The 72089-nt window shown below is 43.4% G+C and overlaps 1 protein-coding gene across 1 annotated transcript; it reads left to right on the forward strand.

Moving 5' to 3' along the window:
- LOC109829191 (GDSL esterase/lipase At5g45950-like) lies at positions 17598 to 35371 on the forward strand. Its single transcript, XM_020396338.1, has 5 exons — positions 17598 to 17931; positions 33270 to 33400; positions 33620 to 33853; positions 34347 to 34593; positions 34974 to 35371. The coding sequence occupies exons 1-5, from the start codon at positions 17673 to 17675 to the stop codon at positions 35162 to 35164; spliced, it is 1062 nt and encodes a 353-aa protein (XP_020251927.1). The 5' UTR covers positions 17598 to 17672; the 3' UTR covers positions 35165 to 35371.

Below are 72089 nucleotides of genomic sequence, written 5' to 3' on the forward strand. Positions count from 1 at the left end.
TCCTTCTATTATTAGAGGAAAAAGAAGAAGGAGAAGAAGAAGAAGAAGTATAGAGAGAAAGAGTGAGAGAGGGTTTGACAGTCTTTATCTGTATAAAAGATTATAATTTGAAGGTGATAGTGGATTGATTTTGATCCCGTGGTTTTTTCCTGTTGAGGGTTTTTCACATTAAATATTGTGTGATTTTATTTGCTGTGTTTGGTGGTTTTTGGGGGTTTTTGTGAGATTTAAAAATCCATATAGAGACTACTCAAGATGGGATATCTATGATACTAAAAATATGAGGATTGCTTTGTAGGCGTCAAAAAATGCTGAGAGATATCCGAATACAGCTCAAAAAGGCAGAAGAACACAAGGTCGTGGGAGAACTGTTTCAAACACGTATGAACGTGGGTGTAACTGCCCCTTTAGCCGCGGCAGTGTCGACTGCCGCGCTCTTTGGCCGCGACAGTGTCAACTGTCGCGCCCTTTAGCCGCGACATCATCAGCTGCCGCGCCTAAAGAGACAGTTATTGACCAGCTATTTCTTCAGTTATCGTCTAAGGAGGCTATAAATACCCCCCTATGGCCATCATTGACAGAGGCTGAGCATTTTCCAGAGAGATTAGAGCAGAGAGCCTTGAGTTTTGGTGAATTAGAGCAAGAGAGAGAGTCTTTCTTCTTCACAAACATCCTCAAGAAGCTTTTGGCCATTCCTAGAGATCTAAGCTCAGACTTGATCTTTGGAAGAGTGAACATCTTACATCGATAAGATATTCGCTTCAAATTCTCACTTCGATAAACGAAGGAAGAATCATTAAACCCCTCACGATTCAATCAGGATCTGTGATTTGGTGGTCCACGAGTCAAAGCGCTCCCGGCACAGGCAAAGATCCCACGCAAGCAGCGATCCAAACAACGATCCTGCGTTTGTTTCTAAAAGTTGTAATTTTTCTTTTGTTGTGTAAAAGGAGTCTTATAAAAAGGCTATCTCTTTTGAATTTATTGTAATCGACCGAAGATATAATGAATTCCACAGTAAGACCAACTTTTGATGAAAATAAGCTGGCGACCACAGTGGGAGCCAACGGTCTCGCTGCCGAGACCGTCGTGTCGCAGCCGATCAAGATTCCAGTTGAATCCATGGTCGAATACGAATTCGACCAAACCAAGTTTTAGGAATATCTCTCATCATCCTCTTCAAGATCTTCATTGTCTCGCAAGTACAAGAGGATCTCACAATTGAGGAAGACTTACATGCCAAAGAAGGCACAAAATGAAGACTCTCGCTTGATTGTTGCTGAGAATTTCACTCGCAATACCTCTGCTCACAATGGCTCTTATCTAGTTAAAGAGTCATCGAATCAAAGCCCGCCGGCATTGACGAAAAGAGCTCGTCAGAGACAACGCCAACGCCGCGCTCGCCAAATGGCTAAGGCCTTGGAACAAACCGACGGGGTTCGTTATCACGCGGACCTAGAGTCGAGGAGACATCGAGTGGTTCAGTTGTCTCAACAACCAATCACTCGTATCTCTGATAAAATAACGACGTATGAATGGACTTTTGTCAAGAGGGCTCGCTCGACCCTCAAAGAACGTATACAAAAACGTCATGCAAACGCTGCTCATGCCCGTGCTCTCTTACAACAAAGACGAGAAAGGAGGAAGGAAACGGTGACCAAGAATCAACGCCAAGTTTGGATTTCAAAGTCTGGACTTATGCAAAATCAGCATTCGGAGCCCGTTAAGACTCCATACCCGCAAGGGGGTGGTTTTAGACGTGCGACTCCCGACATAATCTTGGATCGCTCAAAGACAAAAATAAATTGTCCTGAGAATGCCAACAAGGTTTTACACCCCCAGAAGAAGACACATTCACCAAATGATATCGTCATACCTGAGAGGTCATACCAACAGACGATACGATTTTTTGGCAATCATACCGATGAATCGTATTATCAAGTTGGGGTTGTGAATAATTTTTGAAAGAGAGTTATTCAAGAAATAAACTCTCGTTGTTCCTGTGCGTGACTCGTTAAAGCAGCATTATCAGAATGTGACTGTTTCAAACGAGAAGCCATCCCACGAAGAGTCTCTGTATTGTCGAAGCCTAAGCCGAGATATTTCCGCAAGAGAAAATCAGCTGCCCAAGATGATGAATTCCCTGAAGTCACCATCAACGTGGCTGATAAAAGAAAGTCTAAGCGGCATTCAAGTGACTCAAATCCCAACTTTTCTCCGAGAGGAAAAGTCAATCCAAGAATTGCTCAAAGGATGTCTCGACTCCAATTAGGAGCCATCAGACGCAGAGATTACAAAAGAATGCAAGAAGGAATGTCCTCGGAAGATGAATTATCAGACACTTGTTCAGCCATTGCTTCTGATGATACAATGTCTAGCACGGGACAAACCAAAGAAGTGTTCACAATCACTTCTGATCAATTTGCTCAAATGCTTCAAGAAGCTCTATCGAAGCAACGTGAAGAAATTAGAGCTGAAATGAAGACATAGATAGAGTTAGCTATCCAACAAATGAGAGAATCGCTAACTCAACGGCCTCAACCTCCTGAGTCCAGTCAGCGAGCTGAATCCAGCTGCCACACTCAGAATGTTGTAGATGACAGTGATCCAGAAGTGGATGAAGTCATTATGACTAATACACCTCCCAATAGCAATAACGCTGGGGGTGGATTAACACATCCTCCCAATAACAATATTGGGGGTGGTTTAATAGCACCTCTCACAGGGGGTGGTCTAACTCATTCTCCTCAACGACCTTCGAACGAAGACATAGACGATAAAGGGAAAATGAAAGAGCTTGAAAACAAAATTAACGCTTTGATGACGGCTCAAGAAGTTAAGAAGATGGGTATTCCATATCCCTATCCAAGGGAATGAGATTCAATACCGTACCCGACGAAGTTCAATCTGATTAACTTCACACCGTTTGAAGGGAAGAGTTTGCCGATTCAGCACCTGATTTATTTCAAGTCTCATTTGGGCATGATCTCTGAAAACGAGGCTTTAATGGTCCGGTCATTCATTGGCACCCTTCGTGGGCCCACCTTCGATTGGTACCGACGGCTCAAGCCAGGGAGCATCAATTGCTGGGATGACATGGAAAGTTTGTTCCTCAGCAACTTCTTCGATGATGATACCGAAGTGTCAGTCGGAACCCTTTTAGATGAAAAGCAAAAAAGACGGAGAGTCAGTCGATGATTTTGTCAAGCGCTTCCGTGGCAGAGCAATGAATTGCAGAGATCCTATTACAGAGGAGTTCATCCTGCAAACATGCCACAATAACCTCTCCATTGATGTCTTGGAAACTCTGAGGGTCGTACCATCCACCACTTGGAAAGAGTTAAAACTACGTGGTGAACAAGCTGAACACTTTCTTAAAAGAAAGAAAGTTGAGAGAGGTCAACCAATGACATCCACAATTCCTGTGAACACAACTCTCGATCCGAGATTCCAAAAGGAGTATTCTTTCCAAGATGATGAAGCTCCAGCCATATTGGAATACCTCCTCGCCAATGACGAAATCGAGCTACCGCCTATTAAAGATAAGGAGGGTGCTAAGATGATTACAGATCCAAACTACTGTGGATACCACAGAAGGGTTCTTCATCCCACCAATATTTGCTTTGGACTCAAAAACAAAATCCAAGCCCTAATTGACACCGGCGTCATAATGGCGAAACAAGCCCTTGACTCCGATGAGTATACGAGTATAAACTACTTCTCCATCTCACTCCAAAGAGTATATGAGTGTAAACTGCTTCTCGGTCATCCAACTAAGTACAATGTTAAACCCGGTTTCGCAAAGGAAGCTGGGGGTGGATGATTTATGTAACGGGGAGTTCCTGGAGAATCTTATATTCTTAAGGATAACCCGAACATGCGACTGAGGATAACGTACTCCTCGTTACACCCAGTTTTGCAAAGAAAGCTGGGGGTGGATAATTCATGTAACAGGAAGTTCCCGGAAGAATGCTATATGTAATTTTCTTAGGGATAACCCGATCATTACAAACAAAGTGATAAACACTACATCCCCATGATGATTTACGAATACTCTTTTGCTGAGGTAAGATTCGATCATTTTGTTGGATCAATCTTCCCTCACAAAACTCTCTCATGGTCAAACCTTTAAACAGTTAGGACCAAAGCCAAAATCCCCTCTCGATTCCTTCCATGAACGAGAGGTCCATAAATCGAATGATCAAACCTTTAAACAGTCAAGATCGCCTAAAAACTCCCATTTGGTCAAACCTTAACCAAAATCCCCTTTCGATTCATTTCATGAAAAAGAGGTCCACTTTTAGTTGAATAATCAAACCTTATGACAGTCAGGATTATTCAAACCAGTCCAGATCCTTTAAGTGGAGATCCCACTTTGAGTTTCTTTTACACCAAAATTCTTCCTCTCCGATTTCGGGTTCATCTCTACCAACAAAAAGGAGACTAGGAGATAGAATATAAAATTCTTCCTCTCCGATTTTGGGTTTATCTCTACCAACAAACAAGAGACCAGGAGATAGAATATAAAATTCTTCCTCTCCATCATCGGGTTCATCTCTACCAACAAACAAGAGACCAGGACATAGAATATAAAATTCTTCCTCTCCATCATCCTCTCCATCACCGGGTTCATCTCTACCAACAAACAAGAGATCAGGAGATAGAATATAAAATTCTTCCTCTCCATCATCGGGTTCATCTCTACCAACAAATAAGAGACCAGGAGATAGAATATAAAATTCTTCCTCTCCATCATCGGGTTCATCTCTGCCAACAAAAAAGAGACCTGATTACCTCCCAATGGGTATATGAAGTTAAACTATTTCCTGAATATTCCAATGGGTACACGAGTCTAAACTGTTTTCCTACATTCGACGGGAAGTTTCTGGAGAATATTACTCTTGATATTCTTAAGGATAACCTTACGAACTTTCGAGAGACAAACGAGCGTTAATCTGGAAATACCAACTTCAATTCAAGACTTCGACAACGGCCACATGATAAGCGCAACACCGGAAAAATTCTAGCTATTCTACAAAGCACTGAATAGGCTAGAAGATGAAGAAGTCAAAAGTTGAAGCCATTTATGGATCCTTCCGTACGATCTACTCAATCAAGCATTGAAGGGATTGCAGATAAGATCTATCTTATCCAAAGTATCCCAGACTCCTCTATAAAAGAATGAGTCTGGAATACTTTGGAGGGGGTATCTGTAGGCATCAAAAAATGCTGAAAGATATCCAAATACAGCTCAAGAGGAAATCATCCAAAAAAGTCAAAAGAACACAAGTATAGACTGTCTCGCCGTGCGAGACAGACTTTGCTGTCTCGCCGTGCGAGACAGACTTTGCTGTCACTGTCTCGCGGGCCGAGACAGCAAACACTGTCTCGCCCGCCGAGACAGCAAACACTGTCTCGGCAGCCGAGACAGCAAATGCTGTATCGCGAGCTTGTTTTCCGCCAACTGTTCCTAGGGGCTATAAATACCCTCCGAAGGCCATTTTTGAAGAGGCGGATCAGTTTGAGCACTTTGAAGCAGAGAGAGAGCAGAGTTCCTGAGCCTCTGGCCATTCCTTAAGATTCGAGCTTTGACTTGATTTTAAGAAGAACGACTATCTTACTTTGATAAGATATCGTTTCAAATTCTCACTTCTATAAACGAAGGAAGAATCATTAAACCCCTCACGATTCAATCAGGATCTGTGATTTGGTGGTCCACGAGTCAAAGCGCTCCCGGCACAGGCAAAGATCCCACGCAAGCAGCGATCCAAACAACGATCCTGCGTTTGTTTCTAAAAAGTTATAATTTTCCTTTTGTTGTGTAAAAGGAGTCTTATAAAAAGGCTATCTCTTTTGAATTTATTATAATCGACCGAAGATATAATGAATTCCACAGCAAGACCAACTTTTGATGAAAACATGCTTTACCGTCTTTCAATAGAAAACTAGATATAGACGATTTTTTTGATTGGATTGATGAGGTGGAGAGATTTTTGGGTGCTTGGGAATCGTAGAAGATCATATGATTAAGCGAATAGCCTATTGACTAAAAGGTAAAGTAGCTTTTTGGTGGCATTCATTATGCAAAGATCAAACCCATCAATAGAAGTAAAAAAATCCGATTATGGGCGAAGATGAAGGAATTGTTGAAAGCTCGTTTCCTTTCTATATATTATTATGTGTTCAATCAACATCATAGTTCGCACTCTAACTATGGTTATGGAAGAATTAAGCAACCCCAATTTGATCTTAAGCAAGACATTGGAGTTGGGAAGGGCATTGAGGTAATAACAAAGAAAGAAGAACCACCTTATGAGCATAATATTTTCCGCATGAGATGCACTATGATGCAGAAGATTTGTGATATTATTATTAACAGTCGCAATAGCAATAATCTTGTCTCTCGGCGTATTGTGAATAAGTTAGGTTTGAAGACAGAGAAACACCCACCTACCTACAAGATCGACTGGATTCACAAGGACAATAATGTGCAAAACGATGATATATGTTGAGTACATTTTTCTATCAGCCGCAACTATGTCGATGAGGTGTTATGTGATGTGGTCGAGATGAATACTTGTCATATGCTATTAGATAGCTCACTGTAGTTAGATGTTGGTGCCACTCATAGGCGCAGAGATAATGCTTGTATCTTCAAGAAGGATGGACGTTGAATTGCACTCATGCATCTTCCTGAAAAGGAGCCATGCATGATAGAGATTACTGAGAAGAATTTTTTTTTAGTGGTAGACAATAAGACTTAAGCCAAGACTTGAAGTAATATGTGTGAAAGCGGCGAATGAATTGAGAAAAATGTGAAGAATAAGCAAAACAGGCTCCACCACACCCTGGTGTGGTGTCTGTCATAGGTGTAACAGAATCTATCATGTCTGCCATGGGTGTGGTATTTGTCACATCCTGGTGTGATAGAATCTGTCCTGTTTGTCATGGGTATGGTGTGTGCCACACCAGGGTGTGGCATACTCGTTTTTAGAATCCCAATCAGTTTGGGATTGTGTTTTGTTATAAATAGAGACATGTTTTTTAGGGTTTCTTTGGCTTTGTTTAGACCTTGATTGGGCTTTGATTAAGCATTGATTAGGGGATATTTGAAGCACAAAAAGAGGTATTTTTTTGAGCTTTTGGTTAGGGTTTTGTTTGGAGAGATTAAGAGTTTTGTTGGTGAGATTAGTTTGTTCCTTCGAGTAATTTATAATCTTAATTTGTATTCTTCTTCTCTATTAGTAAAAACCTCATCCCCTTCTTGCCCCGTGGACGTAGGTAACTTGCCGAACCACGTTAAAATTGATGTTTTGTTTGTTCATTGATATTTAGTTCGTTTGGCTCTCTTGGATTAGTGTTTGGTTTGCTTCCTCGACACAGCTTTGGCACAACAATCTGAAGAGGTCTATGTCTTGGTTGTAACTGGAAAAGGAGAACTTGTCCTTGTTGAAATTCCTCCTAAGTGCAAACATTCGTTATGCGTGAGATTTATGGATGCTGATGGTGATATGATAGACAAGATGGATATTACGCGTGATATTACCAAAGAGCTTGAGAGTGATATTGTACATATTGATGTGGTCCCGATGGAGGAAAATAATAAAATAGAGAGTGAGGCAATTAATGATATGTGTGAATTGCTTAGTGAAGGTCCGAAACAAAGGAGATGAAAAGAAACAATGAAAGAGAAATTCTTCTTTTAAAATAAAGAGCTTCAATAATTTCGACAAGATTGCGATGAAATTTCAGGCACAAGAATATGAAAAGAAACAATGAAAATACTTGGAGGAGTTTTTCAAGTCATATGTAGATCCACATGCCGTCAATCACATTAAAATAATGTGAAAAAGATCCATTCAAAAGTTTGATTCAAAATAAGCCCTAACCGAGAAGGTAAAAGAACAGAGGGAGAAAATCAATGCTAAGTATAAGACAGATGCTGATTGATGCAGGAGAAAAAATGTTTATCAATGAAGCTGCTATTTAAACAAATATAAGCTCAAGGTCGAGCTTCTTTCAACAAGGGGAGACTGATGTAGGATGCATAACGATCAAATTCATGGAGAAGTGGGACCTTCACGAGTCAAATATGAATACAGATGAATTTTTGACTGATCGCAAAGAAACAACCATACCTCCTAATCCAGAAGGTGGATTCTATCATATTATACATGAAATTCACCTATCTCGCCAAGATGGAGTCAATCAGCTTGGAAGAATCCCACGATCCCATCAGTAGCACCTGTTTGACATGATTTTAGAAATTACCAGTCTTTAATTTATTTTTAGTAATAAGTTAAAGTCAATTTAAATTAGGAAACAAAATCAATTTTGATTCAATTAAGACTGATTTGTTTCCTTGATTATATAAAGTCTTTTAGGTAGTTTTAAATTGTTTCTTTCTTTTAGGAATTATGTTCTTATTAGGAGTAGACTTTTGTTTTTCTATTTAAGAAGAATGATTGTAAACCTCATGATCAGATCACTTTTATCAATAAAATTCTATTTTATATTACTTCGTGGATTCAAGTTATCTCTTAGTGAATTTGAAGATTGTTCTATGTGGATTCAGAGAACACCCCTTAGTGGATTCCAAAATTTCTTACTTCTGTGCTGTATTAGAACAATGCTTTATTCTACATGTCATGTGCATTTTAGTAGTCCTTCCTGTTCATGTGCATTTTAGTAGTTCATGTTCATTTTAGTAGGCCTTCTTGAAAATTAGTGGTTAGGTTACTCAAATCAAGCCTATTCCATATTTTCTGCCTGTAAGTAAAATATTTAAGATCATGATTTTTTTTTTCTTTTCTTTTTTTTATAGAGGGCACTGGTTATAGACAGATATTTTCGAAAATGTGGCTGACAACCCACTAACTTGTGAACCATCCACCGTGCACCAACGTAAGCTCACTTCTATTTTTTCCATTTTAATATTTTAAACAAATTCTAAAGAATATTTTAGTAAACTAATTAATTTAGCATCATGCATTATGCGAATCAATCCATCTCCTCTATTACAAGTTTAAGAACCATAATATCCTTCTATATGACTAACTCTGCAAAAAAAAAAAAATCTCTCTCATTTCCAACTATATCAAAACATCTCATCAAACTCATATTTTCAATAAAAAATAGCATAATTTTACATTTCAATATTATGATCCTTTTCTAGTGAAAAAATGGGGAAAATGACTCTTAATTTGTTGATTCATAAAACTGTAATATGGCGTGCTATAATTCAGTTGGCACTAAGAAAATATTTGACTACTGACAATTTTGAGCTAATTAGAAAGCATATTTTAGTGTATATTAAACGATTTACATGACTAACACAGAAATATGAAAATCTAAAGAACTTATATAAACAACAGATAAATCCATAGTACTCTACCTTTTGCATTCCAAGAGGAAGAAAATGTTATGCCAAAAGTTGTGTCGAGAAACCAAACCAAACGCCAATCCAAGAGAGCCAAACGAACTAAATATCAATGCACAAACAAAACACCAATTTTAACGTGGTTCGGCAAGTTGCCTACGTCCACGGGGCAAGAAGGGGATGGAGTTTTCACTAAGCAAGTTGCCTACGTCCACGGGGCAAGAAGGGGATGGAGTTTTCACTAATAGAGAAGAAGAGTACAAATTAACATTACAAATCACTCGAAGGAACAAAGTAATCTCACCAACAAAACTCTTAATCTTTCCAAATAAAACCCTAACCAAAAGCTCAAAAAAATACATTTTTTGTGCTTCAAATATCTCCAAATCAATGCTTAATCAAAGCCCAATCAAAGCCTAAACAAAGCCAAAGAAACCCTAAAAAACGTGTCTCTATTTATAACAAAACACAATTCCAAACGTTTGGACTCTCGTTCGGGTTCTCGACGTGTTGTGGATTGAGTTCGTACTGGTCACAACAAATGGGACATTTGGTTGCTTTGGTATCGGCTCTGTTTTGAGAAAACTTCACCGAGATGGAGAATTGTGTGAACGTGGGTGGGGGGGGGGGGGCCACCCACGTGATTGGTTGTGCGTGAAGAGGACAGGCCCACCCGATGATTTGAAGCTATATATAGCTTCAATTTTTTCTCCTAGGTTTTTTGTGCAAGGCTTGATTGATTTTGGGGTTGTGCGGCTACGGAAGATTTGCTTTGGCTGGCTGCGGGAGAAATTTTTCGGCTTTGGGTATTTTTCTTCAGCAGAGGAGATTTGTTTTGGTGCAGTCTTTTTGTGCAGCCTTTTGAGAGAGTTTTGTGTGAGAGATTTGAGAGTTTGTTTGAGGGTTTAGATTGTGAGTGATTGTAAACCCTAGTTGTATTCTCTCCCTCTATTAGTAGATCTCCCCCTCCTTACCCCGTGGACGTAGGCAATTTGCCGAACCACGTAAAAATTGGTTATACTGCTTTTGTGTGATTTGTAATAGCTTTTTAGGTTCCCTCGACGCGCAGTCCTAGAGCTGACGAGATGAAGAGCTAATATCCTACTTTGATAGGATATTAGGCTTTAGATTCTTGTTCCCTTTGAGAAACAAGAATTCTTATTGCGACCTGACTCTCTTATTGTGCTGCCGAAGTACTGCCGAAATTTCCGCTACGCGCAACAAGTGGTATCAGAGCCCAGATTTCAGATCTAGGGTTTTTTGGTGGAGGAAGATTTTTTGTGTGAAGCTTGTTTCTTGGAGTTCTAGGCTTCGGTGGAGATAGCATTAGGAGTTGCCGTTGGAGATTTCGCTTTCCTTGTGTGGATAGGAGATCTATTTGGAATCCGATCTAGGGTTCAGTTGGGTGGTTCCTAATTTTATCAAATTTGTTCTTTCTCTACAATTTGGAGTTAGTTTGCAATGGGAGAAGAAGGTGAAAGCAGCAAATCGATGGCGAGTACAATACAAGTTGATTTTCAGAACACCAAAATTAGTGTGGTGAAATATGACGGAAAAATTAACTTTGGTTTGTGGATGAGCGACGTACATGATGCACTCAATGCTCAGAATTTGGAAGAGACCATCATGGTCCACGAGAGGCCACCTAAATATGATGAGATGATATGGGAGAAGATGAATAGGAACGCTTGTGGGGTGATCAGGTCCTGTTTGGAACAGGAGCTGAAGTATGATGTGATTGGGGTGACGTCTGCGATGAAGATTTGGGAAATTCTCAACAATAAGTACCTTATGAAGAGTGTTGAGAGGCTCCTTACCGGATGAGGAGTATGATACCTTCGTGCTCACTTTGTTGAACGGGAGATCTTCTATCAGCTATAGTGAAGTGACTAACGCTTTGACGAACTACGATTTGAGGAGGAAGGATAAGGAGACTTCCCGCGCTAGTACTTCAGGAGAGGCCTTGTCGACGAGAGGTAGAAGCCCATATCCGAAAGGTGGTAATAGAGGAAGGTCAAAGTCTAGAGGCCGCCACCAATTAACAAAGAACCAATGTGCATTCTGCAAGGAGCAGGGACATTGGAAGAGAGACTGCCCGAAGCTCAAGGAGAAGGAGAATGGCAAGAAAAAGGGCCCGAAGGCCAATGAGGTGAACATTGCGAAAGGCGATGATTCCGATGATTCGTGCTTTTCTCTACTGATTACTCCGGAGGTGAACCATGTGGATGCATCAGATTGGATGCTTGATTCCGGCGCTACCTTTCATGTGACCCCTAGGCGAGACTGGTTTGCATCTTTTGAGAAAGTCGACGGGGGCGTTGTTGTCATGGGAAATGATCAATCCTGTGGCGTTTGTGGGATAGGTACCGTGCGGATTAGGATGCACGATGGAGTAGTCCGTGAGTTGAAGGAGGTGAGATTTGTTCCTCAACTGAAGAAAAATCTTATCTCAGTTGGAGCTTTGGAGGCGAAGGGATTCAAGGTGACTTTCGAAAACGCTGTAGCGAAGGTTACTAAGGGATCATTGGTGGTGATGAGGGGAGTCCGCAATCGGAATTTGTATTATCTGAAGGGAAGCACCGAGATTGGCCAGGTTGCTTCGGCTATTTCAGAAGCGGACATGAGCAGACTTTGGCACTATAGATTGGGGCACACAGGTGAAAAGTCACTGCAGGCATTGTGCAAGCAGGGGCTATTGAAGGGAGCCAAGAGTGGGAAGATTGAGTTCTGTGAGCACTGTGTTCTTGGTAAGAAGACGAAGGTGAAGTTCGGGACTGCCATTCATCAGACGAGGGGCATCCTGGATTACGTGCACACAGACGTTTGGGGTCCCACCAAGACTGCATCACTTGGTGGTCGACATTGGTTTGTCACTTTTGTAGATGACTATTCTAGGTGTTGTTGGGTGTACACCATGACGAAGAAGAGTAAAATCCTAGATTTGTTTATGGAGTGGAAGAAGAGATTGGAACTGCAGACTGGGAGAAAGATCAAGACGTTGCGATCCGACAACGGTGGTGAGTATACTTCTGACCCATTTCAGTAGCTATGTTGAGACGAGGGCATAGAGAGACACTTCATAGTTAGTCATACACCGCAGCAAAATGGGGTGGCAGAGAGGTTGAATCGGTCTTTACTGGAGAAGATCCGATGCTTATTGTCGCAGAGTGGTTTGGAGAAGATCTTTTGGGCTGAGGCACTTACATATGCGAGCCACCTCATTAATAGGCTGCCTTCATCTGCGATTGAGGGGAAGACCCCTATGGAGATGTGGTCGGGAAAGCCAGCACATGACTATGACCAGCTCAAGGTATTCGGGTGCCCTGCATATTATCATGTTAGAACTGATAAATTGGAACCTCGAGCTAGGAAGGCCATATTTGTAGGATTCAAGCGTGGTGTCAAGGGATACAAGCTTTGGGATCCAGTGGATAAGAAGATTGTGCTGAGTAGGGATGTCACATTCGATGAGGCTTCTATCTTGAAGCTTCCCAGCTCTCATCAGGTGGAGAGCAACCCGACGGAGGAGATATCGCAGGTGGTGGAGATCGATGCAGCTCCACATTATCCAGATGGTACAGTATCCATGCAGGTGCCGACTGAGGTGACACCAGGCGAGCACGACGGTGACACGAAGGATACGAGTACAAATATGCAGGATCAGGAACCGACGGCTCAGGTTCAGGATTCAATTGCGGTTCGGAGACAGAGGAGAAACATACAGATGCCAGCACGGTATGCCGACACAGTTGCGTATGCACTTCCGGTGGAGAGTATCGATGATTTGGTGCCTACTACATTCAGAGAGGCCGAGCAGAGTTCGGAGGCTGATTCGTGGCTAGGTTGGTTGCGAATGGCTATGCACAGGAGGAAGGTATTGACTATAATGAGGTTTTCTCTCCGGTGGTGAAGCATTCTTCGATTCGAATTTTGCTAGCTTTGGTGGCACAGTATGGTTTGGAATTATATCAGTTAGATGTGAAAAAGGTATTTCTTCATGGTGATCTTGATGAAGAAATATATATGACTCAGCCATTGGGATTCCGAGCTGCAGGAAAAGATAAGTTGGTTTGCAGATTGAAGAAATCGCTATACGGTTTGAAGCAGTCTCCTCGACAGTGGTATAGGCGATTCGATGGTTTTATGATTGGTCATTCGTACACTCGGAGCCAGTTTGATCCTTGCGTATATTTTCGCAAATTGAGAGGAGGTGCATACATCTATTTGTTGCTTTATGTCGATGATATGTTGGTTGCCTCTAGTTCCAGGTCAGCTATAGATGAGTTGAAAGTTCAGCTTTCGAATGAGTTTGAGATGAAGGACTTGGGTGAAGCGAAGCGCATTTTAGGGATGGAGATCGGCAGAGACAAGAAGAAGGGCATGATTTGTTTGACACAAGTGGCTTATTTGAAGAAGGTTCTACAGCGATTCCATGTTAGCATGGATACGAAGCCAGTTAGTGTACCATTGAGAGCCCATTTGAAGCTTTCAGCTGGTCTTTCACCGAAGTCAGTTGAAGATAGAGAGTTGATGTCAAAGACTCCATATGCGAGTGCGGTTGGAAGCTTGATGTACGCAATGGTATGTACGAGGCCAGATTTGTCACAGGCGGTGAGCATGGTATCTAGATACATGCACGATCCAGGAGTGGGTCATTGGGACGCCGTGAGATGGATTTTAAGGTACATTCGAAGTAGGGCTGTAACTTGAAAAACGATAACCGAAAAAATAACCACACCAAAGCCGAACCATAACCGAAAAAACCGAGGAAAGAAAAAAACCGCACCAAACCGAAAAAAATAACCGAAAACCGAAAGGTTTGGTGTGGTTTTGGTTTCGAATGTCTGGAAACCGAAACCGAACCGAAAAACCGAAAAGTTATTTTATTCCCATTTTGGTCTGAATAGGATTTACATTTTACTGACCCGGCTCAGCTTACGGGAAACCAAAACCGAAGAAAACAAGGGAAATGGATCAATTGGAAACTAAAATCTTATGTGGCAACATAGTCAGGTCCCAGAAACCATATTTCTCATGCTTTTTTCTTTTTCTTTTTTTTTGCTTGCTAAATACTAACCAAACACACCCTTAGAACAATGGAAAATAGAGATGTCATTGGTACATGTGCAAGTTGTTGGAAACAATAGCATTCTACCAGAGAACCTCACGTATGAAGAGAACTACCCTCTGTTGTGTGGAAAAAAGTGTTATGATTCTTTAGCAAGACGCATGTACACTCCAATGTCTTCTGAAGATCTTGTTCTTCTAATTCTATGGGGGAAAAAACCTGGATCCATAATTTTACAACTACAAACAAGTGGTCGGGTAATTGATCTTGTTCTTCTGATCTATCATCTTTCTGCTATTCTAGTTTTTCATCACTTTTTCGGAAACGGTTATGTAATATGAGATATTTCTACTTTCTACTTTTCTAGACTTGTTTTCTTTATAGAATAACCAAAAAAACCCCGATATAAACCAGAGAAAAACCGAACCGAACTAAACCGAACACAATTGGTTTTTGAAAAAAATAGTGAAAAACCAAACCGAACCAAACCGAAAAAATAGATCGGTTTTGTGTTCGGTGTCACCTATTAACCGCACCATTCAAACCGATTAACAGCCCTAATTCGAAGTACACTCAATGTTGGTTTAGTTTATGAGCGGGACACTACAGGTGGGCAGTTATGCATTGGCTATGTTGATTCGGATTATGCCGGGGATTTGGATAAGCGCCGGTCTACGACAGGGTATGTGTTTACTTTGACTCGTGCGCCGGTGTGTTGGAGATGCACCTTACAGTCGACGGTGGCTTTGTCTACGATGGAGGCAGAGTATATGGCAGTTACGGAGGTTGTGAAGGAGGCTATTTGGCTTCGAGGACTTTTGGAGGAACTTGGTATATCGCAGAGGTCCGTCACTATTCATTGTGATAGCATGAGTGCTATCTATTTGGCGAAGAATCAGGTTTTTCATGCGAGGACGAAGCATATTGACGTTCGTTATCACTTCGTTCGGGATGTTCTTGAAGATGGCGATGTGGAGATTGTTAAAGTCCACACGAAGGATAATCCGGCAGATATGCTCACTAAGGTGGTTCCGAGCAACAAGTTTGGTCATTGTCGAAACTTGTTGCACATTCGTGATTGTTGAGGCCGTTGGCGGCCATTTGGGTGAACTATGTTCGGCTTGATTCCTTGGGCAAGAGGATACGTAGGCAGTCTTTCAGATGCAGCCGGTTGGATTAGTTGATTTTGATGGGGGTGAGATTGTTTGGACTCTCGTTCGGGTTCTCGACGTGTTGTGGATTGAGTTCGTACTGGTCACAACAAATGGGACATTTGGTTGCTTTGGTATCGGCTCTGTTTTGAGAAAACTTCACCGAGATGGAGAATTGTGTGAACGCATTTATTGTGGGGGGGGCCACCCACGTGATTGGTTGTGCGTGAAGAGGACAGGCCCACCCGATGATTTGAAGCTATATATAGCTTCAATTTTTTCTCCTAGGTTTTTTGTGCAAGGCTTGATTGATTTTGGGGTTGTGTGGCTGCGGAAGATTTGCTTTGGCTGGCTGCGGGAGAAATTTTTCGGCTTTGGGTATTTTTCTTCAGCAGAGGAGATTTGTTTTGGTGCAGTCCTTTTGTGCAGCCTTTTGAGAGAGTTTTGTGTGAGGGATTTGAGAGTTTGTTTGAGGGTTTAGATTGTGAGTGATTGTAAACCCTAGTTGTATTCTCTCCCTCTATTAGTAGATCTCCCCCTCCTTGCCCCGTGGACGTAGGCAATTTTCCGAACCACGTAAAAATTGGTTGTACTGCTTTTATGTGATTTGTAATAGCTTTTTAGGTTCCCTCGACGCACAGTCCTAAAGCTGACGAGAGGAAGAGCTAATATCCTACTTTGATAGGATATTAGGCTTCAGATTCTTGTTCCCTTTGAGAAACAAGAATTCTTATTGCGACCTGACTCTCTTGTTGTGCTGCCGAAGTGCTGCCGAAAATTCTGCTGCGCGCAACAGACACCACACTAGGGTGTGGTGGAGCCTGTTTTATTTATTCTTCACGTTTTTCTCAATTCCTTCGCCGTTTTCACAGAAAATAATAAGGATCATGGATCAAATCCATCGGACACATGTTTACAAAGACAGGTGTCCTTGATTGGCACAAAACAAAATATTCTAGGATAAATTCATTGATTCGAGGGCTCTTCTCTTTTTTTTGATACATTATGATCAGCAATGAATTCATAACAAATTAGAATGTTCTATTCATCAGTAAGTAAGAGCAAAGAGGGGATGGTGGGTGATTATATCCCACTATACTGGCTCATGTGTTATATATGCATCAAAGATTTGATGATGGTGGGTGATTATATCCCACTATATATACTGGCTCATGTGTTATATATGCATCAAAGATTTGATGATGGTGGGTGATTATATCCCAAAATACTGGCTCATCTTTTTGCCTATTCATCAAGCCCATCCATTTTATCATATTGCGCCCCTTCATGAAAACATTGCTGCCATCTCCTTTCAGTGCTTTCGCCAACTTTGCCAGCTACTTGATACAATAACCAGAAACCTCTGTTATCCCCACGTATTAGTTCGACCTTATCTTCTTTTATATTCTCACGGTCAAAATTAAGATAGCTAAATAAACCCAGTTTTTTCTATCATATACTGTTTAGGTGATTGTCGCAATTTATCTTAATTCAAGGAAAAGTTGAAATTAGTGCAAATATATAGAGATTGATCAGAAAAAGGTAAATGCTAGACTGAATTTCTACCCCCCACTAAAAAATAGACGGTTATGATAAATAAATTAAAAAAGTAAAAAAAATTCACTTATTTTTTTTATAGTGAGACTGGAGGGGGTTCAAATCCTAGGAAAATGATGCACACGAGCTAGGGAAGTTAGAATATCAGCGTGCAAATCTCTAAAGAGTCTATTAATTTAACAATTGATCAATATTTTTTTGATACACCGTTAATGCAAATATATCAGAAAACATTTGACATTCGTAGCGGGGAAGATGTTAATATACTGGTCTATAGAAAAACAATTTCGGTGATCCATGTCACTCTGTAATATTAATTAATGATACACCAAAGAGATGCGCTTTACTAGATTGGGGGATATGGGGATCAATGTAATCCAAGGCTAAACATGATTCTGATGAAACCATTCATAAGAACCCAAACCCATCGTGCATAAGAGCCCACACTTCCCAAGATGAGCAACAACCCGAAAAATAAAGAAATAAAATAAAAAAAAAGCAAAAGAAGGCGTCAACAATGCAGAGGATCGTAGTTTTTACAACATTGCTTCTTGTATCATGTGTTCATAATGCACATGCACGAGAGGCGCGTCACCAGGTGAGGCCGTGGAAGACAAACTGCATGCTGGTGTTCGGAGACTCCACGGTGGACGCTGGGAACAACAACCGGCTGTCGACCACCTTCAAGGCCAACTTCTTGCCCTACGGCAAGGATTTCTTCGACGGACGGCCCACCGGAAGGTTTTCTGATGGGAGGCTTGCTTGTGACTTCATTGGTACGCCCAACACGCGCACGCTCCCTCATTCATATCTAGCTAGGATACGACCACTCTTCACTTGGTACTGTTTCTAGTTAGATTTTAGTCTGCTTCTTAGTCCCTTTCACTATGCTATGGGCCTATTTGGCGACTCAGTTTAAACTAGCTAAGTGGAAAAAAAGTAGTATAAGTCCTGACCTTAGTTTAGCAAATAATCCGGATAGGACATAAACTGGTTTTCTTAGGTAGTTTTCTGGTCCTAAACCAGTTCAGAATTTTGTCTACTTCCTTTTTTCTAGAACTAAATAAGTTGGTAGCTAAATCAATTTATCTTAACAGAGCATCTCCAACAGCTTCTCTAAAATTTTCTCCAAAATAAGAAAGCAAAAGTCATATTCTCCAAATTATTTTTACACCAACTCCAACAGCTTCCCCATTTTGAAGAATCCTTTTAAAGTCATATTCTCCAAATTATTTTTACACCAACTCCAACAGCTTCCCCATTTTGAAGAATCCTTTTTTTCCTCCAAAAATCTTCCCCATTTTGAAGAATCCTTTTTTTCCTCCAAAAATTTGGAGAATGCTGCAGATTTGGGGAAGCTTTCCCATTTTTTCTCCTCTATCTCTATTTTGAAGAATGAGATGGGGAATCTGTTGGACCAAAAACCTAACTATATTCTCCAAAAGTAGGAAATTGGGAAGCTGTTGGAGATGCTCTAGAGTTGTGAGAGTTATGATGAGAGTTAAAGGTTATAATTTTATATATTAATATGTCCATGCAGACTGAACGTGCTTTTACCGAAGGACACGAATGGCTATATCTTATACAATGGTATTTTGTTTTGTCTAGAGTCCGCTTAAAATATTGTTTTGTGAGATTTAGATTAATTGAATTGTTCGTATACCATCTTTAACTCGTTTGATATCATAACTTCCAATTGTCATGACGGTTAAGGCATATAATGTGTTGAAAGATGTGAAGAGCACGTGAGTGCTTGAGGGATTGTTTCCACGTGAGTGCTTGAGGGTTTCTTTTGTTTCCTGGACAATAACCGGCCCACCCGTTTGTCCTTTGTGCATATATATAAACCTAGTTAATTGACCTAGGTAGGTGTGCGAAGGAGGGGAGTTTAGTCGGCTTTTTTCTTTTTCTTTAGCGGCTGCGCAGGTGCAATTGAGGCGGCTGCAGTGCTAAGGCAAAGGGGAGAGAGAGAAAAAGGCGGCTGTGGATTTTTTCTTGGGCTTCGTGCAGAGGAGAAAAATCCTATTTGGTGGCTGTTTTGTGAGAGATTAGAGAGTTAGTTTGAGGGTTTAGTTTGTCTTTCCCTCTATTAGTAGATCCCCCTCCTTGCCCCGTGGACGTAGACAGTTTTCCGAACCACGTAAAAATTGATTGTTTGAGTTTGTGGCCATTGTAATAGTTTTTAGGATCCATTGACGCGCAGTCCTAGAGCTGACAAGAGGAAGAGCTAATATCTCACTTTGATGGGATATTAGGCTTTCAGATTCTTGTTCCCTTTGAGAAACAAGAATTCTTATCGATCTTTCTCTCTTATTGTGCACCAGAAACTCTGCCAAAATTTTCGCTGTGCACAACAAGTGGTATCAGAGCTCGGGCTACGCTTGGGCTATTTGGAGGAGTAGATCAATTTGGAGGCTCATCTAGGGCTTTGTTTGGTGATAAAGGTGAGATCTTTTGGTAAAGACTCTATCTTTTTAGTTTTGGATCTATCCTTCGTTCGTTGGTGCGTAAGATGTCGGGGAAAGAAGGTGCTTCGGATGTTGAGGGTGGTTCTTCTGGCGCGAAGACCATTCAGAGTTTGAATATCCACTCTATGAAGATAGATGTGAAGAAATTTAATGGCACAAACAACTTTGGATTATGGAGATGCGAGGTTTTGGATGCGCTGAACGCGCAGAATTTAGAGGATACATTAGAGTTAGATAGCAAGCCAGATGAGATTGAAGAGAAGGTTTGGAAGAAGATGAATCGAACGGTGTGTGGTGTAATTAGGTCTTGTTTGACTCAAGATCTAAAGTATGATGTGATGAATGAGACTTCTGCGAAGAAGATTTGGGAGATTCTCGAAAGCAAGTATTTGACCAAGAGTGTGGAAAATCGCTTGCATTTGAAGAGGAGACTTTATCGTTTCCAATTGAAGAAGGGAACCTCCATTAGAGATCACATGAACCACTACACAAAGTTTCTTGCGGATTTGGCGAATGTGGATGTCATAATTGAGGATGAAGACAAGGCGTTACTGTTGTTGAGTTCCTTGCCCGACGAGGAATATGAAACCTTCGTCCTTACTCTGATTAATGGGAAGGCATCACTTTTGTATAATGAGGTCACTGCTGCACTTGTGAATTATCAGCTTCGAAAGAAGGATAAGGAGGCTTCAGTTGAGCCGGTAGCGGAGGCGTTGGTCGCAAGAGGGAAGAGTCCAAACCGAAAGAATTAGAAGTCACAGTCTAGAGTAGGAAAAGATCAGTGTGCTTGGTGCAAGGAGACTGATCATTGAAAGAAAGACTGCCCAAAGCTCGACGAATGGATGAAAAATAAGCAGAAGGAAAAAGGGAAGCAGCCATTATCAGAAGCAAACATCGTATCGAATGGTAATAATTCTGACTCTTCTATTTATTCGCTTTCTATCAGTCCTACAGATAGCTATACGGAGGAATCTGAATGGATGTTGGATAGTGGTGCGACCTATCATGTGTGCCCTAGAAGGGAATGGTTCTCTAGTTTTGAGAAGCTGGTGGATAGTGGTGTGGTGTACATGGCTGATAACCGTGCATGCCAAATCCTTGGGATAGGAAGAATTCGCATCAAAATGTTTGACGGGACTGTTAGGGAGTTAAATGATGTGAATATGTTCCTTCTTTGAGGAAGAACTTGATCTCGATTGGAGCTTTGGTTGGAGAGGGTCTGAAGGTTCGTGTTGAGGACATGGTTCTCGAGATTGCGAGAGACTCTCGTATTTTGATGAAGGGTGTGTAGGCATCAAAAATTGCCTATAGGTCTCCACGAATAACTCAGTGTTAAGGAACGACGATGAACGTCACTATCCGGTTCACAGGAGTTCGATTGATGTCGATGAACGCTTGAAGTAAATCGACAAACTACGTGAACTAACGAAGGTACGGGCTAATCGAGAGTCCCGTAATGTTTACAAAAGGAACAACGCCCTTCGTGTCTCATTCATTCAATAGATGATCCAACCATCGGAGCTGATAGAACTCCTTGTCGGCTTTCCAACGCACTTCGAATCACTCAAATCCGAGGCCGGATAAAGGAATTACAGCAGAAACAGATCAAAAAAAAACACCAAAGGAGTGTCTCGGACCAACGAGACACCCTTGGGTGTCTCGACCAAGGCCGAGACACCCTAGGGTGTCTCGGATCAATGGGAGACACCCTAGGGTGTCTCCGAACAAGTGGAGACACCCTGGGGTGTCTCCAAGGCAGATTTGGGCCTTTAAGTATTTTTAACCGCTCCGTTCCCCCCAAAAGCCTATAAATACAAGCCTTAGGCCTCATTTTTTCAGATCTGGATTTTTGGAGAATTGGCGAAGCCCTGCCGAACTCAAGAGTGATCGAGCACTTCAACGCAAGAGAGTTTCTTCGTCAGATCTACATCACCCGCATCCGATCCTTAGTCTTATCCCGTTGTGGTAATTCTAAGAAGAGCAACTATCTCGCTTTTATCGAGATAGGCGCTTCAAGTTTCTAGATCTCCTCGCAGATCGATGAAGCTCTGGACCAGATCTGATTGCCAGGTAGTCCACGGATATCGACATCCCCGTCACAGGCTAAAGACCCACGTAAGCAAGAGACGACGAACGGATCTTGTGTTTATTTTTAAGAAAGTTGTAATCTTTTTATTCTTTGTTGTTTGAATTCATTTGTAACGTTTAAAGTTTAATAAAATCAATGATGAAGGCAACTTTCGACGAAAACAAACTGGCAACCACAGTGGGAGCCAACGGCCTCGCTGCCGAGGCCGTCGTGATGCAACCTACAATCAAGATCTGGGTGAGCGAAGACATCGAATATGAATTCGATCAACAGAAGTTCGAAGAGTACCTCTCTTCTTCCTCCTCCAGATCCGCCTCTCAATTCGATCAACAGAAGTTCGAAGAGTACCTCTCTTCTTCCTCCTCCAGATCCGCCTCTCCAAACAGGCATAGGAAGGTCTCCTCTTCCAGAAACACTCGCAGGGCTTCAGATCTGAAGACCAAGGATCCCCTCGTCGTCGCCACGCCCATGTCTCGCGATGTCCCAACGGCATCCGGAGAGGTCGAAGCTGCAGATCCAGATCTCCCTTCCACCGCTAAGTCAACTGCTGAAGGTGTTCCAACCTTGTCAAAGATGGCACGCCAAAGACGGCGTCAACGCCTTGCGCGGCAATTAGCCAAAGCGTCAGAATCGATGGACGAGATCCGCTACAATGAGGATCTAAAGTCCAGACAGCGCCAGGAGCAACAACGGAGAACAACCAACTCCTCCTCCAAGACAGAGACGAACGAATGGGTTCGTGTCAAGAGGACTCGCTCAACCCTCGAAGAGCGAATCAAGAAACGCCGCGCATTGCTTGCGCATGCCCGAGTCCTTCTGCAGAAAGCGAAAGAGATGCAGAAAGAAGAGACGGTCAAGAAGCCGTCAAAACACAAGCAAGTGTGGGTGCCAAAGGCGATCAAAACACAAGCAAGTGTGGGTGCCAAAGGCGAAGCCGGCACCTAAGACAAAAGGGGACGGAGGTATCATCCAGCCTTCTTCAAATCCAGATCCCGTTTCCCCTGCTCCCGCACCTCCGGCGGAGCCAGGTAAGAACATGGATTCTTCAAGATCCAGGGTTCCTTTGAAAGGTCGCCTCGGCCCTTTACCAGAAGATCGAGGCAAAGCACCTATCAAGGAGAGATTGGGACCATTGAAAGGTCCCCAAACAACGAACCAGACTGGGGGTCGTGCTAATCCCCCCAAGAAAGATAACAAAGGGAAAGCCCCTGTTACCGACCGTATTGGATTGCGGGTCGAAGTTCAAGAGCCCGTTAAGTTTTCACGCTCGCAAAAGCATAGACTTGAACGAGTGACTTTTGAAAATGCTAATAAAGCGTTGTATCCCCAGAGGAAAGCACATTCGTCTGATGATGATGGTGTTATACCTGGGAAGTCATGACAACACTCTATGAGTTGCTCCAGTTATCAAACTGACGAGTTGTACTATAGAGCTGGGGGTATGGATAAGTCTCGGAAGAGAGACACCAGAGACACGGATTCTCACTGTCCGTGTGCCAACATAATCAAGGCGGTGCTGTCAGAATGCTGCTGTAGAAGCATGTCCGCCAAGAGGACGAATTCTTAGAAGTGTCTGCTAATATGACCGGCAGAGGCAAATCGACACGACGTTTTAGCCCAAATCAGTTTGCCGAAATGTCCCAGCGTATGACTCGATTGCGATCAGGGACCAATAGGCGAAGGAATTACCAAAGGATGCAAAAGGGACTTCCTTTGGAAGAAGAGGTGTCAGATGATGGTTCAGATTCCTGCTCGGCTATAGCGTCCGACGACACGACATCTAGTGTGGGACAGCCCTATGAGTCACTTATGATCAGCGCCGAACAAGTAACCAAGATGCTTGAAGATGCCTTGACTAAGCAGAAAGAGGCATTCAAGTTTGAGATGGAGATGACTATGCAGCAAATGAGAGAGATGCATGACCAGCAAATCGCGGCACTGACAACTCACCAAGGAGAACCCAGTCGTCGCAATAATCCGAATCAAGAGCAGAATGAACGGGAAGAGGATAATGTCAACATAAATATCCCTCCTGTCAACAACAATAATGGAGGCAGTCCCTCGGATGATAATGCGAAGGAAGACCACGTTACCTATCCCCGAAGCCACTCGAAGGCAGATACGAGTGAAGACAAGAAAATGAAGGACTTGGAGAGCAAAATCAATGCGTTGATGAATGCTCAAGAAGTAAAGAGGTCCGGCATACCATGTCCATACCCAAGGGAATGGGAATCAATTCTATATCCGGCAAAGTTCAATTTAATTAACTTCACGCCGTTTGATGGAAAGGGTTCCCCTACCCAACACTTGATATATTTTAAGTCTCACTTAGGAATAATCTTCGGCAATGAACCCTTAATGGTGCGGTCATTCATTGGCACTCTTCGCGAAGCAGCCTTCGATTGGTATCATCGCCTCAAACCGGGGAGTATCAGCAGTTGGGACGACATGGAGGACGTGTTTCTGACAAACTTCTTCGACGACGACACCGAAATTTCAATCGGCACACTATTTGACGAGAAACAGAAAAATGGTGAGACGGTTGAAAACTTCGTAAAAAGATTCCGAAACAAAGCAATGAACTGCAGGGATCCGGTCAGCGAAGACTTTATTCTTGAGACTTGTCACAATAATCTTTCATTGGACATCCTCGAAGCTATGGGAATGGCACCACCAAAGACCTGGAAGGATTTAAAGGTGCGAGGAGAACGAGCCGAGCGATTCCTTAAAAGGAAGAAGGCGGAAAGGGGTCAAATAGCTAATAATGCTCCACAACAGAACTTTGTCCCTAAGGGCAAGGGAAAAGCACAAGCGAATGCTGTAGACGCAAACCAAACATTTGAGGTGCAAGCGCAACCGCAACCGCAACAGCAGCAACAGAAAGCGCCTCAACAATCTAGGTGGCAACAACAGCCCCAGAAGCCAAAGGCCTCGGAGCCAAAGTTCCCAAAAGTCTATTCATTCAAAGAGGATGAAGTTCCCGGCATCTTCAAATATCTCATAGAGAATAACAAGATCAAATTGCCTCCGGTCCAGGATCAGGAAGATGCTAAGAGAATCAATGATCCAAAATACTACGCATTTCATAGAGCGGTGCACCATCCTACCAAGGCATGCTACGCCCTTAAAGATAAGATCCAAGCCCTAATCGATGTCGGGGTCATTACCATGAAGTAGCCAAAGGAGAAGAAAGTGGGTGCGAACGCAGTATCGATTAGTTTTGGTTCTGTTCCCTTGAACTGGTTCCAACATGAGCCGGTAATAAGTACAGCAGTGAAGACCGTGAACGATGATCCTCACAAACAGCGCCAGAAAGGACTTGTGCTACACAGCCCCGAATGGTGAGATTCTTTGGGTTCACCCAGATTTGATTGGAGATGAACAGTGGACTGGAGCCTCTTCCAAGAAAAAGTCAAAAGAAAAAGGTAAGTCTTGTTATGGAGCTTCTGCTGTTCCAGGGGAAGATGACGAAGCAATGCCTGCTTTTTCATTTTCCGACAATGAACATGGGAATGAGTATGGTCGACTGGATGGGGTGGAGATGATTACAACTACCCCCGCACCTGCTGAGAGGACCCAACAGGAGCCCCTGTACCAAGATGTTCAAAACCCGAGGCAATCTCAATTCAATCAGCAGATTGGAAGAGATAAACCAGGAGATTCAAACATTTCATACCACTTCGATGTTATGACCCAATTGGCTAACATCCCAGTAAAAGTGACTCTACACGAGTTATCACGTCTTTCTAAAAACACTAGAGATGCGTTCAACATTACTCCTGACCAGCTCACTCAAATAGTTCAAGAAGCACTAATCAAACAGAAAGAAGAATTTAAGGGTAAGATGGAATTGGCTATGCGACAAATAAGAGAGTTGCAAGCTGAAGGGGGTAAATTTCCTAAATCGGATCATCAAGCTGGGTCTAGCTGTTGCGTTACCCCAATCACGCCTATTCCAGATAGGACAAATAATAATGGTTCGAATTTGAATATGGTTGTCAAGACTGATTCACCCCTCGATAACACTGGGGGTGGTACGACTAGATCCTTCAATGACACTGGGGGTGGCCCAATTCCTACTTCTCGACATCATTCAAAGAAAAATGAAAGTGAAGGTGAGAAGCAGAAAGAGGTCGAGTCTGTCACCACCTCGACTAGACGCTATCCTAAAAGAAAGAGGGTCGAGGAAAGCCAATCAGAGTTCGTACCCAGGTTCGCTGCTGATCAAACGTCACAACGACAGCCGTGGGAGCGATCGCCACAACAGTCACTTCAGATACAACGATACTCTTTCAAGGATGATGAGGTTCCAGCCATCCTCAAGTACCTCCTAAAAAACGACAAAATCAAGCTCCCACCTATTAAAAGCCAGGAGGAAGCCAGCGGGAGTTCAGACCCAAAATATTGTGAATACCACAGGAGGATCCATCATCCCACCAAGACTTGTATCACTCTCAAGAATACAATACAGGCCTTAGTTGAAGCCGGCGTCTCAATGGCAGAACAAACCGAATGAGAATGACCACCACACTCCGAAAAGTATACGAGTATAAACTGCTTCTTTCAAAACTCCAACGGGCATATGAGTGTAAACTGTTTCCTTTGTATCTAACGGGAAGTTCCTGGAGAACATCATACGTGATATTCTTAAGGATAACCCGATATCAATAAAAAGGGGTTGGAAATAAAATATTGCTTATTGAATCAGTCTCTTGAAGTTTTTGATGATTCTCAATAAATTTGAACCCAAATGGGAGGGACCATTCGTAGTAGAGACAGTCTATTCGAGTGGCGCATATCGCTTAGTCACCAAGGACGGCGACCGGCTTATGATGCCGATAAATGACAAGTTTCTAAAAAAATACTATCCTTAGTATCTTCAGGATAACCAATGTATCGGGAAGTTCCGAGAAGAACATCATATCTGGTATTCTTAGGGATAACCCAATCATTGTAGAAGTGATGAATAAGAAATTCTCGTTCGAATTTAGAATGTTGGAACGTTTCTTCTTATTATCAAAATTCTCTAACTCTTATGAGTTATTTTTGTGAGATGAGATCCAATCCTCTGATAGGTTAATCTTTCCTCACTAAACCATCCGCTGATCAAATTAATCGACGGTGGATTCACCAAAATTTCTGTCCGCCAGTCATTGGCAATTCTCAGACTTAACATGTTAGGTCCTAATCACTTAGCATTGTAGTCCTCCTTTGAGTGATAGTACGGGTTGGCATTTTTATTGCTACCCGTATTTTACTCTCTTTGCTTTCAGGTCAAACCTATAAAAGTTAGGGCCAAAGCTAAATTCCTCTCTCGATTCTTTCCATGAACGAGAGGTCCACTTTTAATTCGAACAGTCAAACCTATAAAAGTTAGGATTGTTCCCGATCTCACTTAGTCAAACCTACAAATAATTAGGACTAAGACCGAGTCGTTCCTTTTTTATAAACGAAAATCCGCCTTTGTTCCTTTTTTCACCAAACCTATAAAAGTTAGGGTCAAAATTGGGTTTTCTCCTCAATGAATGAGGGATTCTTTTGATTTAAATGACCAATCCTATAAAAGTTAGGGCCGTTTGAACCTTTCCGATTCTCGAAGTGGAGATCCCACTCTTAGTTTCATCTTTTCGGAGTCTGGGGGTGGAGATCTCACCTTGAGTTTCCTTTCCGACTGTAGATAGAATATAAAATTCTTCCTCTTCAGTCCCGGGAGATAGAATATAAAATTCTTCCTCTCCCGCTTTCCAGTCCGTCTTTGTTCTGATAAAAGACACAATTCCCAACTTCCAATCCGGACACTTGGTGCACAGGGAATTTTATCTCAACTCCTAAATAGAGATAAGTCTACGCCTAATACGCGTTACCGGTTTAGTCTTTCACCGATTGAAAAAGACACCAAGGTCTACGCCTGGGGAATTTTATCCCGAAACCTAAGTAGGGATGAGTCAACACCTAGCACGTGTTGCCGGGTAGCCTATTCCCGTAACAAGGGCGAAGCCTATGTATTCAAAATCATAGCATAAAGTCTTAGAGAATTCACTCTCTTAGCACAACGTTACATGCGGAACGGATTCAGACAATCCGCATGCTAGCCCGATTTCAAACGGTAATCGGTAAAGACACATCAAACCCGTTGAAGGCTGGGGGTTTACCAAAAATCCCAAAGTCTATGTCTAACACGCATTGCTGGTTAGTCTTTGACCGTAAAAAGGACAAAAGACCATATATTCAACATTGTGGCATGTTGTTATTAATAACACCATAATCCGTGCCTCACACGCATGGAGAATTTTATCCCGAAGCCTAAGCAGGGATAAGTCAACGCCTAACACGCGTTACCGGTTTGGTCTTTTACCGATTGAAGAAGACACCAGAATCCGGGTCTGGGGATTTTTATCCTGAATCCTAAGTAAGGATAAGTCAGCGCCTAACACGCGTTGCCGGGTAGTCTATTCCCGTGAGAAAGACGAAGTCTACGTATTCAATGTCGTAGCACTAAAAGAGTTAACTCTTTTAGCACAATATTATGTGCAGAACGGATCTAAAAAATCTGCATGCTAGCCCGACTCAAACGGTAGTCGGTAAAGGCTCATGAAACCCGTTGATGGCTGAGAATTTGCCAAAAATTCTATAAGTGCTAGTCATTGATGCATCAGCTCTGTTAGTTGGTCTCGTGACTTTATTATCCAACAACATTAAAATAAGATCCACAAAAGCAGATGAATCAGCTTTAACAGTTAGTCCTGCAACCCCGACACTTGGGACTGCCATGCTCCAATACCTTAAGAGCTTAAACTGTGTATACTCCAGTAAACGTACGAGTATAAACTGTGTCAACGTTCGACGTTCGAAACCCTAGGGTCAACGCCGGTCAACGCGTAACCCTAGGTCAACGCCAGTCAACGTGTTACGAAAAAAAGTCAACATCCGACGTTCGAAACCCTAGGGTCAACGCCGGTCAATGCGTAACCCTAGGTCAACGTCAGTCAACGCGTTGCGACAAAAAGTCAACGTTCGACGTTCGAAACCCTAGGGTCAATGCCAGTCAACGCGTAACCCTAGGTCAATGCCAATCAACGCGTTGCGACCAAAAAGTCAACGTTCGACATTCGAAACCCTAGGGTCAACGCCGGTCAACACGTAACCCTAGGTCAACGCCAGTCAACGCGTTGTTCGAAACCCTAGGGTCAACGCCGGTCAACACGTAACCCTAGGTCAACGCCAGTCAACGCGTTGTGACAAAAGTCAACGTTCGACATTCGAAACCCTAGGGTCAACGCCGGTCAACGCGTAACCCTAGGTCAACGCCAGTCAACGTGTTGCGATCAAAAATCAACATACGGTGATCTGAAACCCTAAGTCAGCACAGTATGACAGAGATAGTCAATTCAAAGTCAACTCAATGACATGAGCCAAACTCAACTCACTGGTGATAGACTCGAGACTCCGACGACGGTCAGGCGATAAACGCAGCGCCGGAAAAACTTCGGCTATTCGTCAAAACATTGAATAGACCGAAAATCGAAGGAGCTAACAGTTGAAGCTAACTACAGGTCCTTTATGCCGACTGAAGGCTGGACCAATCACATCCAAAGTATTCCAGCCTCTTCTATAAAAGAAACGAGTCTGGAACGCTTTGGAGGGGGTATCTGTAGGCATCAAAAATTGCCTATAGGTCTCCACGAACAACTCAGTGTTAAGGAACAACGATGAACGTCACTATCTGGTTCACAGGAGTTCGATTGATGTCGATGAACGCTTGAAGTAAATCAATGAACTACGTGAACTAACGAAGGTACGGGCTAATCGAGAGTCCTGCAATGTTTACAAAAGGAACAACGTCCTTCGTGTCTTATTCATTCAACAAATGATCCAACCATCGGAGCTGATAGAACTCCTTGTCGGCTTTCCAACGCACTTCGAATCACTCAAATCCGAGTCCGGACGAAGGAATTACAACAGAAACATATCAAAAAAAACACCAAAGGAGTGTCTCGGACCAACGAGACACCCTAGGGTGTCTCGGATCAATGGGAGACACCCTAGGGTGTCTCCAAACAAGTGGAGACACCCTGGGGTGTCTCCAAGGCAGATTTGGGCCTTTAAGGTGTTTTAACCACTCCGTTATCCCCTCAAGCCTATAAATACAAGCCTTAGGCCTCATTTTTTTAGATCTGGATTTTTGGAGTATTGGCGAAGCCCTGTCGGACTGAAGAGTGATCGAGCACTTCAACGCAAGAGAGTTTCTTCGTCAGATCTATATCACCCGCATCCGATCCTTAGTCTTATCCCATTGTGGTAATTCTAAGAAGAGCAATTATCTTGCTTTTATCGAGATAGGCGCTTCAAGTTTCTAGATCTTCTCGTGGATCGACGAAGCTCTGGACCAGATCTGATAGCCAGGTAGTCCACGGATATCGACATCCCCGTCACAGGCTAAAGACCCACGCAAGCAAGAGACGACGAACGGATCTTGTGTTTATTTTCAAGAAAGTTATAATCTTTTTATTCTTTGTTGTTTGAATTCATTTGTAACGTTTAAATTGTGTTTATTTTCAAGAAAGTTATAATCTTTTTATTCTTTGTTGTTTGAATTCATTTGTAACGTTTAAAATTTAATGAAATCAATGATGAAGGCAACTTTCAACAAAAACAGGGTGTCGGGAGAAATAACCTGTACTACTTGACTGGAGGTATAGTGGCAGGTGGAGAGCTGACGACTTCTGTTGATTTGACTAGACTGCGGCATTTGGGAACCTGTATTATTTGACTGGAGGTATAGTGGCAGGTGGAGAGCTGACGACTTCTATTGATTCGTCTAGACTGCGGCATTTGGGGCTTGGCCATTCCAGTATTGATTCCTCGCATAGATTGAAAGAGGGTGCGAAGACCTGCAGTTTGAAGTCCAGTGAACATGTTGATGTGATCAAGAAGACCAAGGTGAAGTGCGGCACCTCTATTCACCGTGCTAAGGGTCGTTCTGGAGGAGTTCACGTGGATGTTTGGGGGCCTTCCAAGGGGGCATCATTGAGAGGTAATAGGTGTTTGGTTTCCTTTGTTGGTGGCTGTTCTAGGCGTGTTTGGGTTGCAACCAAATCCCCTTCGGAGAAAGTCCTAGTAGTATCCAACAGATTGAAGAAGTGTGTGATAGACAGAAAGGTGAAGGTACTCCATTCTGGTTTTGGTAGGAGGTACAAGATGGACCTATTTCTGTATTGGAGCCGAGCTCACGGCATTGCGAGACACTTCGTTAGAAAGGAAATCTTGGGGCAACTAGATAGAGTGACAAATTTGGAGAACCATGCCTTGCTGGAGGAGGATCGGTGTTTGTGGTCGAACAATGATTTGCAGAAGAGTTTCTGGACAGAGGCTTCGACATATTTGGGTCATCCTATTAAAGAGTTGTCAACTGTTGCGATTGGAGGTAAAACTCCATTGGAAGATAGGTCTGGTAGTGTCACTTTGGTTGAGGCTTCGATGAGGGAGCTAATTGACTCTCAGCAGGTGGAGAGTTTTGGACAGACCTTAGAGGTATCGCAGCGGGTGAAGAGTGATGCTACTCCACATTGGGTGAAGATTACTCCAGATCATACTGCATTGTTTGGGATTCCAGCTGAGGTGACACAGCTTAGGGATCATTTGGATTTGGGTGCAGATGATGAGTTGGGTTTTGATTCGAGTGCAGCTGATAGATGCAGTTTGGATATGGCCAGTGGTTCACCTCAGGTGGAGGTGTTTGAGGCCATTGGAGGTACTATCAGCCGCAGAGTTGATGATATTGGAGAAGGGTTGCGTACTCTTCTATTGAATTGAGGTCGTTAGCGGCCATTTGGGTGAACTATGTTCGGCTTGATTCCTTGGGCAAGAGGATACGTAGGCAGTTTTTACGATGCAGCCGGTTTGGATTTTGATAGGGGTGAGATCGATTTGGTGAGTAAATACCGATGTTTTGGTGAGTGTTCGCACTCTCATTTGGGTTCTCGACTTGTTATGGATTGAGTCCGTTGTCGTGAATTGTTTCACTTCGTACTGGACACAACAAGTGAGACATTTGATTTGGTCGGTGTCGGCTCAGTTTTGGGAGAACTTCGCCGAGGTGGAGAATTGTGAAGAGCACGTGAGTGCTTGAGGGATTGTTTCCACGTGAGTGCTTGAGGGTTTCTTTTGTTTCCTGGACAATAACCGGCCCACCCGTTTGTCCTTTGTGCATATATATAAACCTAGTTAATTGACCTAGGTAGGTGTGCGAAGGAGGGGAGTTTAGTCGGCTTTTTTCTTTTTCTTTGGCGGCTGCGCAGGTGCAATTAAGGCGGCTGCAGAGCTAAGGCAAAGGGGAGAGAGAGGAAAAAGGCGGCTGTGGATTTTTTCTTGGGCTTCGTGCAGAGGAGAAAAATCCTATTTGGTGGCTGTTTGAGCCTATTTGAGGGTTTAGATTGTGAGAGTTGTAAACCTATTTGTATTTTTTTTCTCTTTAATAGTAGATCTCCCCCTCCTTGCCCGGTGGACGTAGGCAGTTTGCCGAACCACGTAAAATTGATTGTTTGAGTTTGTGGCCATTGTAATAGTTTTTAGGATCCCTCGACGCGCAGTCCTAGAGCTGACGAGAGGAAGAGCTAATATCCCACTTTGATGGGATATTAGGCTTTCAGATTCTTGTTCCATTTGAGAAACAAGAATTATTATCGATCTTTCTCTCTTATTGTGCACCAAAAACTCTGCCGAAATTTCCGCTGCCCACAACAAAAGATTGTAATTTTATATTCTAATTAACAATGCTCATATAAACTAAGTAATATGTGATATCAGGAATTACCTGCATCTGAATTTTTGTTCTTGTTTACTTTTTCTTACTGCTGTAAGAATATATTTATTTACTGTTATTGGATGGGTCTTATATTAATTATCACCTATTAGCATGCAGAATGATAAATGTTAGCACATGTCTTTTCTGTACTTCCTGAATAAGACAGTAATTTGCACAATGATGTTCAGTGAGTTATTATTTCGGACATTCAAGTCTCTAGCTAGCACCTATGACTTTGATTTTTGGGCATTTTATCATCCACACATTTCTCATCAGATAATGGCGTACTCCTCTATAAATCCTCAATGGACGTTCTATCTCTTACTAGCTCATTTATCATAACTGTTATCTGGTATTCCTTTTTCATATACTTTCTAAAAGGATTAATTCCACATAGACCCCCCACAGTATCATTATTTTGAACCTACAACTGTTGTAGCTTCGTTATCGCAATCCTTATGTTAGATTCTTTTTCACTCTTTTAGCGTCAGTGAAAGTTTAGCATATATATACTACCCTGGGTGAAATTAACGAGTCTAACTGAGAATAAAAGCTACATGAAACGGTTAGTTCAAAACAGCGGTACCGCAGGGGGTCTATGTGCAAATAACCTTTCACAAAATAACGTAGCAGCTCATATCAAACATTCCCACATACGGTGTACATATGTGCGTGCTCGCACTAACGTACGCTCCGTTATTTTTTACATTTACACTCAGCATCATGTAAATGTAAAATTTTGCATATGTGCAGCTGAATTCTTTGGTATTTCCACGAGCGTTCCAGCATTCTTGGACCCCAATCTCACTCCTGAACAGCTCAAACATGGCGTCAGTTTCGGATCAGCCTCTTCAGGATATGATGAATTAACCTCCACAAGTGCAGTATGCTAATCCCCAATCTCTTATGGTTTCAAATTAATCAACATTTATTGAATTAACCTCCACAAGTGCAGTATGCTAATCCCCAATCTCTTATGGTTTCAAATTAATCAACATTTATTAACAAAACCATTTAATCTACAATCTCTTATGGTTTCAAATTAATCAACATTTATTAACAAAACCATTTAATCTAGCTCTTCTCATTTTTTTTTCCTGCAGGGTGTAATATCGATGGCCAAACAAGTAGACTACTTGAAGCATTACAAACTCCATCTGAGAAAATTATTTGGTCCTGCAGAAGCACAAAAGATTACTGAAGATGCTATTGTTGTGATAAGTGCAGGCACCAATGATTTCATCCAAAATTACTACTTTTACGATAACAGATCGAAAGAATTCACTGAGCCACAATATGAGGACTATCTGGTCTCTCTTATTTCTGAATACATCAAGGTAGTTATTTAATTCCTCATCCTTCATTTCTACACCGAGAAAAAAACTGGTAAATGATTTTTTTCCATAAGCAATGATAATTTTAATCTATAAGGGTTCACAACAACTTCATACTTTTGGCATAGAGCAACTCAGGCTTGATTCACACGAACCATGAATATAAGACAGATTTAGAAAAGATTTCAATGCATGGGTATATGTTTTGATTCATAAAATTAAGGGCATTCAACCAACGGTAACACATTAGAGCATAAAATTGTTACCCTTATCACAACTTCAAAGTTTTGGTGCAGTGTAAAAGAAATTAAACATATTATCTTTAACATGCTCTCATATACTGATGGTCCATTCATGAGTGTGGAATTTATAAAGTTGTACTCCGGTTGTTATAATACCATTGCAAGGTCTCTTTCATCACAATAAAACTCTAATTATGAACATTTAGCTCTGAGTTTTTAATTTTTTGTATTCTAAAGATCTTACTAAATTTCAGGAAATCAATAAATTAGGCCCGAAAAGATTCACAGTTGTCGGAGTTCCACCAATGGGATGTCTACCTGTTGTTAAGACTCTTATGAGTGCTGAAGAATGTTATGTGAAGCTCAACGATGTTGCTAACTCCTTCAACTCTAAGATTGCGAGGCAACTTCATACTCTAAGGAAGCAATTGAGTATCAAAACTCATTTCCTTGATGTATACCAAGTTTTTGAACAGGCCACTAAGCATCCCAAGAAGTTTGGTAAGTTTCAGATTTTAAATACCCTTTGAGATTCTAATACTCTGAAATATTTTGGATTATTTTTTTACTTGTGGTTATCATTTGAAATTCAATAATTAGTAGTTTGAATGTATTGCACATATGTCTGATCAGCAAACTTTTACATCACAACTCCAACATCAAAGGTTGAATATGTGCACGGGTATTTTTATCACGTACGTATATGTGGCTGACAAGGGCCTGAAATGATATAATATCATATTGGTTATGTTGATGATAGAGCCAATGTAGTATCGATGTATTAAACTTACTGCCTGTCTAGTATTGATGATATGACCCTATGACCGAAATAGGAAAGGGATACTGATGATTCAATGCAAATGTTTTTGTTAAACGTACAGGATTTACAGAGACAACAAAGGGATGTTGCGGATCAGGAACGATCGAGATAGGAGAGACATGCAAGGGCCAGACAACCTGCGATGATCCAACGAGGTTCATGTACTGGGACGCCGTCCATCCAACGCAGAAGATGTACAAGATCATCGCCGAAGAAGCAGTTCAAAACATCGGCGATGCACTCCTTCTCTGATGATGATCTCTATAAAGTCCTATTGGTGTTAGTGATGTCTCTAGTTCTATTTAGGCAGTTGGAGTCTTGTAGGATTGCAAAATGTTGCTGGTTCTTTGTGGGATGTGTTTGGGTCATGCAAACAAATGTTTATGCTATGATGGAACTTCAGTATGCTATTCTGCTGTACTCTCTCTTTGTTTCCTTTTAAAGAGACTACTTTCTCAATTTTGGCCTAGTTCAGAACACCCCGCTACTATAGGTGATGTGCTGATAAGATTTGTATTCTTTACTGTTGGGGATGCACAACCCCCCTGATGCGATTTGGAAATAGAGATTTAGGAGAGAAGAGAGAAAATCAAACAGTCTCAAACACACAAGATTTACGTGGTTCGCTTCTCAATGTGAGAAACTACGTCCACGGCCGCCGCAGGAGAAAAATTCACTATTTTTCGTCTCTTTACATCATGCCCTAATCAACCCTTTTATAGACTTAAGGGTTTAACAAGTAAACAAGGAAACAGATCAAATCAGGTTAAAAAATGAATTTGGGCCAAAACCCGACTCCGGTCGACCGCAGCACCACGTGCGGTCGACCGCGACGAATCCTATTCCTGATCGAGCTCTCTGGACTTTGGGCGGTCTGGGTTGCTCTCTGGACTTTGAGCGGTCGACCGCAGCGCCACAGACGGTCGACCGCGACGAGCTCCTGGCCTGTGCACCCAGCTGTGCACGTAGACGGTCGACTGCCGCGCCATGGCCGGTCGACCGCAAAGCTGCCAAATCTCTCCTTCGTCGTTTTGCTTGAACTTCTTCATCGTCGATCATGTTCCAACTTTGTTTCTCCTCTCTTCTGAAATGTAGGGCATGCCTTATAGTTAGGCTTCACATATCCTAACAATCTCCCACTTGGAGACTAACTATCAATCTCTTCCAAATCTCTCTGCGGCGACGGCCTCCATATCATCAAGTGCTGAGGCCAACTGAAGTTGAACACAACTTCAGTTTCTCTGTAGTGACAACCTTGGTAAGCATATCAGCTGGGTTCTTGCTTCCTTGAATCTTCACAAGTTCCACCACTTCTTCGTCACAGAAGCTAGTCCCCAGCGGAGTCGCCATCTTTTGCTGAGATTTGTAGGAAAAATTGCAAAGAAGAGAATAAAGAAAATGTGATTTTTGATTCCTTTGATCTCGGTTACAACTTGATTACAAAAGAGAGGAGAACGAAATTGGTTCTTCCTCTTTGTTTAAAATTGGGTTCTTCACGGTGGCGATGGAGTGCCTCCCTCGAATGCTCGCGTCGAGTTTGCTCTCCGTTGACGATCCGCACGTCTTGATTCACTGGAACGATGTCTTCTCTTCACGATTTGACGTTGTGGAGAACTTGCATGGTAAGTTTAAAACTCTTAATGAGTTGATAACTCTGATCGAGTTTGAACTCTTGAAAAAGAGTTGATTTGAACCGAAAGTTCGGTTAATAGCCAAGGATCAAAGCTCTCTGTTGCTGAAGTTGAAGATGATCTTCGTTGGAAGATGATGTCGATCTCCTCAAAAGCCTGTCTCCAATGGTCGATCCAAGCCAAGAAAATTGAAACTTTAACTCAGTTGAGTTTTTTCACTTTTATAGGGGGATAAGAGGTTGTAACTGCCCTCTAAATCCGCTCCTAAGTGGGCGAAAATCCCTCAGAACGTGAGATAACAGTTTTGAGGCCGTTCGGCTTGTGTTTGAACAAGTCAAAACGCCCAATCTGGCGTTCAGAACCTAACTTCGCCTCTAAGAATTGAGACGCGAAGTTGGATGTTGGCTGAACATTGATGAACGCGAGGGTCGCTCGCGTTTTGGTTTGTTGTAGCTTAGAAACGCGGGGGTCGGTATTGGCTGGACCCCTAAGAACGCGAGGGTTGCTCACGTTTAGCTTGTTGTAACGCGGGTCCGACCCTAGCGTTTTGATGTTGTAACGCGGGTTCGACCTCGGCGTTTTGATGTTGTAACGCGGGTTCGACCCTGGCATTTTGATGTTGTAACGCGGGGTTCGACCCTGGCGTTTTAATGTTGTAACGCGGGTTCGACCTCGGCGTTTTGATGTTGTAACGCGGGGTTCAACCCTGGCGTTTTAATGTTGTAACGCGGGTTCGACCCCGGCGTTTTAATGTTGGCACACGGGGAGGACCTCCGCGTCTAGTCTTGAAGAGATTATCACAAAGTAATCTCTTTTGTCATAGCGTTGCAAAGATCATTGTCTTGTAATCTTCGTCTTGGGACTTCCACGTCTTGGTTTGAAGAGATCGTCGATTTGTAATCCTTTCTGTCAGAGTATTGCTAAAGACTGTCGTTTTGTAATCTTTGCTTTAACTCTTTGACATGTGAAAATCTTCAGATTACAGCCTTCTGGAAGTCGTCAGATTGTAACTTCCCTCATCGGTGGTTGATGGGGGATAAGCTATCTATTGTGATTTTTAGACAGCCTACAGAACCCCCTCCAAAGTTTTCGAAAGTTCGCGGTTGACTGGGACGAATTTTCGCAATACTTTGGATCTTAACTCTGATCTTAGAGCTGTTGATTCCTTGTCGTAAAGGAGTCGTTCTCTGCACTCGCTTCGAAGGCATCTTGGTTGAAGGGATTTGTCACATAGGGCCTGTGTGAAGGTATGTGCCATAATCCTGCTTCTGGAATGTTGGGGGTGGACCCTGCATTTTGAACTTGAGACGCGGGTGTGACCTCGGCGTTCTGTTTAAAACTCGCTGGTCTAACCTCGGCATTTTGTTTTCGCATCGCTGGTCTAACCTCGGCATTTTGACTTGAAACGCGGCTATGACTTTGGCGTTATCGTCTTTGCATCGCGGGTCTGACCTCGGCGTTATCGTTTTTTCGACGCTTTTTGATGGGGATCAGCTATCTATTGTGATTTTTAGACAGCCTACAGAACCCCCTCCAAAGTTTTCGAAAGTTCGCGGTTGACTGGGACGAATTTTCGGAATACTTTGGATCCCAACTCTGATCTTGGAGCTGTTGATTCCTTATGGTAAAGGATTGGTTCTATGCACCCGCTTCAAAGGCATCTTGGTTGAAGAGATTTGACATGCAGGACCTGTGTGAGGATGAGCTTCAAAGAAAAACTATAGCAACGGTACAAGCCACTCATGAGCAGAAGCTCTCAAACGTCACATCACAACTCACATCCATGCAACTGATGAGCTCGCAACATTCATAGGATTTTTGGCAAACCCTCAGCCATCAACGGATTTGATAAGCCTTTACCGACTACCGTTTGAGTCGGGCTAGCATGTGAATTATTTAAGTCCGTTCCACATGTAACGTTGTGCTAAGAGAATGAACTCTCTTAGACTTGATGCTATGATTTTGAATACATAGACTTTGTCATTTTTTACGGAAAAAGACTAACCGGCGACGCGTGTTAGGCGTAGGCTTATCCCTGCTTAGGATTTGGGATAATGTTCCCCATGCGTGTAAGGCATGGATTTTGGCGTTATTAATAACGACCTGCTACGATATTGAATACGTAGACTTTTGTCCTTTTTACGGTCAAAGACTCACCGGCAACGCGTATTAGGCGTTGACTTATCCCTTCTTAGGATTCGGGATAAAATTCCCCATACATGCAATGTATGGATTCAGAGATTATCAATTTAATGATAATCACTGGCTACGATATTGAATATGTAGACTTTGCCATTATTGCGGGAATGCGCTACCCGGCAGCATGTGTTAGATGCAGACTTATCTCTAATCAGGGATCGAGATAAAGTCCCCCATGCGTGTGAGGCATGGATTTCGGCGTTATTAATAACGACCTGCTACGATGTTGAATACGTAGACTTTTGTCCTTTTTACGGTCAAAGACTCACCGGCAACGCGTATTAGGCGTTGACTTATCCCTTCTTAGGATTCGGGATAAAATTCCTCATACATGCAATGTATGGATTCAGAGATTATCAATTTAATGATAATCACTGGCTACGATATTGAATACGTAGACTTTGTCACTGTTTCTTCCTGTGTTATTCGAAACACTGAAAGAAAATTAGAAGTGCCAGAGGTGTAATATTAACTTGGCATGAGTTTTCACTTAGAGTGAAATTCAGAAATTTTCTTTATTATCACCAGGATAATTCCAGAAAATCATTAATCCACTGGGGATTTTATAATGGAAACTTGCTATTCTTGTTAAAAAAAAGGATTAACAAGTTCATTGGGGAGGGTTTGACTGTTAGAGGTGTGATGTTAACCTAACAGTATTTTATGGGCTTATCGCTCTATTGAAGAGAGTCGATAAGTTGATTTGGTCGTCAAAGGTGTGATGTTAACTTGACTGGTTCGTGGACCTATCGCTCTATTGAAGAGAGTCGATAAGTTGATTGTTGCGATCAAGGCAACTTTGAGGACCTATCGCTCTATTAGAGAGAGTCGATAAGTGGATTGTGTCAGAGGTGTGATGTTAACGTGACAGGAGGATGTTGCGATTGGAGCAACTTTGTGGACTTATCATCCTATTGACGAGGATTGATAAGTGGATTGTCAGAGGTTTAGTGTTAACGTGACAGGATGATGTTGCGATTGGAGCAACTTTGTGGACTTATCATCCTTTTGACGAGGATTGATAAGTGAATTGTCAGAGGTTTAGTGTTAACGTGACAGGAGGATGTTGCGATTGGAGCAACTTTGTGGACTTATCATCCTATTGACGAGGATTGATAAGTGGATTGTCAGAGGTTTAGTGTTAACGTGACAGGATGATGTTGCGATTGGAGCAACTTTGTGGACTTATCATCCTTTTGACGAGGATTGATAAGTAGATTGTCAGAGGTTTGATGTTAACGTGACAGATTTGTGTACTTGTGACTTGCACAAGATTTTGGGAATTAGCATCTCGCTGGGGAGACTTGCTAGGTGAATTTATCATCAGAAGTGATGAGTTTTGATGCTCGTGATTTGAATAAGATTTTGGAGAGTTAGTGTCTTGCTGGGGAAGATCACGATTTGAGCAATTTTGGGGACTTATCATCCTATTGACGGGGATTGATAAGTGGATTGTCAGAGGTTTGATGTTAACGTGACATGAGGATGTTGCGATTGGGGCAACTTTATGGACTTATCATCCTATTGACGAGGATTGATAAGTGGATTGTCAGAGGTTTGATGTTAACGTGAAAGGAGGATGTTGCGATTAGAGCAACTTTGGGGACTTATCATCCTATTGAAGAGGATTGATAAGTGGATTTGTCAGAGGTTTGATGTTAACGTGACATGAGGATGTTGCGATTGGAGCAACTTTGTGGACTTATCATCCTATTGACGATGATTGATAAGTGGATTGTCAGAGGTTTGATGTTAACATGACAAATTAGGAGTGATGCAGGCTGCATTCATACCCTGTGGGGGTGATGATCGTCCGAAGTATAATGTTAACTTGACGATGTGAAATGTTCGTTACTCTTAATCCAATGGATTCCAAGTAACCAACCCCCAGTCTTGATTAAGACTTAACAGTGGAAGAAAAAGAGGCAGACAAAGCACATCGCCTAGTGAGGCACTATCCATGAAGTCAGAATAGAGGCACATCACCAGGTAGGCCATTATCTGATGAGTTTGACTATCAGAGGTAACTGTTAACGTGTTAGTTGTGGACTTGCCATCCTATTGAAGCGGATTAGCAGATTGATGGACTATCTGTAGGCTGTCTAAAAATCACAATAGATAGCTGATCCCCATCAAACACCGATGATGGAAGTTACAATCTGACGACTTCCAGAAGGTTACAATTTGAAGACTTTCACGTAGATCGCTAAAGGTTACAATCTGACAACCTTCACGACAACCGATGAGAGCTCTAGTTTAACAGCCTTCACCATCAACATCGAGAGTTACAATCTGACGACTCTTGCATATCAAAGAGCTAAAGTAAAGATTACAAAATGACGATCTTTGCCAATCTGACGACTCTTGCATATCAAAGAGCTAAAGTAAAGATTACAAAATGACGATCTTTGCAACGCTTCGACAGAAAGAGACTACAAATCGACGGTCTCTTCAAATCAAGCTGCGGAAGTCCTCCCCGCACACCATCATCAAGATGCGACAAACACAGCTCAAACGCAGCTCCAATCGCTGCCAAGCACAGCTCTGAACGCAACTCAAATCAGCCTCTGAACGCAACTTCAACCGTTGCCAGACACAGCTCCAACTGACTTCGAACGCAGTTCTATACTGCTGCCAAACGCACCTTCAAACATAGAAGAACGCAGCTCAACATCGCTGCCCGACGCAGCTCAACATCGCTGCACAACGCAGCTCAACATCGCTGCACAACGCAGCTCAATATCGCTGCACAACGCAGCTCTATTCGCCGCCCAACGCAGCTTCACTCGCTGCCAGACGCAGCTCGCAAACACTGCGTTCTCATTCCAGAGTCAAAGCTATACAAACGCAGCTCCTAAATGCTGCAAAACGCAGCTTCCAATCGTTGCCCAACGCAGCTTCCAACCGCTGCCCAACGCAGCTCCTAAATGCTGCAAAACGCAGCTTCCAATCGCTGCCCAATGAAACTTTCAACCACTGCTAACGCAGCTTCTAACCGCTGCCCAACGCAGCTTCCAACTACTGCCAACGCAGCTTCCAACCGCTACCCAACGCAGCTTCCAACCGCTACCCAACGCAGCTTCCAACCGCTGCCAAACGTAACTTCCAACAGGATGCCAACGCAGCTTCCAGTTGCTGCGTCAGAGCCTCCAAACACTGCATTCGAGCTTCCAGACATTGCGGTTGAATGCAGAATTCACGCCAGAACGTGGATTTTGCGTTTGACTCGTTCAAACACGAGCTGGACAGTTTCAAAACCGTTTCTCACGATCTGAGGGGATCACAACTCCACTCAGGAGTGATTTAAGGGGCGGTTACATCCCATTAGCCCCACTTAGGAGCGAATTAAGGAGGTGGTTACACCCCTTAATCCCCTATAAATAACTGAAAATCAATTCAGTTCAAGAGGGGTCTGTTGGAACTTCTTGGCAGCGAAAAGAGGATCCTTCATCCTTCGGTTGGAGCTTTGGAGATCGGCAACAAGATCTTCTTCATCCTTGGCTTATAACCGACTTTCGGTTAAATCAACTCTTTCATAGAGTTTTAAACTCGTTCAGAGTTCTCCACAACGTCAAATCGTGAGGAGAAGACTACGTTCCAGTGAAACAAGTCATCGGATCGTCAACGAGAAGCAAACTCGACGCGAGCATTCGAGAGAGGCATCTCATCGCCACCGTGAAGAACCCAGAATTAAACAAAGGGGAGAATCCAGATCATTCTCCTCTTTTTTGTAATCAGGAAATCCAATTGTAATCGAGATCAAAGGAATACAAATCAATTTTCCTTTATTTCTTTTTTACTGTAAATTTTCCACAAATAAAAGATGGCGACTCCGCTGGGGACTAGCTTCTCTGATGAAGAAGTGGTGGCACAATCCAATGTCAACCTCGCTGGAACGACGGTCGAAACCCTCATCATAGAATTCGAAGTCTCCAAAGAGACTAAAGCTCCAACTGTTGCTCCTATGCCGAAGGAAGACCTCTCCTTTGGGCCAGATTGCTTGGACAGCCCCTCCCCCGATGGAGTGGGCTCACCTTCAGCCAAACCCACGCCAAGACGATGGGTATCGGGTCGAAAGATGACCATGGAGGCGACAAAGTCCTTGAAGCAGGCTAAGAAGAACACCGCTCGACGAAGAAGAAGATCTCGACGACAAGCACAACTTCGAGAATGTCGATCCTCAAGTCAACACGAGCTTCGTGTTTGTGAGCCTAAACGCGACACTGTTTCTGTTTCAGAACGCAAGTCTCGCGTCTATGAGCCAAAACATAGGCTCTGTGTGAATAAGATTGAACGCAGCCCTAAATGGCGCGTTATACAATCGGAACGCAAAGCTCAGGCATGCATTGCTGAGCCAGAACGCAACCCTCAAGGGAGCATTACAAAACAAAAACGCAGGTCTCCAGACCGCATTAACCATCCTGAACGCAGTCCTCAGCAAAGCATTCCAGAATCCAAAGGCGGACATCAGACATGCGTTTGGGTAAGGAAACCCAATATAGAACCTGGTGTATACCAACCCCGCCGGGGGGTATTCCACCCCCCGGACCCCCCGACCAGGGGCGCGCCGCCCCCTGGACCCCCGGCTCGCTGACCGGGCAACGAGACCCCCGAATACTCTGTGTAGCGCGATTAGATCGAGGGGCGGATATAAGAAGTCCATGGATTCAAGGCATCTCAACCAGATCCATGTTCACAAAGAGCCAGTCATGTCCAATCATGGACTGGGGGTTCCAATTCAAACCTCACGATCAGTGAATAGTTCTCCTTGATTCTTCACATTAGATTTGAGAGAGTTCATATCTAGAGAAAGACCCATGCAACAAGTCATTCGTTCATTCCAATGTGAACGACTGATTCCTACGGTCCTCTCGAGATGTCAATGCTGCTCATATGCAGCCAAACTGTTGGTGTTCGACCAATTTACGAACGTTGCTTTGCTCAACGTTCTCACAGGAAGAAGTCTCCAGAGATCGAATATCCTGAGGTCACTATCAATGTGATCGGCAGAGGGAAAGCCTTAGGCCCTTGTTCCGATGACTCTGAGACAAGTCGTTCACCGACCGTCAGAGAAATCGCTAACGAGTTTGAAGGAATCTACCAACGTACTCGGACGCGAACAGGAGCCATTCCCCCTATCAACTATCGGAGATTAGCCAAAGGAATTAATTCCGATGATGAACACTCAGCCATTGCAGAGTCCCAATCATCAAGCTCTTTTGTTGAACATGAGAGCTCCGCTTATATGACGGGAGACCATGAAGATCTCGCAAAGAGACTTGATGAGCAAGAGGCCATGCTCAAATCTCAGCAGGAGGCCATCAATGAACTCATGACCCTGTTGACTCAAATCGTCGCAGATAAGGCCAAATCTCAGGAGATAGATTCGCCATCTAGGCAAGAATCTTCCAGGAGAGAAAAAGCGTCTTCATCCCGACCTCACACAAGCAAAGGAAAGGGAAAAGTGGTTGATGGTGCTGCTTCTGATCAAGAAGCCCACAACCTGAAATCTTCCTCTGATGAAGGAAGAGAGACGGAGAACGATGGGAATGTGATATCAAACGACGCCATACTGGCTCGATTATTCATTGGCACCCTCAAGGGAGTTGCCTTTGAATGGTTCAGAAAATTGCCTGCCGGATGTATCCAAAAGTGGACAGATCTAGAGAGACTCTTCCTGTCAAGATTCTTTGAAGATGATACAGAAGTCTCCATTCGCCACTAAGCAGAAGAAGAGGGAGTCCGTCAAAGCCTTCGTGAAAAGGTTTCGAAACATGGCTCTGCGATGTCCGACAGGTATGACACAGTCTACTCTAGTGGAGACCTGTCGACACAACTTGCAGACCGACCTCCTAGCCCGAATAGGAGTTGCAGAATGCCGTTCCTGGAGACAACTAATCTCTCAAGGCGAACAGGCTCAAAAGATTATTACCAGGATCAAAGCTGAAGACCACGACTATTGAAGCTAATCCTCTTCATTAGGATGGCAGGTCTAACAACTATCACGTTAACAATTACCTCTGATAGTCAACCTCATTAGATAGTGGCCCATTAGGCGATGTGCCATGTCTATCCTTTTCCCCCCTGCACTTGTTCAAGACTGGGGGTTGGTTTATTTGTAGTTCATTCGATTATGAGCAATAAATTTTTTGAGTTGTCATGTTCAATAGAACACCTCCGTCAACCACAAAATCCACCAAAACTATCACGTTAACAGTTACCTCTGATAGTCCAGTTTCTCCAAATTCTCCTGCCAATCCTCTTCAAATAGGATGGCAGGTCCAACAACTATCACGTTAATGATCACCTCTGATAGTCTACTTCCTCCAAATTCTCCCACCAATCCTCTTCAATAGGATGGCGGGTCCACCAAAACTATCATGTTAACGATTACCTCTGATAGTTTATTTCCTCCAAATTCTCCTACCAATCCTCTTCAATAGGATGGCGGGTCCACCAAAACTATCACGTTAATGATCACCTCTGATAGTCCATTCCCTCCAAATTTTCCTACCAATCCTCTTCAATAGGATAGCGGGTCCACCAAAACTATTACGTTAACCGTCACCTCTGATAGTCCTTTTCCTCCAAATTCCTCCACCAATCCTCTTCAAGTAGGATGGCGGGTCTACAAAACTATCACGTTAACATTTACCTCTGATAGTCAAACTCATCAGATAATGGCCTACCAGGTGATGTGCCTCTATTCCGACTTTATGGATAATGCCCCAATAGGTGATGTGCCTTGTCTACCTCTTTTTATTCCCCTGCTAAGTCTTAATCAAGACTGGGGGTTGGTTACTTGGAATCCATTGGATTAAGAGTAATAAATCTTTCACATCGTCAAGTTAACATTACACTTCTGACGATCATCACCCACGGAGTATGAAATGCAGCTCGCATCGCTCAAACTTGTCACGTTAACAATACACCTCTGACAATCAACCTATCACTCCTCTTCAATAAGATGATAGGTCCTCAAAATTGCTCAAATCGCAATCTTCCCCAGCAAGACACTAAGTCTTCAAAATCTTGTTCAAATCACAAGCATTAAAATTCATCAATTCTGATGATAAACTCATTTAGCAAGTTTCCCCAGCGAGACGCTAATTCCTAAAATCTTGTGCAAGTCACAAGTACACATTCTCTTGTCACGTTAACACCATACCTCTCAATCCACTTATCAATCCTCTTCAATAGGATGATAAGTCCATAAAGTTGCTCCAATCGCAACATATTCTCTTGTCACGTTAACACCATACCTCTGACAATTCACTTATCAATCCTCGTCAATAGGATGATAAGTCCACAAAGTTGCTCCAATCGCAATACATTCCTGTCACGTTAACAATATACCTCTGACAACAATCCACTTATCAATCCTCGTCGTTAACATCATACCTCTGACAAAATCCACTTATCAATCCTCTTCAATAGGATGATAAGTCCATAAAGTTGCTCCAATCGCAACATATTCTCTTGTCACGTTAACACCATACCTCTGACAATTCACTTATCAATCCTCGTCAATAGGATGATAAGTCCACAAAGTTGCTCCAATCGCAACATATTCTCTTGTCACGTTAACACCATACCTCTGACAATTCACTTATCAATCCTCGTCAATAGGATGATAAGTCCACAAAGTTGCTCCAATCGCAACACAAATCCTGTCACGTTAACAACAAACCTCTGACAAATCAACTTATCAATCCTCGTCAATAGGATGATAAGTCCACAAAGTTGCTCCAATCGCAACACAAATCCTGTCACGTTAACACTAAACCTCTGACAAAACCCACTTATCAATCCTCATCAAGAGGATGATAAGTCCACAAAGCTGCTCCACAACATATTCTCTTGTCACGTTAACACCATACCTCTGACAATTCACTTATCAATCCTCGTCAATAGGATGATAAGTCCACAAAGTTGCTCCAATCGCAACACATTCCTGTCACGTTAACAATATACCTCCTGACAAAACCCACTTATCAATCCTCGTCAATAGGATGATAAGTCCACAAAGTTGCTCCAATCGCAACACAAATCCTGTCACGTTAACACTAAACCTCTGACAACCCACTTATCAATCCTCATCAATAGGATGATAAGTCCACAAAGTTGCTCCAATCGCAACACACATCCTGTCACGTTAACACTACACCTCTGACAAAAATCCACTTATCGACTCTCCTCAATAGAGCGATAGGTCCATAAAATACTGTTAGGTTAACATCACACCTCTAACAGTCAAACCCCAATGAACTTGTTAATCCTTTTTCAACAAGAATAGCAAGTTGTCATTATAAAATCCCCAACGGATTAAATATTTTCTGGAATTATCCTAGTTATAATAAAGAAAATTTTTAAATTTCACTCTAAGTAACCGAGACTTGAAACGAATAAGCTGAAGACAAGTCTCAAAGACTTAGTCAAAAATGCACGGAAGCCACTTTCATGTCTTAAGTCAAAACGTTGAGGTCAGACCCGCGATGCAAAAACCAAACGCTTAGGTCAGACCCGCGATGCAAAAACCAAACGCTTAGGTCAGACCCGCGATGCAAAAACCAAACGCTTAGGTCAGACCCGCGATGCAAAAACCAAACGCTTAGGTCAGACCCGCGATGCAAAAACCAAACGCTTAGGTCAGACCCGCGATGCAAAAACCAAACGCCGAGGTCACACCCGTGTCTCAAGTTCAAAATGCAGGGTCCACCCCCACATTCCAGAAGCAGGATTATGGCGCATACCTTCACACAGGTCCTACGTGCAAATCCCTTCAACCAAGATGCCTTCGAAGCAAGTGCAGAGAACAAATCCTTTACCACAAGGAATCAACAGCTCCAAGATCAGAGTTGAGATCCAAAGTATTCCGAAAATTCGTCCCAGTCAACCGCGAACTTTCGAAAACTTTGGAGGGGGTTCTGTAGGCTGTCTAAAAATCACAATAGATAGCTGATCCCCATCAAACACCGATGATGGAAGTTACAATCTGACGACTTCCAGAAGGCTACAATTTGAAGACTTTCACGTAGATCGCTGAAGGTTACAATCTGACGACCTTCACGACAACCGATGAGAGCTCTAGTTTAACAGCCTTCACCATCAACATCGAGAGTTACAATCTGACGACTCTTGCATATCAAAGAGCTAAAGTAAAGATTACAAAATGACGATCTTTGCAACGCTTCGACAGAAAGAGACTACAAATCGACGGTCTCTTCAAATCAAGACGTGGAAGTCCTCCCCACGTACCAGCATCAAGATGCGCCACGTTCATAGCCACGAACGCAGCTCAAATGCAGCTCCAAAAGTTGCAAACGCAGCTTAAATCACCACTGGACGCAGCTCAACATCGCTGCCCGACGCAGCTCAACATCGCTGCACAACGCAGCTCAATATCGCTGCACAACGCAGCTCTATTCGCCGCCCAACGCAGCTTCACTCGCTGCCAGACGCAGCTCGCAAACACTGCGTTCAAACGCAGATTTCATTCCAGAATACAGGATTTGCGTTTGACTCGTTCAAACACGAGCTGAACGGTTTCAAAACCGTTTCCCACGATCTGAGGGGATCACAACTCCACTCAGGAGTGATTTAAGGGGCGGTTACATCCCATTAGCCCCACTTAGGAGCGAATTAAGGAGGTGGTTACACCCCTTAATCCCCTATAAAAGCGAGTAAACTCAACTGAGTTAAGGGTTCGATTTTTCTTGGCTTGAATCGACCATTGAGGGCTGGTTTTTGGGGGGTTCGGTTGCAACTTCTTGGCAGCGAAAAGAGGATCCTTCATCCTTCGGTTGGAGCTTTGGAGATCGGCAACAAGATCTTCTTCATCCTTGGCTTATAACCGACTTTCGGTTAAATCAACTCTTTCATAGAGTTTTAAACTCGTTCAGAGTTCTCCACAACGTCAAATCGTGAGGAGAAGACCACGTTCCAGTGAAACAAGACATCGGATCGTCAACGCGGTCTGTTGGAACTTCTTGGCAGCGAAAAGAGGATCCTTCATCCTTCGGTTGGAGCTTTGGAGATCGGCAACAAGATCTTCTTCATCCTTGGCTTATAACCGACTTTCGATTAAATTAACTCTTTCATAGAGTTTTAAACTCGTTCAGAGTTCTCCACAACGTCAAATCGTGAGGAGAAGACCACGTTCCAGTGAAACAAGACATCGGATCGTCAACGAGAAGCAAACTCGACGCGAGCATTCGAGGGAGGCATCTCATCGCCACCGTGAAGAACCCAGAATTAAACAAAGGGGAGAATCCAGATCATTCTCCTCTCTTTTGTAATCAGGAAATCCAATTGTAATCGAGATCAAAGGAATACAAATCAATTTTCCTTTATTTCTTTTTTACTGTAAATTTTCCACACTATCAGAGGTAACTGTTAACGTGATAGATTTATGGACCTGTCATCCTATTGAGAAGAGGATTGACAAGTTGAGGGACTATCAGAGGTAAATGTTAACGTAATAGTTTTGTGGACCTGCCATCCTATTGAAGCGGATTGACAAGTTGATGGACGTGATAGTTTTGGTAGATTCTGTGGTTGACAGAGGTATTCTATTAAACATAACAACTCAGAAAATTTATTACCCAGAATCCAATGAACTACAAATAAATCAACCCCCAGTCTTGAATAAGTGCATGGGGAAAAAGGGTAGACATGGCACGTCGCCTAGTGGGCCACAATCTAACGAGCTTGACTATCAGAGGTAGTTGTTAACATGATAGTTATCGAAGACCCGGCATCCTACTGAAGAGAATTAGCTTCAGTGGTCGTAGTATCTTCTGGTTCTGACTGGGAAGAATGAGCTTGGTCCGATTGCTCAGGAGAAGATTGGGCTTGGTCCGATTGCTCGGGCTGATCTTGCCCACTTTGTTCTTCAGCTTTGATCCTGGCAATAATCTTCTGAGCCTGTTCGCCTTGAGAGATCAGTTGTCTCCAAGAACGACATTCTACAACCCCTATTCGAGCTAGGATGTTGGTCTGCAGGTTGTGTCGACAGGTCTCTACTAGTGTAGACTGTGTCATACTTGACGAACACCGGAGAGCCATGTTTCGAAACCTCTTGACGAAGGCTTTGACGGACTCCCTCTTCTTCTGCTTGGTGGCGAGAAGGGTATGGATGGAGACTTCCGTATCCTCTTCAAAGTATCTCGACAGGAAGAGTCTCTCTAAATCTGCCCACCTTTGGATACATCCGACAGGTAGTTTCCTGAACCATTCAAAGGCACCTCCCTTAAGGGTGCCGATGAACAATCGAGCCAGTATGGCATCGTTTGATATTACATTCCCAGTCTGTGACTTGAAATGATAAATATGTTGGTTCGGTGATCCCGTGCCGTCAAAAGCTTGTAGCGTCGGGACTTCAAATTTTGGAGGATAAGGGGCTGCATCCCATTCGGCAGGGTAGGGCCTGACAACTCCCTCATCTTGGAGCTCGCTTCTGTTAGCAATGACATTGAGGCGGGCTTCCAATTCCTCGATTTTAGCCGACTGAGGATTTTGCTCATACTCCGTCTCTCTTCCTTCATCAGAGGAAGATTCCAGGTTGTGGGCTTCTTGGTCAGAAGCCGTGTCATCAACCATTTTTCCCTTCCCTTTGCTTGTGTGAGGTCGGGACGAAGACGTTCTTTCCCTTCGGGAAGATTCTTGCCTGAGTGGCGAATCTGTCTTCTGAGATTTGGCCTTGTCTGCGACGAGTTGAGTCAACAGGGCCAGGAGTTCATTGATGGCCTCTTGCTGAGATTTGAGCATGGCCTCCTGCTCATCAAGTCTCTTCGCGAGATCTTCATGGTTTCTCGTCATATAAGCGTAGCTCTCATGTTCAACAAAAGAGCTTGATGACTGGGACTCTGCAATGGCTGAGTGTTCATCATTGGAATTGGTTCCCTTGGCTAAACTCCGATAGTTGACAGGAGGAATGGCTCCTGTTCGCGTCCGAGTATGTTAATAAACTCCATCAGACTTATTCAGGAAGTCTTTCAAGCCAGGAGACTGATCGTTCTCTGACTCATCGGATGATGATCTCCCTCTGCCGATCATGTTAGAAGTGACTCTAAGGTATTCACCCTCAGAAGTCTTCTTCTTGTGTGAACGCCGTCGTTGGTTGGATAAAGCCACGTTCGTAAATTGGTTGAACACCAGCAATTGGGCCGCATATGAGCAGCATTGGCGTCCCGAGAGGACCGTAGGAATCAGTCGTTCACATTGAAATGAACGAATGACTTGTTGCATCGATCTTTCTCTCGATGTGAACTCTCTCGAATCTGTTATAAAGATTCGAGGAGAATTACTCACTGATTGTGAGGTTTGAACTGGAACCCCCAGTCCATGATTAGACAGGACTGGCTCTTGGTGAATATGGATCTGGTTGAGATGCCTTGAATCCATAAACTTCTTATATCCGCCCCTCAACCTAGTCGCGCTACGCAGAGAATTCGGGGGTCTCGCTGCCCGGTCAGCGAGCCGGGGGTCCAGGGGGCGGCGCGCCCCTGGCCAGGGGGTCCGGGGGGTGGAATTCCCCCCCCCGGCGGGGTTCGAGGCAGCGCCCCGAAGCTCTACGGTATACACCAGGCGCGGTATTGGATTTGGAACTTGGGACGCGAGGGTCACGTTTGGCATTTGAAACGCGAAGGTCGCGTTCGGCACTTGAAACGTGATGGTCGCGTCTGGCACTTGAAACGCGAAGGTCACGTTTTGGTTTGGCGACATGAGGGTCGCGTTCTTCATTGTCGACGCGAGGGTCGTATTTTGACTGGGAAACGCGAAGTTGCAGTTCGCGTTCTGTTTTGACTTGGAAACGCGAAGTTGAAGTTCGCGTTCAACGAAGGCTTGAGGTCCGCGTTTTGGCTGTAAAACGCGCCATTGAGGGCCGCGTTCAGTCTGGTTCTCGCGAAGCTCATGTTTGGGCTCATAAACGCGAAGTTCAGGGTCGCGTTTAGGCTCACGAACGCGAAGTTCGCGTTGGTTGGAGGATTGACTTTTTCGAAGTTGTGCTCGTCGCTGGGACCTTCTTCTTCGACAAGCAGCGTTCTTCTTGGCCTATTTTAAGGCTTTAGCAGCAACGTCGTTGACATTTATGGAGTTGGTCTCCTCTATAGGCCGTTTATGGCCTGTAACACGTCGTGCTGACGCGGAGGTGGGATATTCAACTCGCTGTGCGAGTTCAGCAGAGGCCGAGCCCACTCCTGGAGCGGAGGGGCTGTTCGACGAATTTTGGCCAAAGGAGAGGACTTTCTTTGGCGTTTCAACAACAGATTTGACCTCCTTTGAGATCTTGCGGACATCACGCTTGGCCTTGGGGCTAAGGGATCCAAAAGAGAGGGCCTCCTCGAACTTGGCTTGATCGAACTCTACCACGAGAGTTTCGACGGTTGTTCCAGTGAGATGAACATCGGATTGCACCACCACTTCTTCGTCAGAGAAGCTGGTCCCCAAAACCAGAGATATCGGGTTCGATCCCCAGCAGAGTCATACCTTTGATTATGACGCCGTGTATGTAGAGAAAATTGCAATGAAAAGAATAAAGAAAATTGACTTATATTTCTTTAATTCCGATTACAATTCGATTACAAAAGAGAGGAGAACGAAATTGGTTCTTCCTCTTTGTTTAAAACTGGGTTCTTCACGGTGGCGATGGAGTGCCTCCCGCGAGTGCTCGCGTCGAGTTTGCTATCCGTTGACGATCCGCACGTCTTGATTCACTGGAACGACATCTTCTCTTCACGATTTGACGTTGTGGAGAACTTGCGTGGCAAGTTTAAAACTCTTAATGAGTTGATAACTCTGATCGAGTTTGAACTCTTGAAAAAGAGTTGATTTGAACCAAAAGTTCGATTAATAGCCAAGGATCAAAGCTCTCTGTTGCTGAAGTTGAAGATGATCTTCGTTGGAAGATGATGTCGATCTCCTCAAAAGCCTGTCTCCAATGGTCGATCCAAGCCAAGAAAATCGAAACTTTAACTCAGTTGAGTTTTTTCACTTTTATAGGGGGATAAGAGGTTGTAACTGCCCTCTAAATCCGCTCCTAAGTGGGCGAAGATCCCTTAGAACGTAGGATAACGGTTTTGAGGCCGTTCAGCTTGTGTTTGAACAAGTCAAAACGCCCAATCTGGCGTTCAGAACCCAACTTCGCCTCTTAGAATTGAGACGCGAAGTTGGGTGTTGGCTGAACATTGATGAACGCGAGGGTCGCTCGCGTTTTGGTTTGTTGTAGCTTAGAAACGCGGGGGTCGGTGTTGGCTGGACCCCTAAGAATGCGAGGGTTGCCCACGTTTAGCTTGTTGTAACGCGGGTCCGATCCTAGCGTTTTGATGTTGTAACGCGGGTTTGACCTCGGCGTTTTGATGTTGTAACGCGGGTTCGACCCTGGCGTTTTGATGTTGTAACGCGGGGTTCGACCCTGGCGTTTTAATGTTGTAACGCGGGTTCGACCTCGGTGTTTTGATGTTGTAACGCGGGGTTCAACCCTGGCGTTTTAATGTTGTAACGCGGGTTCGACCCCGGCGTTTTGATGTTGGCACACGGGGAGGACCTCCGCGTCTAGTCTTGAAGAGATTATCACAAAGTAATCTATTTTGTCATAGCGTTGCAAAGATCATTGTCTTGTAATCTTCGTCTTGGTTCCTTGAGAATATGAGAGTCGTCAGATTGTAACTCCCGATGTTGATTGTGAAGGCTGTTGAAGTAGAGCTTCCATCAGTTGTCGTGAAGGTCGTCAGATTGTAACCTTCAGCAATCTACGCGAACTTGAATCTTCACAAGTTCCAACATGTCCTCGTCCAACGCTGATCTTATGAAGTGGTAGCGGACCTGTATGTGTTTGGTCCTTGCATGAAAAGCGGGATTCTTTGCCAAATGAATTGCGCTCTGGCTATCACAATGTAGGACACTCTTCTCATTCTTCTGTCCCAGCTCTTCTAAGAAACCCTACAACCATATCATCTCCTTGCTTGCCTCTGTCACCGCAACATATTCAGCCTCTGTCGTTGATAAAGCAACGATCTTCTGCAACTGAGAAATCCAACTAATAGCTGTAGAGCCCAAAGTGAATACATATCCTGTAGTGCTTCTTCTCTGGTCTATCTCACCAGCATAGTCTGCATCAACAAAACCATGCAGGACTAACTTGCCTCTTCTGAAGCATAAACAATCTTCTATTGTACCTCGCAGGTATCTCAGAATCCACTTTACTGCTTCCCAGTGCTGCTCTCCTGGATCTGACATAAATCTGCTCACAGCTCCCACTGCATGGGCAATGTCGGGTCTCGTGCATACCATGGCGTACATAAGGCTTCCAATGGCTGAAGCATATGGAACCTTAGCCATGTAGTCTTTCTCTTCATCAGTCTCGGGGCACTGCTCCTTAGTCAATCTGAAATGACTAGCTAACGGTGTGCTAACGGCCTTAGCACCACTCATCCCGAATCTCTCAAGCACCCGTCGAATATACTCGGCCTGAGATAGCCGCAGTGTGCCCAAGAGTTTATCTCTACTGATCTTCATTCCCAATATCTGCTTCGCTGCGCCTAGATCCTTCATGTCGAAATCACTCGACAGCTGCTTCTTCAGTTTCTTGATCTCTGTCATATCTGAACCGGCTACTAGCATGTCGTCGACATATAGGAGTAGGATGATGTAACTCTTGTCAAACTCTTTGACAAAACAGCAATGATCAGCATTACATCTGGAGTAACCGTTCCTGTGCATGAATCCATCAAACTTTTTGTACCATTGCCTTGGAGCTTGTTTCAGGCCGTACAAGCTCTTCTTCAATCTGCATACCATCCTCTCTTTTCCCTTCTGAGTAAACCCCTCTGGCTGCTGCATATATATCTGTTATTCTGTTGTTGAAGAATCCTCTCAGATTTGATCTTCTGAGCTTGATTCAAAAATCCTATCTCCAAGGATTTCGCTGCTGCTGTTGCTGAATCACCAAACCCGAGTGGTTTTGATCCTCCTCATCCAAAAAAGCCAGCCCCTGGTTTTGATAACTGGAAAAATCTCCAACCTGTGCGGTTTAGATTCTCCGAAATCCAACCAAAAACCAACCCCAAAACCAACCTAGTGAAAGCCAGCCTTTTCTGGTCGATCTGAGCCAAGAAAATCGAACCTTTAACACAGTTGAGTTTGTTGAGTTTTTATAGGGGGATTAGAGGTTGTAACTGCCCTCTAAATCCGCTCCTAAGTGGGCGAAAATCCCTCAGAACGTGGGATAACGGTTTTGAGGCTGTTCGGCTTGTGTTTGAACAAGTCAAAACGCCCAATCTGGCGTTCAGAACCCAACTTCGCCTCTTAGAATTGAGACGCGAAGTTGGGTGTTGGCTGAACATTGATGAACGCGAGGGTCGCTCGCGTTTTGGTTTGTTGTAGCTTAGAAACGCGGGGGTCGGTGTTGGCTGGACCCCTAAGAACGCGACCTTGGCGTTTTGATGTTGAAACGCGAGGTTCGACCCTGGCGGTTTTGATGTTGTAACGCGGGTTCGACCCTGGCGTTTTGATGTTGTAACGCGGGGTTCGACCCTGGCGTTTTAATGTTGTAACGCGGGTTCGACCTCGGTGTTTTGATGTTGTAACGCGGGGTTCAACCCTGGCGTTTTAATGTTGTAACGCGGGTTCGACCCCGGCGTTTTGATGTTGGCACACGGGGAGGACCTCCGCGTCTAGTCTTGAAGAGATTATCACAAAGTAATCTATTTTGTCATAGCGTTGCAAAGATCATTGTCTTGTAATCTTCGTCTTGGTTCCTTGAGAATATGAGAGTCGTCAGATTGTAACTCCCGATGTTGATTGTGAAGGCTGTTGAAGTAGAGCTTCCATCAGTTGTCGTGAAGGTCGTCAGATTGTAACCTTCAGCAATCTACGCGAAAGTCTTCAGATTACAGCCTTCTGGAAGTCGTAAGATTGTAACTTCCCTCATCGGTGGTTGATGGGGGATAAGCTATCTATTGTAATTTTTAGACAGCCTACAATGTGTTTGGTCCTTGCATGAAAAGCGGGATTCTTTGCCAAATGAATTGCGCTCTGGCTATCACAATGTAGGACACTCTTCTCATTCTTCTGTCCCAGCTCTTCTAAGAAACCCTACAACCATATCATCTCCTTGCTTGCCTCTGTCACCGCAACATATTCAGCCTGTAGAGCCCAAAGTGAATACGTATCCTGTAGTGCTTCTTCTCTGGTCTATCTCACCAGCATAGTCTGCATCAATAAAACCCTGCAGAACTAACTTGCCTCTCCTGAAGCATAAACAGTCTTCTATTGTACCTCGCAGGTATCTCAGAATCCACTTTACTGCTTCCCAGTGCTGCTCTCCTGGATCTGACATAAATCTGCTCACTGCTCCCACTGCATGGGCAACGTCAGGTCTCGTGCATACCATGGCGTACATAAGGCTTCCAATGGCTGAAGCATATGGAACCTTAGCCATATATTCTTTCTCTTCATCAGTCTCAGGACACTGCTCCTTAGTCAGTTTGAAGTGACTGGCTAACGGTGTGCTAATGGCCTTAGCACCACTCATCCCGAATCTCTCAAGCACCCGTCTAATGTACTCGGCCTGAGATAGCCGCAGTGTGCCCAAGAGCTTATCTCTACTGATCTTCATCCCCAATATCTGCTTTGCTGCGCCTAGGTCCTTCATGTCAAACTCACTCGACAGTTGCTTCTTCAGCTTCTTGATCTCTCTCATGTCTGAGCCGGCCACAAGCATGTCGTCGACATATAGGAGCAGGATGATGTAACTCTTGTCAAACTCTTTGACAAAACAACAATGATCAGCATTGCACCTGGAGTAACCGTTCTTTGCATGAATCCATCAAACTTTTTGTACCATTGCCTTGGAGCTTGTTTTAGGCCGTACAAGCTCTTCTTCAATCTGCATACCATCTTCTCTTTTCCCTTCTGAGTAAACCCCTCTGGCTGCTGCATATATATCTCTTCCTCTAGATCACCGTGGAGGAAAGCTGTCTTTACATCTAGCTGCTCGAGATGTAGATCTTCAGCTGCAACAATACTCAGGACTGTTCTGATGGTAGTCAGTTTGACTACTGGAGAGAAGATCTCTGTGTAATCAACTCCTTCTCTCTGCTGAAATCCTTTAACCACCAATCTGGCCTTGTATCTCTTGGAACCATCATGTTCCTCTTTGATTCTGTACACCCATTTATTGCTCAAGGCCTTTTTCCCCGTTAGTAGCTTCGCAAGTTCCCATATCTTGTTGGTGTTCAATGATTTTATTTCATCTTTCATAGCAAGCTCCCACTTGCTCGCATCATCCACTCGGAGGGCCTCATCATAACTTTCTGGCTCTCCACCGTCACTCAACAATAGGTAGTTGAGATGAGCTCTGGGCTGTAGTGATGGATACTTTGGATTTGGCTTGGGGACTCTAGCTGACCTGCTTCTGATGATTTTCTTGTTCTGCTCATCCCAGAACTTGTAGCCAAACTCATCGCCGCCATAGCCAACAAAGAAACATTTTAAGGACTTAGGATCGAGTTTGCTTCTAGCATGATCACTCAGATGTACATATGAAACACATCCAAATACTCTCAGGTGAGAAAGGTTTACCTGCTTTTCACTCCATACTTCTTCAGGTATTTTGTGCTCCAAAGGCACTGATGGTCCCCGGTTGATCAAGTAGGCAGCTGTGTTGACTGCTTCTGCCCAGAATTACTTTGGAAAACCTGCTTGTAACCGCATACTTTTGGCTCTCTCAGTCAAGGTTCTGTTCATGCGTTCTGCTACGCCATTCTGCTGGGGTGTACCTAGCACTGTCCTCTCTAATCTAATGCCAATTGCTTTGGAAAACCTGCTTGTAACCGCATACTTCTGGCTCTCTCAGTCAATGTTCTGTTCATGCGTTCTGCTACGCCATTCTGCTGGGGTGTACCTGGCACTGTCCTCTCTAATCTAATGCCGCTGTCATAACAGAATTTCTTGAACTCTGAGTCTTCATACTCGCCGCCGTTGTCAGAACGAAGCTTCTTGATCTTCAAACCGGTCTCGTTCTCAACTATAGCCTACCATCTCTTGAAGACTTCAAACACTTCTGATTTATGTTTCATGAAATAGACCCAAGTCTTCCTCGAGTGATCATCTATAAAGGTCACGAAATATAACCTTCCGCCGGTGGATGGAACTGATGCTGGGCCCTACACATCTGTGTGAACTAACTCAAGCTTCTCTTCTTTAGGAGTTCTGCCAACCCTTTTGAAGCTTATTCTCTTTTGTTTCCCTAGAATGCAGCTTTCACATAGGTCAATATCAGCCGATCTCAAACCTGGTAACTTCCCGTTCGATTGCATAACCTTTAGGCCTTTGCTACTCATGTGACCTAGCCTCTGGTGCCACAAATTTGGGTCTTCACTGCCTTCAGCCACTGCAATGGAACCTCGTGCATCTATCGTCATGTAGAGAGATCCCGTCTTCGTACCACGGGCAACAACCATGGATCCCTTTGTAACCTTTCATGTATCACATGCAAAGGTTGATACGTATCCCTCTTTCGCCAATTGTCCTATGGAGATCAGATTTTTCCTCAAGCTAGGAACATGTCTCACATCGCTCAGCTTCCATATAGACCCATTGAGCTTGATCTGCACGACTCCTTTGCCAACGATATCACAGGGCTGATCATCACCAAGATCGACTTTTCCTAGGTTTCCTGAAATATAGTTCTCAAATAAATGTCTATTTGAGGTGGCATGAAACGAAGCTCCTGAATCCAGTACCCTTGATTCAGTTTTGCTCTCCAACGAACAGATTAGGGCATCATCTGATTCTCCTGAGGCCACGTTCGCTTCAGTCTTGTTCTCCTTGTCTTTCTTAGGTTCTCGGCACTGATTTTCATAGTGGCCAAACTTGCCACAATTCCAGCAGTCTATCTCCTTCTTGCCCTTGCGGTTCCTGGACTTTGGCCTTCCGTTCCTCGAGTTAGATCTTCCTCGGCTATTCCCTCTATTTCTGTTTCTGTTTCTTCCTCTGCCCTCAAGGTTCAACGCCGACCCTGAATTAGAAATCTCTTCCTCTCACCACCTCTGAAAACTTCAGCTTTGATTTGCCACATGATCCACTGATCGAGATAACGGTGCCCTTCCAACTGTCGGGCAATTGACCAAGTATCAAGAGGGCTTGGATTTCATCGTCAAACTGAATATTGACCGAGTTTAGTTGATCCGTAATCTCGTTAAACTCGTTCAAGTGTTCCTTGAATTTCTGGCTCTCGGACATCCTCAAATTAAATAGTTTTTTAATGAGATGTACCTTATTCGCTGCAGAGGGCTGCTCATACATACTGGACAATGCCGCCATGAGATCCGCCGTCATATTCTGATTCTTGATGTTGAACGCTACTGATTTAGACAAGGTCAACCTGATTGCTCCAAGGGCCTTTCGCATCTTTCATATCTGTCGGCTTCTCTCCCAATGGTAGGTATAAATCCTTCTGATAGAGGTAGTCTTCCATCTGCATCTTCCAAAACCCGAAGTTTGTTCCATTAAACTTCTCAATCTTGGATGTTTCCTTCTCAGATCCCATTGTCTCTGACCTCAAATCGCTCGCGCCGAACCTGGTCGCTCTGATACCAATTGTTGGGGATGCACAACCCACCTGATGCGATTTGGAAATAGAGATTTAGGAGAGAAGAGAGAAAATCAAACAGTCTCAAGCACACAAGATTTACGTGGTTCGCTTCTCAATGTGAGAAACTACGTCCACGGCCGCCGCAGGAGAAAAATTCACTATTTTTCGTCTCTTTACATCATGCCCTATTCAACCCTTTTATAGACTTAAGGGTTTAACAAGTAAACAAGGAAACATATCAAATCAGGTTAAAAAACAAATCTGGCCCAAAACCCGACTCCGGTCGACCGCAGCACCATGTGCGGTCGACCGCGACGAATCCTATTCCTGATCGAGCTATCTGGACTTTGGGCGGTCGACCGCAGCGCCATGTGCGGTCGACCGCGACGAAGACAAAACTCTGGACTGCTCTCTGGACTTTGAGCGGTCGACCGCAGCGCCACAGACGGTCGACCGCGACGAGCTCCTGGCCTGTGCACCCAGCTGTGCACGTAGACGGTCGACCGCCGCGCCATGGCCGGTCGACCGCAAAGCTGCCAAATCTCTCCTTCGTCTTTTTGCTTGAACTTCTTCATCGTCGATCCTGTTCCAACTTTGTTTCTTCTCTCTTCTGAAATGTAAGGCATGCCTGATAGTTAGGCTTCACATATCCTAACATTTACAACGACGAATAATATTTGAGAGAGAAATAGCTGAATTGTAGTGTTTTTTTAGAGAGAAGACGACGGGTAAAGATAAACCCTCCATTGTTTCATTAATAAGAATCTAATAAAACATGAGAAGAAAGACAAAAGTGTGCCGAAGCAAAACAAAATACAAGAGAAAGAGACTAAATGAAAGGAAGACAAAAAAAGAAAGTGCAAATGCAAGAGCCACAACACATAATACTCCTATGGTGCATTACAAAGGAACAACAACAAAAAAGGACAGTCGAATAAACTCAGAGTCCCTCCATGATGTTGTCATGCATCACACACCACTCATCAATAGAATAAGGATCAACCTCACTCTTGTGGGCCAAAGTGTGAAATAACTGATCTGCACGCTCTTTATCGCCTCCTGAAAGAAGAGACGACGAATGTATACTGTTAGCAATAATTTGCATCTGAGAGTGAGATCTTTGATTGTTATTAAATATCCTATTATTATGCTCTCCCCAAAACCCCTATAAAATTGCAACTCCAGTCATGTGTCATAAAGGTTGTATACTCTCGTCAATATTATGATTTCACTATTTCTCTAACATTTGCTAAATGGAGATAAGAGGTTCATGTATCCTAAAAAGGACTAGAAATCTATCCCAAATTTCAATAGAGTAAGAGCACTTTAAAAAAGAGGTGATCAATCATTTCTTCATCATTTTTGCATAGCACACATATATGTGGTCCTTCCATTTACACTTAATGAGATTGTCTTGAGTAAGAATAGCATTTTTATTTATCAACTAGATAAATGCTCTTACTTTAAGAGGCGCTCTAAGGCTCCAAATGTTTTTAGCTAATTGACATCTTATACCTCCATCATTCAAAAAAAGAGAGTTCCTCTAACCTCAATTACTTCTTTATTACACCATATCCATTCGTGTTTGCAATGTCTAAGAGCTCCCAGCTAAAATGATACAAATTTGTTAAGGAGGTTTTTTTTCTCTGCCAAAAATATCAAAGGTTGATGTGCAAATGTTCCATTTGCCATTCCTTCTAAAAGATGCAACCGATCCCTTTTTGTTAATAATCTAGTCAAAAAGTAAGGGCCCGTTTGGTTGTATGTTTTTACCATGTAAAATGATGGAAAGTGTAAAAAAGTGGGTCCCAATGTCAGCTTTCATCACTTTCAATTGTTTGTTTGTAGTTGTGAAAATAGTGTAAAGTGATTTCATATGCTGATGTGGCTTGTAAAGTGATTTCATAAAAAAAAAGACATGATTTTAGGAGAAAGCTGACATTGAAGTCTGGAAAAAATAATTCCAACCAATATGATTATTTGAGTAGGGACCACTTTTTACACTTTCCAAACAAACAATTAAAGTTTTATTTTGAAAACCAAACAAGTGTTTTATGATTCCAATGGAATAAAAAACAAACAAAGAAAAGTATAAAAGTAAAATTGATGAGGTGGACAACAACTTTCCAAGTTGTGTCATAAATACACAACTTTACCAACAACAACCAAACAGCCCCTAAAGGGAATTCTTGGAAAAGAGACATATTATCACGACATTTATCCTGCAAAAATAGTATCACCCTTCCCAATAGAAAAGGAAATCATAGTCATGAACTAGTCTTTTAGTTTTGACAAACTTTTCCAAAAGAGCAAAGGAATTTCTAGAGTTCCTCTCTCTCCATTCCTTCACCAGACGGTACTAGAATAATGATTTTGTGCAATAAGTTTGGACTAAGACTTATTAGGTTCTATGAACATTTTCTACCACCATTTAGAAGCAAAACATTAGTGAAATCCCTCAAGATGGAGATTCCAAGGTCCCCAATTTCTTTCTTTTTATACACTGGCCCCCAACGCACTAGGTTATATCCTCTATTTTCATTATTAGATCCATGCCATAAGAATCTTCTTCGTATTGCATCAGTTTCTTTTTCAACCCATGTTGGAAGATAAAAAAAAATGAAAGGAAGTATGTCGAAATTGCAGAGAGCATAGAATTAATAAGAGTAATCCTACCTCCTAAAGATAGATATTTTCCTTACCATCCCTCTAATCTCTTTCTCACTTCATCACTAAGTGGTTTCCAATCAGCTTTCCTAAGAGAACATCACCTCATACGATGCCCTAATTAATTGAAAGGTAATCGTTGAACAGGACAATTAAAAACCAAGGATATAAGATAACACACGTAGGCGTTTAAAATTTCCTATGGGTTCTCGCACGTAGCTCGAGACAAAGGGAAGACGATGAACGTTATCATCCGAGTCAAGAAGGATTATTCGAGTGGCCCGCGCCTGTCGGCCAGCTCCAAGTGTCCGCCACGCTTGTCGGTCAGCTCCAAGTGCCGTAAATAAGCTAACGAGTGCATGAAGCAAGTTAGTAAAGTGTACAAGTCAACAAGACAATCAAATACACAAAACGGTAGAGAGTACAAGTTCGTAAAAGTTGAAAACACAAAAAGATCAAAACTTGCGTGGGGCGTGAGTCATCACTTGGTGACCTGCGCACACGCGGGTCACCACTTGGTGACCCGCTATCAAGCGGGTCACCATTTGGTACTCGGGCACACGGGCACATGGAGGTGCGACCCCGCGCGGCCACGCGGGTCACCGAGGCCTGCCGCATAGTTAAAGGTTTAAGTGGTTTTCACAGGATTTATCTGTTCCATGGATTCCTAACTGACTTGATACCATCTCTACACATAGGTATGCTGTTATTAATTGAAGATAAAGCCAAATCTCTCATTCTCATCGAAATACCCGCATCCGAGGCCCTATAAATATAAGCCTAAGGTCTCTATTCTACAAAGGGCGAATTATTATCAAGAGGAGGAGGTGTTGCTGGATTGAAGAGTCAAGGAGCATGAAATTTCAGAGGAGCCTAGCTAGATCCCGACGAACTTCAGCATAAAGAAGGAGTATTTCGAAGGATCCGAAGCCCCGTACCCCATTTCCTTGAGATTAGGCTTGGTCTTAATCTTGAGAAGAGTACTAATTTTGCTTGGTCGATATCAGTACTTCAGCAAATACTTCCTTGGTGAAGTAGGAGCTCTGATTAATTATTTTGTCAGCCGAATCTGGTCCTTAGGCGATCATGGATAAACCCCGACACATGCAAAGATCCCACGTAAACAACAATAGGCGATAAACGTTCTCTGTTGTGTGTTGTTTGAAGGAGATTATAATTTTCTTTATTTTTTCATTATGTAAGATCTTATAAAAAGATCGTCTTTCTTCGGACTTATTGTAACGACTAAAATTGTAATGAGTTATACAATGAAAAAAACAATTTCCGACCCAAACAACACACTTGTGTAATTTTTCTTAAGAAAATGAGAGAATTTTTATTGAAGTTAATTTTGAGGCCTGACCACCTTTCAAAACAAAATAAAATCCACTTTATAATCATTACTTGCGGTAAAGAAGCTTTGCAGAAGAGAAAAGTATCATCTACATGTTGAAGGTTAACCACTAAATTAACTTTAGATTTCGATCCCAAACCTTTGATAAAAACTCATTGTTGGCACTTGGACACTATATGATTTAGGTCATCCACGACTAAAAGTGAAGATTAAAGGTGACAAAGGGTCCCCTTATCTTAGCCCTCTCCTGCATTGAATCTCCTTTCCTATTTCTCCTTTGGTCATAATAGCGACTTTTGTTGAATGAAGCCATTTATAAATCCATGCTATCCACTTATTATTGAAGCCCTTCCGAGATAAACTTTCGAGCACACACTCCAATCAATTGCATTGTATGCCTTTTCAAGATCTAACTATTGATGCCAATTATCAAACATGGGGTTTATGTGTGGATTATGGAGGTGTTAGGGTCCTTTGATCACCTTGGATGACTGATCCCCAATAGACTGCCGAGCTTCCTACAAGACTACAACACGTTAGAGGACCGGAGTTGAGTTCTCCAGTGATTCCTCTGCCGATCAAGTTGTTTGACCCTGTGTGGAGAAGTAATATGGAGATAATGTGCTTTTTAGCAAGAGATTGCTTACCCATGTGCTGTAGATAGTCCCTCTATCTATACTAGGCACAGAGGGGAAATTTTATAATTTTGACCTAGTCCAAGTAGACTGCTTAGTCAGTAGTTACTTTACATGTATCAGCTGTGGATGGCATAAGTCACATTTGTGATTAATGTGATAGTGAGAGAGGAAGCATGGTGCTGATGGAGCTTGATGAATCATAAATATTATGGGGGCTAGAGCAATGATGACTCTGACAATGCATTTAATGTGATGGCGACCGACTATTAGCGTGGGGCTTGAGGATGACCACCTTTAGACCTGGCTTGGGGAGAAGGATTTGGCTCGGCCTGGTGAGAAGGCATGACTCAGCCTTATGAGAAGCGATGCCTGTCTCGGCCTAGCGAGAAGAACGATTTAGCTTGGTGAGTAGGGATGCCTATCTCAGCTTGGCGAGAAGGGACGTCTCTTGGAGAGAAGAGACAACTCGGCTTGACGAGAAGGGATGACTCGGTCTAGCAAGAAGGGATACCTCCTAGTGAAAAGGGACGAAAAGTACCACCTTTAGTTGGCCTCGCAAGTTGTCGACTCAGCCTGGCGAAAAGGAACAACTCGGCCTGATGAGAAGGGATGCTTGTCTCAGCTTGGCGAGAAGGGACAACTCTTCTTTTGATTTGTCTGCATTGAGTTAGGGTGTAGTCTGTTTGGGACATTTGTCAACAAGTTGAATGTGATTAATACTTGTTTATTTCTATGGCACAACACTGGCCCCTTCCTCTCGGACTTGACTGGCTGAGTCCTAGTGAAATAGAACTTTGTGCCTTTGTAAGGGGGATGCCTCAACCTCGTACCTTGGGTTTACTCGCGATGACACCATGATCTGAAGGGTACATGCCTTGGACTTAGGAAGATGCCAAGGTCTTTATGTCAGAGTCGACCAAGTTGATAATGTGCATTAATTTTACCCTAAAAAGGTACCAAGATCTTTGGTATCATAGGTGACCGAGTTAATGACATGCCTTGGTTTTACCCAAAAAAGGTACCAAGGTCTTAGGTGTTGGAGCCAACCGAGTTGATGATGTGCCTTGGTTTTACCCTGAAAAGGTACCAAGGTCTTTAGAGTTGGAGGCAATTGAGTTGATGGTGTGCCTTGGTTTTACCCTAAAAAGGTATCATGGGCTTTGGTGTGCATGCCTTGGACTTAGGAAGATGTTAAGGTCCTTTTGTCGATGACGTGCCTTGGTTTTACCCTGAATAGGGCCTTGGTTTTACCCTGAATAGGTATCAAGGTATTTGAGTCGGAGTCGATTCAGTTGATGACATACCTTAGTTTTATCCTGAAAAGGTACCAAGGTCTTTAGTATGCATACATTGGACTTAGGAAGATGCTAAGATTTTTTTATCGATGACGTGCCTTGGTTTTACCCTGAATAATATCAAGGTATTTGAGTCAGAATCGACCGAGTTGATGATGTGTCTTAATTTTACCCTGAAAAGGCACCAAGGTCCTTGGTACATGCCTTGGGCTTATCCATGTTAATGATGCTAAGGTCTTTCATTTTTATCATTCAATCGATGAAGATCAAATGGCTAAGACTACATATAGGTTAGTACACAGCACAAAAATATCTCTTATTTATGTTTTACGTTCCATGACAAACATGCCGGTCGTTTAGCCTTACTCTAGATTAATCTTGGATAGAGTTTCTTGATTACCTGGGCTAGAAGTGATGTATGCCATAGCCTAGCCGGGAAGGGAAGTCTGTCTCAGCCTGGCGGGAAGGGACGAGTCAACATGGAGAGAAGGGATGACTCCTAACGAGAAAGGCAAGAAAGGATGCTTTTTGACTTAGCCTGGAGAGGAGGGACGAGTACGCCTGGCGAGGAGGGATGTTTGTCTCGGCCTAGCGAGAAAGACCTTCTGCCTCAGCCTGGTGGGAAAGGACGAGTCGGCTTGGAGGGAAAGGACGACTCGACCTAGTGAGAAGGGACGCATGTTTCAGCCTAACGGAAAGGGTCTCCTACCTCAACCTGGTGGGAAGGATGTCTGTCTTGGCCTAGCTAGAAGGTTGAGAAATGATGCCTCTTGATACGGAGGGATGCCTCTCTTGATCTAGCGAGAAAGGACTCCTGCCTCATCCTATTGGGAATGGACGAGTTAGCCTGGAGGGAAAAGATGACTCCTGGCGAGAAGGGACGACAAGTACCGCTTGGTGGGAAGGGTCTCGTGCCTCAACCTAGTGGGAAGGGATGCTTATCTTGGCCTGGCTAGAAGGGAGAAAAAAAATGCTTCCTGGCGAGGAGGGATGCTTGTCTCGGCTTAACGAGAAGGGACTCCTACCTCAGCATGTTGGAAAGGGACGAGTTGGCCTCGAGGGTAAGGATGACTCGGCATGGTGAAAATAGACGTCTGTTTCAGCCTGGCGGAAATGGTCTCCTGCTTCAGCCTGGTGAGAAGGGATGCGCGTCTTGGCCAAGCTAAAAGGGCGAGAAAGGGCTCCTCCTGGTGAGAGGGGATGCATGTCTCAACCTGGTAGGAAGGGTCTCTTGCCTCAGCCTGGTGGGAAAGGACTTCTGTCTTGGCCTAACGAGAAGGGACTTGGGGTGCAGTCTGCTTGAGACATGTCTTAGCTCCTAATTTTGAGGTTCGAAGACCGACAGTCGACCACTTCCTCAAAAAGAGATGAAGAGGGTCCATGGTGGGTGCCAAACTATTGATGTCAATTATCAAACCGGGGGTTTATGTGTGGATTATGGAGGTGTTAGGGTTCCTTGATCTCCTTTGAAGGCTGATCCCATAATAGACTGTTGAGCTTCCTACAAGATTGCAACATGTTAGAGGACTGAAGTTGGGTTCTCCGATGATTCCTCCAATGATCAAGCTATTTGACCTTGTGTGGAGAAGTAATATGGAATTAGTGTGTATTTTAGCAAGAGATTGCTTACCCATATGCTGCAGACCATCCCTCTATTTATAGTAGGCACAGAGGGGTAATTTTATAATTTTGGCAGAGTTCAAGCAGACTACTTAGTTAGCATCTACTTTATATGTGTCAGGTGAGGGTGGCATGAGTCACATTTGTGATCAATGTGATGGTGACAGGAAGCATCAATGTGATGAGTCATAAAGATTGTGGGAGTTAGAGAAATGATGATTGTGACAATACATTCAATGTGATGGTGACCGGCTGTTAGCTTGGGGCTCGAGGATGACCGTCTTTCGATCCGATTTGGGGTTAAGGGTCGGCTCAGCCTGGCAAGAAGGGATGACTTGGCCTGGCGAGAAGGGATGTCTTGTTAGGATCCGTGTCGAGGAACCAAACCAAACGTTGTTCGAGAAGGCAAAACCAACCAATCAATGCACAAACACAAAACAACAATTTTAACGTGGTTCGGCAATTGCCTACGTCCACGGGGCAAGAAGGGGATGAGGTTTTTCACTAGTAGAGAATAAAAGTAAATTAAGATTACAAATCACTCGAAGGAACAAACTAATCTCACCATAAAGCTTTTAATCTCTCCAAATAAACCCTAAACAAATAGCTCAGTAAATACCTCATTTCTGTGCTCCAAATATCCCAAACTCAAGCCTTAAGAAACCCTAGAAGGTGTATTGGTATTTATACCAAACACCAAAACCCAATAAGAATAGGAAACTCAAACTAGGCCTGACCCGTTATGCGGTCGACTGCCACGGTCGACCGCGCTAAACGACAGAACCTGAAAAATGCTTACAATGTCTGACGGTCGATCACGACGGTCGACCACGACAAACGAAAGAGCCCAAAAATCGACTTCAGGGTCTCGCGATCGACCGTGGAGGTCGACCGCGCTAAATCCAGACACAATCCATGAGCCTGTGTACGTTCGCGGTCGACCGGCCTTGCACCGCGGTCGACCGCGCAGCTCCTAAACTGACTCCTGCGTCCCAAAACATGTTCTTCACCAAATTTCGTCGCGGTTTCGTCAATTCTCCACCTCGGTGAAGTTTTTCCAAAACTGAGCTGACACCAACCAAATCAAATGCCTCACTTGTTACGTCCAGTACGAAGTGAAACGATTTATGACAACGGACTCAATCCACAACAAGTCGAGATCCAAATGGGAGTGCGAACATTCTCCCAAACGTCGGTATCTACTCACCAAATCGGCTGCACCAAAATTGACTGCCTACGTATCTTCTTGCCTAAGGAATCAAGCCTTCACGTAGTTCACCCAAACGGTCTCCAAAGGCCCTCAAATAAATAGAAAAGTCTGCAACTCTTCTCCAATATCACCAACTGATCTGCAACTGATAGTACTCCCAATAGACCCAAACTGAAACGTATCAAACACCTCCATCTGAGGTGAACCAATGGCCGTATCCAAATCAAGTCTATCAGCTGCAATCGAATCCGACACATCATCTGCATCCAAAACCAAATGATCCCCAATATGTGTCACCTCAGCTGGAATCCCGAACGATGTAGTATGATCTGGAGTATGTGGAGTAATCTCCACCCAACATGAAGTAGCATCACCCTCCACCTGCTGCGATATCCAAATGACCTAATCAACACTCTCTACCTGCCGAGAGTCAAAAGTGACATACCTGCTCAGAACAAAATCAGAAGCTCTCAAACGATAATCAACCGAGGCTCTGAATCCCAAACGTGCAATCAGATCAAATCTCACATCATCGATGTGACCAAATACTGGGTAACCAAATATCCAACGCCAACCAAAATCTAAAGCAGCTCCACCAGATCCAATAACTCCTAATGCAGCAGTCGACGGCCTATGACTAAGATGATCCAAATATGTCGAAGTTCCTAAACCTAAACCAATGCTCGACAACCAACGCCGATCCTCCTCCAGAAAGAAACGACCCATCTAAAATGTCATCTCATCTCGTTACCCCAATGTATCCATATCAATAAAATGTCTCAAACTACCATGAGCTCGGCACAAATGCAAGAAAGAACCCCTATCAAAGCTAGAACGATGGGTTACCTTTCTGTCAATACACTTCTTCCGATTATTGTTAACTTCTAGGACTTTACACCAATAGGAAGTGGTCATGACCCAATAATGCCTAGAACAATCACCAACTATGAAAACAAAATACCGATTACCTCCCAATGATGCCTCCTTGGAAGGCCCCTAAATGCCTGACTGAACACCTCCTAAAAGACCCCTCGATCGATGGATAGAAGTGCCAAACTCCACCTCGGTCTTCATGCTCATCCCAATGTGCTAAAAGGACTTCCATCTGTAGGTCAACACACTTCTCAACAAACTATGCACGACATCACCAATCAAGTACCCCAGCATCAAACAACGCTACAGTTTAACCAAATCCAATGGAGTCGTCAGCGCTCTATCAATCACCGTGCTATCAAGCAAATAGTATAAATTACTCCTTCTGACGCCCTTCATCACAATCATGGGCCCAAATATGACCTTCAAACGTGCATCCGCCAAGGTCATCCTATAGGCTGCTGCCTCCAAAACTCCAAGTAAAATAATATTCTTCTTCAATTAAGGAATGAACCTTACTTCAACCAACTCCCGAATCACCCTGTCACTCATCCAAATACGAACGGTACTGATACCACCAATAGGATATTTGTGATCATTACCCATGAGTACAACATCCCCTCTTTCCAACTCCTAAAAGCTGGAGAACCAATCCCTCCTAGGGCAAATATGGTATGAGGTACCCGAATCCAACATCCACTCAGTGGAGTCGGCAACACAAACTGACGGAAGTGATGGGCACGAATAGCCCGAAGAATCTGAATCTGAGATATCGCTACTAGCCTTGGCAACATTCACCTATGAAGCTTCAATAGCTTTCCCCTTATTCTTCCTGGCTTGTTCATTCAATTTTGGGCATTCAGCTTTCCAGTGTCCATCTTTTCTATAAAAGGCACACTGATTCCTATGAACTCCAAGATGCGCCCCCCTAGACTATGATCTTCTACCTCGGTTTGGACTCTTAGCTCTTGCAACCAATGCCCCCGCTACCGACTCAATAGAAGTCTTCTTGTCCTTCTTTCTAAGTTGATAGTTCACAAGTGTAGCGGTAACCTCACTATATAAAAGAGATGTCTTCCTATTAATAAGAGTAAGAACAAATGTCTCATATTCCTCGTCGGGTAAGGAACTCAACAACAACAACGTCTTGTCCTCATTTTCAACCATAACATCTACATTCACCAAATCTGTAAGAAGCTCATGTGATCACTAATGGATGTCCTCTTCTTCAATTGGAAGCGATAAAGCCTCCTCTTCAAATGTAATATATTTTTGATGCTCTTCATCAAATACTTACTCTCTAGGACCTCCTAAATCTTCTTCGCTGAAGTCTCATTCATCACATCATATTTTAGATATTGAGTGAGACAAGACCTAATCACACCACACACTGTATGATTCATTTTTTTCCAAACATTCTCATCAATGTCGTCCGGTTTCCCGTCCAACTTCAACGTATCTTCTAAATTCTGCGCATTGAGCGCATCCAAGACTTCGCAATACCAAAGTCCAAAATTATTAGTGCCATTGAACTTCTCCACGTTAATCTTCATTGAGTAAATATTCAAACTTTGGACAGTCTTCACGCCTGAAGAATCACCCTCAACACCTTCTTTCCCGGCCATAATCCTCAACACACTAACAAACAATTGCGGAAACAAACAAGAAATAGATCCAAACTTAAAAAATATAGAGTCTTAACCAAAAAGATCCCACTTTTATCACCAACTAAAATCCTAGACGAGCTTCCAAATCGATCTACTCCTCCAAATAGCCCAAGTATAGCCCGAGCTCTGATACCAATTGTTGGGATCCGTGTCGAGGAACCAAACCAAACGCCGTTCAAGAAGGCAAAACCAACCAATCAATGCACAAACACAAAGCACCAATTTTAATGTGGTTCAATAATTGCCTACGTCCACGGGGCAAGAAAGGGATGAGGTTTTTCACTAGTAGAGAATAAGAATACAAATTGAGATTATAAATCACTCGAATGAACAAACTAATCTCAGCACAAAGCTCTTAATCTCTCCAAATAAACCCTAAATAAATAGCTCAGAAAATACCTCTTTTCTGTGCTCCAAATATCCCAAACTCAAGCCTTAAGAAACCATAGAACGTGTATTTGTATTTATACCAAACACCAAAACCCAATAAGAGCAGGAAACTCAAACTGGACCTAACCAGTTACGCAGTCGACCGCGTCAAACAACAGAACCTGAAAAATACTTACAGGGTTTTGCGGTCGACCGCGACGGTCGACTGCGACAAACGACAGAGCCCAAAAATCGACTATAGGGTCTCGCGGTCGACCGCGCCAAATCCAGACACAATCCATGAGCTTGTGCACGTTCACGGTTGACCGGCTTTGCATCGCGGTCAATCGCGCAACTCTCAAACTAACTCCTACATCCCAAAACCTGTTCTTCGCCAAATTTCTTCGCGGTTTCTTCATGTCTATCTCAGTCTGGCAAGATTGGACGACTCGGCCTGGTGAGCGAGGATGCCTATCTCGATCGTCCTGACGAGAAGGGATTATTCGACCTCTCGAGAAGGGATGCCTCCTAGCGGGAAGGGACGACTTGGTCTGGCGAGAAGAGACACTTGTTATCGAGAAGGGATGACCCGGCCAGGCGAGAAGGGACGACCCGATCTAACAAGAATGGATGACTCGACCTAGCGAGAACGGACTACTCCTGGCGAGAAGGGATGACAAGTACCGCCTTTTTAGTCAGCCTCACAAGTTGTCAACTAGGCCTGGCAAGAAGGATGCCTGTCTCGGCCTAGCGAGAAGGGATAACTCTTCTTTTGATCTGTCTGCATTGAGTTAGTGTGTATTCTGCTTGGGACACGTGTCAACAAGTTGAATGTGATTAACACTTGTTTAATTATATGACACAACACTAACTCAAGAAAGGAAGCATTGTTTCTTAGCTTTAGCTATATTTTGAATAACTTCCTGTGCTGTACCTATTGCTTCCAAAATATTAGGACCCTTGTTTGTTGGAAATTTGATGTAAAAAGACAATGAAAGAAAATTTCGAACTTGTATTTCTCTCAAAATCAGTTACAATTTGGATTCCGATTACAA

The sequence above is a fragment of the Asparagus officinalis genome, chromosome 1 (assembly GCF_001876935.1).
Source record: "Asparagus officinalis chromosome 1, Aspof.V1, whole genome shotgun sequence".
In the NCBI taxonomy this organism is placed as follows: Eukaryota; Viridiplantae; Streptophyta; class Magnoliopsida; order Asparagales; family Asparagaceae; genus Asparagus; species Asparagus officinalis.

Coding starts and splice junctions, on each gene's coding strand:
- LOC109829191 (XM_020396338.1), top strand. CDS start 17,673: ATGCAGAGGATCGTAGTTTTTACAACATTGCTTCTTGTATCATGTGTT. Junction 17,932..33,269: donor GCTTGCTTGTGACTTCATTG/GTACGCCCAACA, acceptor GCATATGTGCAG/CTGAATTCTTTGGTATTTCC. Junction 34,594..34,973: donor TAAGCATCCCAAGAAGTTTG/GTAAGTTTCAGA, acceptor TTAAACGTACAG/GATTTACAGAGACAACAAAG.